At 39.7% G+C, this 72089-nt stretch overlaps 1 protein-coding gene across 1 annotated transcript; it reads left to right on the forward strand.

Moving 5' to 3' along the window:
* The first annotated feature begins 26636 nt into the window (after positions 1 to 26636).
* Positions 26637 to 28562, forward strand: LOC111914038 (uncharacterized). The gene is made up of 2 exons (XM_023909783.1): positions 26637 to 27299; positions 27450 to 28562. The coding sequence occupies exons 1-2, from the start codon at positions 26637 to 26639 to the stop codon at positions 28560 to 28562; spliced, it is 1776 nt and encodes a 591-aa protein (XP_023765551.1).
* The last annotated feature ends 43527 nt before the right edge of the window (positions 28563 to 72089 follow it).

Here is a 72089-nt window from a genome sequence, read left to right on the forward strand (position 1 = left end):
ATATATATATATATATATATATATATATATATATATATATATATATATATAATGACATCATGAGATTGAAAAAACCCTATGTATCTCACCAGGTTTCCCAACCTAACCCACTCATTTTATATGCATCCCAGGTTTATATTGTTGAAAACTAAAATATGATGTTGACTAAAAGAAGAAAAAGACTTGCAATAATGTTAAGGACCATTATGCCTTTATGCTATAACATATATATTGTATCGATTTATGACATTCTTAGGATTTTATTTGTGACAATCATTTATACTCAAAAAGATTTTTATATGCTGGGATTTTCTGCAAATAAGCTATTACAATTTTTAAAGCGTAAAGAAAGTTCTTTTTGGTTCTTAAAAATGGAGGATGTAACATATACTTTCTATTCCTGAGGGGAATGGGGACTATTTAGTTTATATTGATGCATCATATTCGGGGATAGGCTGTTTATTGATGTAGCATGGAAGGTGATTGCTTATTCCTCCCGACAGTTGAAGAGTGCCAAGATGAATTGCTCGATACATGATTTGGAGTTGGTGAGAATTGTATTTGTACTCAAGTTATGGAATCATTGTTTGTATGGGAAAAAATGCATGATGCATAATGATCATAAGAGTTTATAGGACATTCAAAATAAAAAAGAGTTGAATATGAGGCAACAACATTGGGTTGAGTTATTTGCAGACTACAATTATAAGATTCCACAGGTCTTGTTCCATTTTCTGGATTTCTCCACGAGTGCAGTATTCGGCCATCAGCATTTCTTTCATCTCTGCCCATGGCATGGAATTGGCTACCAGAAGTGTCATGGCTTCCACATGTCCGTTCCACCAAGTGAGCACTTGGTCAACAAGAGTGCATGCGGAAAATTTCACCTTCATCTCATCAGGGCATTCGCATATCTCGAACACCGATTCCACCTTCTCGATCCATCGTTTCAGGGTAATCATTCCTCCAGTGCCGTTAAAGGTTCGTGGTTTGGCGTTGGTGAAGTCCTTGTAGGAACATGTCTTGGTAGGTCTTTGATTCATCCCGTTGTTCGAACTTCTAGCCCCTTGTCCGTTAACTCCTCCATTATTCCCTTGGTGTATTTGTGCCATAGCCGCGGTAACTGCAGCCGATACCGTTGCTTGAAAAGCAACAGAGTTGAACTCGGGTGGGTTTGGCTCAGGTTTTCCGCGGGTTGGTCGTCGAGGCATCTTTCTGCCATGGAACGGAAAGATGTTGAGTGTCTGTGCTTTTTGTGAGATTGTGATCCTATAAGCTAGGTGTGTGGCACGAACTTAAGTAATTTCACAAATTAGCACACAATCATGGATATGTAACACATACCAGATTATAACATCACAGTAAAACATATAAAATTTTTCACTAATATTATCCACACTTTGATACACGAAAATTTTGCTCGAAAGAGCATACATAAGCGGTACAAGTTCGACAGCATAACGGCTCTATGAGTAGTGTAGTCACCTAAACATAGAGTCGGGGTACATAGCATAGATCCTAGTGACATAGTACTAAAGACTGATACAGCTGACCCTAGTCGCGGGGAGATGTGCCAGGGGGTAGTGTTGAGGAAGTGGATGCTCCCTGAAGACGAGCCACCTGTCGTTCTGCATCCTAGAGTCGGGACTCCCACCTCACCTGCCTCATGTGGAACTCCCGAAGGACGTCTCGCATCTCCTGCTCTGCACGCTCGACCATAGTCCACATCTGACGTACCTGATCAGTGGTACTCTGAGCTAGGTCTCCTGTGTTCCGTAATCGTCTCACCATGACCGGAAGCGCACGATCGGCCGGGTCCTCCATCCCTCAGGTCAAAGAACTCACGTGACATGCCGAACGGGGGTCGCTGTCCTTGCTGCCGGATCGATCTCCAAAGATCAATACCCCAGGGGGGGTGTAGGACCAGTGGGGCCCACCCGGTAAGCAGGCACCTTAATCGGATAAGGGGGTTGACGATTTCGGACTTCGCATCCGAATCACCCTCTTCGTGATCGTTGGGTTCCTCCTCGAGACCTACTTCAGCTTCCTCCTCCTCCTGTTCCTCTACTGGTTTGGCAGGTTCGCCCTCGACTCCTTCTTGAGGTTCCCCGTCGGATTCTTCCTCGGGGTCTTCCTCGGGCTCTTCTTCAGGTTCTTCGTCCAACCATCTGTTATTCCCCTTGTCTAGGAAATAAGGATCTCTGGGGTGGTGAAAACCAGCCATGCTGTCTGCAAGAGTGTATAAATATGCTAATATAATACCTAAGACATTTTACTTACTAAATATGCTGAGTTGGCTCTTGGGGATAAAGAGGTGTGTTTTTAGGTTCCATAGCCATCACGATTTCCTCGGGACATGTGATAGTTGTACCTCGACAGAAATGTAGTTGATCAGGCTACATCCACTCCTTGATACAACTATGAACAATCTTGACTGAACCGAGATGCTAGCATTATCTTGTTTGGTTTGGTATTATGTTCTGTTTCCTAATTCACACAAGCAAGGATGTTTTATCGTTGTGTTTTACTTGTTTTGTTTAGAGTTGTGTTAGTCCCTCTTTTGGTTTATAGTTGCATATCAATGTGTGGTTAGACATGCTAGTTCACTATAAACAGAGCTCTGATACCAACTTGTCACACCCCCGAACCAGACGGCTGAAACGTCTGATGGCTCTTGTGACTTAAATTGAATATCATCACAATGAATATACATGAAGCATAACTTAAATCATCACCATGCATTGAAATAATACAACCGATATTGTTTACATCCAGTACATAGTTTTAGTCATTACAACTTCATAACAAAAATTGTTTGGTGGATATCATAAGCAAACACCCTTATTCTTCGGTTTACCTGCCACCTGAGAATACATGTCATTTTTGAAAAACGTCAACATATGAAATGTTGGTGAGTTCATAAGCAATGTTGTGATAAAATGATTTAGAGTAGTTTGTAAAACCCAGAAAATCCGATATTTTCTGAAAAGATTACTGTAAAAAAAAAGTGTGAAGATCCGTAAATATATGCTCGTTGACTGTTCAAACATGTATAATTGTTGAACTTTTGTATAGATCGCGCAAGTGAAAATGTTTAACTTCCCAAGAAAACCCGATGTTTTCCCAATACATAAAATACAATGACTTATCTATTGTTACACCGATACGTCGAATGATTTTGATTACCCGGGTGGCGTTCGATTAATTAGGGTTTGTGAGATGTTATAATCACGCATTAAAGAAAATGACTAGTTTATAACTACAGATTACGAACGATCCTTAAAAGCGTCGACCGTTACTACTCACTTAATCCACCCACCATGATTACTCTTGTTTAACGCCCTAAATCTGTTTACTTTGATTTCTCATAAGCCCAACGACCGAGGAGAAAGGAGAGTACGAAGTCCCGGTATTTCCATGCGTTATTTAAGGCTATCGGGAATGCGAAAGACACGTTGGCCCAACTCGCATTTGACTTCTCGACCTTACTAGCAGTACTAATGGGCCAACAGGGCCCAAAATCACATTAGAGCCAGGAAAGTCCTTTTACATGAAATCGGGTCATGAGAGGCCCAATAACACATAAGCACATTCCCTTTGGGCCCAAAGATCATGTTAATGGGCTAGCAAGGCCCAACAAGCATGATTTGAATTTCAAGCCCAAAGTTATTAAGTTAGCTTATCATAGTTATCGAGTGTCTAACGAATGGCTTTGGTTTGACGATTTTGTTTTATTATTGATTCAAGACCGAATCAATTCGTTCTGTAACGATATTTGTTATTGGGAGTGTAATTGTTTTCCGTTTCGTCGGTAGCCGTGGATCTTGTATTTTGTATTAATGAATTTAATTTGTTTGAAAATGGAATTTGACCTTTTCACCACCTTTCTTTCATAAAATAATGCTTTTGGTCCTCTCATATAAAAGAATTTCATTTTTAGTCCTTAAAAACCTTTTCTTGACACTTTTGTATTATTTATTTGAAGAAAACACGATTTTAACCCAAAACTTATTTTGTTGACAGCTTCAGCCCCTTCGAAATAGTGTTCCACGGTTAGGAACTCATTTTCACAACTTTTATAGTTTTGACCCAAAATCTAAAAAGTTTACATTTTTGGTCCTTTTTGAAAGAGAGAAGCATTTTTGAGCCTCATAAACATTCTTTTTATGCTAATTACCCCTGTTTTATAGAAAGTTACATTTTTAGCCCCTCAAACTTATCATTTTTGCATTTTGAGGCTTATTGTGCCGAGAAGCCCATCATTAGCCCATTAGGCTAAAAATTTAAATTTTAAGTCCCTTGAAATTGGTAATGTTCAGAAAAATATTTATAGAAACTGTTTTGACCCTTTTAACCTTCAAGAAACCGTGACTTGTTGATTTTTACCCAAGTTTGTATTTTTGACAATTTAAGCCCAAAAATGGGTTTTATGTTAGAATTTGTTCATCATGACCTTATAAACTAATATTCTTGACTTGTTTAGTGTAATATAGCTTAAGTTATGTTTGTTTCCTTTCTCATGTCTTAGATCTCGGGTTTACACCCTTTTTGGTAACATATTCATCACAATACACATGAAACCACACACATACATGCATCAAATCACCCATATCATACATTTACACATAGATCTACACATTTTTCATGTATTCTGCCCCATAAAACTCATAAAAACTGAAAAGAAAGGGGTATGAAGCTCACCTTGAGTGTGGTTTCGGTTTTTGAAGGAAAAGACGAAGAAGAATTCGATCCTAGCAACCTTTCTTGGAGGATCTCGAACTTAGATCTTTCTAAGGTGCAAGATCACAAGTGTTGGATGAGATAAGTAAGATTGTTGGTAAAATGAAGATGATATGTTATGAATCAAAGAGATAACTTACCAAAGATGTGAACTACTTGATGAAAACCTCTTGAATCACAAGCAAAACTTGAGATTTTTGGATGAAGAGGAAGAGATGTGTCTTAAGTGACTTAGAGAGAATTTTTGTGAGGTGTGTGTGTTTCTTTGTGTCTTCGGCCGAGAACAAAAGAGAGAGGAGAGGAGAGAGTGAGATTGCATGGAAATATGAGAAGTGCATGGATGTTTGAAGTGTAATGCTTAGTTATCCCACATACAAAAATGATGTGGCATGCAAAAAGTCAACTCTTCCTTTCTTTTGGGCTTGGGTCGAGAATGGAGGGGAAAAGGAAAGAATTTGGGCCCTTAAATGCTTAAGCCCAAATTATAGATAATTTAGATAACTTTTAGCCCAAAGTGAATCAAGAAATGATTTTTATAACCTATTAGGGTTAAATTAGGTTAGTTATGGTCCAATAAGGTCCATTTAGGTATTTTATTTCATTCTAGGCCCAATCATGGCCCAAAATGTTAAAATAAATGAAAGTGGGTCCAATTAGAGCCCTTTTAAGAGTTCTAAGCCCAAGATAGTCAAATTGGAAGCTTATTGGTCCATTGGGCCCAATAAGGAAATCCTAGTCCAAAATGGACTTAAACAAGGATTTCTAGGGTTCTCCAATTCTTTGTTGACTATTTGAATGTTTGTATGAAGTGTTTGATTGAAGTTTTGTTGTTATTGAATAAACATCCTACATGCTTTCACATTGTTGGTTCACATTTGTTATCATTGTTAAATGTTTAGAAGGCATCGAATTTCCTAGTTGTGATATCATCCCCCCGTTAGAGGGAATTTCATCCCGAAATTCTTTTGAAAGCTAGATTTGAGAATGCTAGAATAGATGAGGGTACTTCTGCTTCATTTGATCTTCGCGTTCCCACGTGAATTCTGGCCCACACTTCGCGTTCCACTGTACCTTCACAATCAGAATGTGACTTGGCTTGGTACGCTTCACCTCCCTATCCATGATTTCGACTGGTTCTTCTACGAATAGGAGATTCTCGTTGATTTCAATCTCATCAAGGGGAATGACGAGAGTTTCATCAGATAGGCACTTCTTTAGATTGGAAACATGGAACATGGGGTGTACACTGCTGAACTCAGCGGGTAGCTGCAGTCTGTACGCCACTGGACCAATTCAGGCAAGAATCTCGAAAGGTCCAATGTATCGTGGATTCAATTTTCCCTGTTTTCCAAAACGAATAACTCCTTTCCAGGGGGAAACTTTTAACAGCACTCGATCCCCGACCTGAAACTCCAAGGGCTTTCGCCGTTTGTCTGCGTAGCTCTTCTGTCGGTCGCATGATGCTTGTAGTTGAGCTCTGATTTGAACTATATTTTCTATGGTTTCACGTATGATCTCAGGTCCCGTTAACATCTTGTTTGATGCTAGTTCCCTCGCTAGCTGGGTGTCACCCACCTCAGCCCAACACAGCGGTGATCTACACTTACGTCCACATAGCGCCTCGAAAGGAGCAACTTTGATGCTCAAATGGTAACTGTTGTTGTATGAGAATTCAACTAAGGGTAAGTGGGTATCCCAGGACTTCCCAAAGTCTATCATACATGTGCGAAGTATGTCTTCAAGCGTCTGAATGGTTCGTTCGCTTTGACTATCCGTTTGTGGGTGATAAGTAGTGCTCATGTCAAGATGGGTTCCCAATGCTTTCTGAAGTTATTGCCAAAAATGTGAAGTGAACCTACTATCTCTGTCTGAGATGATAGACACTGGCACTCCGTGAAGTCTCACGATTTCTCGAATGTATATTCTTGTCAATCTCTCCATCTTGTAGGATTCTTTTATTGGCAGGAAATGAGCGGATTTCGTCAGTCGGTCGACTATCACCGATAAAGTGTCCAATCCATCTGACGACTTGGGTAGCTTCGTTACAAAATCCATAGTAATCCGTTCCCATTTCCACTCGGGAATTACTGGTTGCTGTAATAACCCCGAGGGCTTCTGGTATTCCACATTTACTTTGGCGCAAGTAAGGCATTTGCTAACATAGGTGGCAATCTCTGCCTTCATGTGAGGCCACCAATAATGTTGTTTAATATCCAAGTACATTTTGTCCGAACCCGGATGGATGGAGTATCGCGTCTTGTGAGCTTCATTCATGACTACCTCCCTAAATCCACCAAGTTTAGGGACCCAAATACGGTTCATGAAATAATATAGTCCTCCCTCTTTCATCTCGAAATTCTTCTCCATTCCGCGTAAAGCTTCGCTTGTTTTGTTCTCTGCCTTCATGGCATCTGACCGGGTTGCCCTGATTTGAGTGGTTAGGTGAGATTGGATGGTTATTGAGAGATTTTTCAGACGACGATTAGAGTACTCTTTCCGAATCAAGGCATCAGCTACCAAGTTAGCCTTGCCTGAGTGGTACTTGATTTCACACTCGTAATCGTTTAATAGTTCAACCCATCTTCGTTGCCTCATATTCAGCTCTTTTTGATTCAAGATGTGCCGGAGACTCTTGTGGTCCATGAAGATGGTGCACTTCGTACCATAAAGGTAGTGCCTCCAAATCTTCAGGGAGAAGACCACTGCTCCCAATTCCAGATCATGGGTTGTATAATTCCCTTCGTGTGTCTTTAGTTGTCGGGACGCGTAAGCTATCAGCTTTCCACGCTGCATGAGAAGGCAACCTAAACCCTGATTTGACGTGTCACAGTAGACTACGAAATCTTCCGTTCCCTCCGGTAGTGATAGTACTGGGGCACTGCAGAGTGCTTGCTTCAGCGTTTAGAATGCAGCTTCTTGTCTGTCCGTCCATTTGAATGGTACGCCCTTTTCTGTAAGCGAGGTAAGTGGGTTGGCAATCTTAGAGAAGTTTTGAATGAACCTCTTGTAGTAACATGCTAGACCTAAGAATTGGCGAATTTATGTGGGTGTTGGCGGGACTGCCCATCCTTTGATGGCTTGGACCTTAGAAGGATCCACATGTATTCCTTCCCGACTAACAACATAACCCAAAAAGTTAACGCTACGGAGCCAGAACTCACACTTGGAGAGTTTTGTGTATAGCTTCTCAGTTCGCAGGGTTTCCAGGATTTGTCGGAGATTTTGTCTATGCTCTTCTTCGCTTCGAGAATAAACTAGAATGTCGTCAATGAAAACAATAACAAAGTTGTCGAGGAATGGTCGGCAGATTCGATTCATTAGGTCCATGAATGCGGCAGGGGCATTCGTTAGACCGAAGTGCATTACGACAAATTCATAATGTCCGTATCGACTTCGGAAAGCGGTTTTGGGAATATCCTCTTCCCGGACCTTGAGTTGATGGTACCCGGATCACAGATCTATCTTAGAGAAGTAAATAGCTCCTTGGAGCTAGTCAAATAGATCGTCGATTCGTGGGAGTGGATAGCGATTTTTGAAAGTGAGCTTATTCAGTTCTCTGTAAGCGATGCACATCCTAAAAGTTCCGTCCTTCTTCTTGACAAAGAGGACTGGAGCTCCGCATGGTGAGAAGCTGGGTCGGATGAATCCCTTGTCCAGGAGTTCACTGAGTTGGCTGGACAATTCCTGCATCTCAGCAGGAGCCAATCGGTAAGGCGATTTAGCGATGGGAGTAGCTCCTGGCACCAGGTCAATTCGAAGCTCAATTTGCCTTTCTGGGGTTACTCCAGGAAGATCTTTAGGAAAGATGTCTGGGAATTTGCAAGCTACAGGAATGTCTTGAATGTTATCTCTTCCTTGGATTTAGCCACTATGTGTGCCAGGAACGTCAAATCTTTCTTTCGCAGATGCTTCTGTGCCTGGACGCATGAGATGAGACGAGGGTTCATGCTGGGTCTATCTCCATAAATAACTAGGGTTTCATGATTTGGAAGGTGAAGGCAAACGGCCTTCTCGTAACACATAATTTCAGCATGGTGGGGGCTTAGCTAGTCCATGCCAATAATCACATCAAAATTCCTAATGGAAATAAGCATTAAGTTTATTTGAAAGATGTGTTGTTTTAGGGTTAGGGTACACCAGATATAGAGCTTCTGGGGCTGTTGTTTTAACAAATGCTTAAACTTATTGCTCACAAAACTTCATTCTGCTCCGGTATCAAATAGGATGCATGCATAAGTAAAGTTTAGGAGAAATGTACCGGTAACGACAGCGGGATCCTGAACTGCTTCTCCCTGACCCATGGTCAGCACCCTTCCTGTTCCTCCATTTCCGGGATTGTTGTTGTTGGGGCAATTTCGAGGGAAATGCCCAGTCCTTCCACATCCATAGCAGGTGTGGCTTGGTCCTGCATTGTTGCCGCCATTTTCGGTGTCGTTGTTGTTGTGGTTATTGTTGTTGTTGTTTCCTTGTTGTTGGTTCTGAGGAGGGTAGGTTCTGCAATACTTTGCCATGTGCCCCTTCTGATTGCAAATGGTGCACTGCATCTCCCTACATTCTCCATTCTGATGGATACCGAACTTGTTGCACTTGGGAAGATTACCGGAATAATGCCTAGGGGCACTTGGAGCAGCTGAGGCTGGAGTATGTGGTGCGGGTGGAACTTGAGTGGTTGCATCATTAACTGCCACTGTTTGCTGCTTCTTGGATGATTCGGAGCCTTGACGTCCCTTCCTCTTATTGTTCGTTCCCTTTTTGTTGTCATTTTCTTTCTTAACTTCAGCCTCCACTGGCTTCTCACCCTTCTTGTTGTTGTGGTCATACAACTTCTTGGCCAATCTCTTGGCACTGTCGAAAGTTTCTGGATTTGCAGCTATCACGTTTCCTTGGATCAGGGGGGTTAGTACCCAGATGAATCGCTCGATCTTCTTTCCTTCTGAGCTGATCATGCCAGGGCATAGCAAAGACAGTTCGCTAAAACTGGATATGTATGCATCTATATCCGTGTTTCGGACGGTGAGATTCCACAGCTCTTGTTCCATTTTCTAGATTTCGCCACAAGGGCAGTATTCGGCCATCAACATTTCTTTCATCTCTGCCCATGGAATGGAATTGGCTACGAGAAGTGTCATGGCTTCAACATGTCCGTTCCACCAAGTGAGCACTTGGTCAACAAGAGTGCATGCGGAAAATTTCACCTTCATTTCCTCAGGGCATTCACATATCTCGAACACCGATTCCACCTTCTCGATCCATCGTTTCAGGGTAATCATTCCTCTAGTGACGTTAAAGGTTTGTGGTTTGGCGTTGGTGAAGTCCTTGTAGGAACATGTCTTGGTAGGTCCTTGATTCATCCCGTTATTCGAACTTCCAGCCCCTTCTTCGTTGACTCCTCTATTCTTCCCTTGGTGTATTTGTGCCATAGCCGTGGTGACTGCAATTGATACCGCTGCCTGAAAAGCAACAGAGTTGAACTCGGGCGGGTTTGGCTCAGGGTTTCCGCGGGTTGGTCGTCGAGGCATCTTTCTGCCATGGAACGGAAAGATGTTGAGTGTCTGCGCTTTTTGTGAGATTGTGATCCTATAAGTTAGGTATGTGGCACGTACTTAAGTAATTTCACAAATTAGCACACAATCATGGATATGTAACACATAGCAGATTATAACATCACAGTAAAACATATAAAATTTTTCACTAATATTATCCGCACTTTGATATATGAAAATTTTGCTCGAAAGAGCATACATAAGCGGTACAAGTTCGACAGCATAACAGCTCTATGAGTAGTGTAGTCGCTTAAACATAGAGTCGGGGTACATAGCATAGATCCTAGTGACATAGTACTAAAGACTGATACAGCAAACCCTAGTCGCGGGCAGATGTGCCAGGGGGTGGTGCTGAGGAAGTGGAGGCTCCCTAAAGACGAGCCACCTGTCGTTCTGCATCCTGGAGTCGGGACTCCCACCTCACCTACCTCATGTGGAACTCCCGAAGGACGTCTCATGTCTCCTGTTCTGCACGCTCGACCCTAGTCCACATCTGACGTACCTGATCAGCGGTACTCTGAGCTAGGTCGCCTGTGTTCCGTAATCGTCTCACCATAACCGGAAGGGCACGATCGGTCGGTCCTCCATCCCTCAGGTCAAAGAACTCATGTGACATACCGAACGGGGGTCGCTGTCCCTGCTGCATGCTCCATCTCCAAAGATCAATACCCCAGGGGGTGTAGGACCAGTGGGGCCCACCCGGTAAGCAGGCACCCCAATCGGATAAGGGGGGTTGATGACTTCGGACTCCGCGTCCGAATCACCCTCTTCGTTATTGTTGGGTTCCTCCTCGTGACCTCCTTCAGCTTCCTCCTCCTCCTGCTCCTCTACTGGATCGGTAGCTTCGCCCTTGACTCCTGCTTCAGGTTCCCTGTCGGATTCTTCCTCGGGGTCTTCCTTGGGCTCTTCTTCAGGTTCTTCGTCCAACCATCCGTTATTCCCCTGGTCTGGGAAATAAGGATCTCCGGGGTGGTGGAAACCAGCCATGCTGTCTGCGAGAGTGTATAAATATGCTAATATCATACCTAAGACATTTTACTTACTAAATATGCTGAGTTGGCATTCTCTTCTTGGGGATAAAGGGGTATGTTTTTAGGTTCCCTAGCCATCACGATTTCCTTGGGACATGTGATAGTTGTACCTCGAAGGAAATGTAGTTGATCTAGCTACATCCACTCCTTGATACGACTATGAACAGTCCTGACTTAACCGAGATGCTAGCATTATCTTGTTTGGTTCGGTATTATGTTCTGTTTCCTAATTCACACAAGCAAGGATGTTTTTGTCGTTGTGTTTTACTTGTTTTGTTCAGAGTTGTGTTAGTCCCTCTTTTGGTTTATAGTAGCATATCAATGTGTGGTTAGACATGCTAGTTCACTATAAACAGAGCTCCGATACAAACCTGTCACACCCCCGAACCAGACGGCGGAAACGTCCGAGGGCTCTTGTGACTTAAATTGAATACCGTGACAATGAATTTACATGAAGCATAACATAAATCTTCGCCATGCATTCAAATGATAAAACCGATATTGTTTACATCCAGTACATAGTTTTAGTCATTACAGCTTCATAACAAAAATTGTCTGTTGGATATCATAAGCAAACACCCTAACATAACTTGGTACTTATTCTTCAGTTTACCTGCCACCAGAGAATACAAGTCATTTTTGAAAAACGTAAACATATGAAATGTTGGTGAGTTCATAAGCAATGTTGTGATAAAATGATTTAGAGTAGTTTGTAAAACCCAGAAAATCCAATATTTTCTGAAAAGATTATTGTAAAAAAAAGTGTGAAGATCCGTAAATATATGCTCGTTGACTGTTCAAACATGTATAATTGTTGAACTTTTGTATAGATCGCGCAAGTGAAAATGTTGAACTTTCCAGGAAAACCCGATGCTTTCCCAATACATAAAATGCAATGAATTCTCTATTGTTATAACGATACGTCGAATGATTTTGATTACCCGGGTGGCGTTGGATTAATTAGGGTTTGTGAGTTGTTATAATCACGCATTAGAGAAAATGACTAGTTTATAACTATAGATTACGAACGATCCTTAAAGGCGTCGGCCGTTACTACTCACTTAATCCACCCACCATGATTACTCTTGTTTAACGCCCTAAATTTGTTTACTTTGATTTCTCATAAGCTCAACAACTGAGGAGAAAGGAGAGTACGAAGTCCCGTTATTTCCATGAGTTATTTAAGGCTATCGGGAATGCGAAAGACACGTTGGACCAATTCGCATTTGACTTCTCGACCTTCCTAGCAGTACTAATGGGCCAATAGGGCCCGATAGCACATTAGAGACAGCGAAAGTCCTTTTACATGAAATCGGGTCATGAGAGGCCCAATAACACATAAGCACATTCCCTTTGGGCCCAAAGATCATGTTAATGGGCTAGCAAGGCCCAACAAGCATGATTTGAAACTTTCAAGCCCAAAGTTTGTAAGTTAGCTTATCATAGTTATCGCGTGTCTAATGAATGGCTTTGGTTTGACGATTTTGTTTTATTATTGATTCGAGACCGAATCAATTCGTTCTGTAATGATATTTGTTATTGGGAGTGTAATTGTTTTCCATTTCGTCGGTAGCCGTGGATCTTGTATTTTGTATTAATGAATTTAATTTGTTTGAAAATGGAATTTGACCTTTTCACCACCTTTCTTTCATAAAATAACGCTTTTGGTCCTCTCATATAAAAGAATTTCATTTTTAGTCCTTAAAACCCTTTTCTTGACACTTTTGTATTATTTATTTGAAGAAAACACAATTTTAACCCAAAACTTATTTTGTTGACAGCTTCAGCCCCTTAAAAATAGTGTTTCACGGTTAGGAACTCATATTCACAACTTTTACAGTTTTGACCCAAAATCTAAAAAGTTTACATTTTTGGTCCTTTTTGATAGTGAAAAGCGTTTTTGACCCTCATAAACATTTTGTTATGCTAATTACCCCCTGTTTTATAGAAAGTTACATTTTCAGCCCCTCAAACATACCATTTCTGCATTTTGAGGCTTGTTGGGTCGAGAAGCCCATCATTAGCCCATTAGGCTAAAAATTTAAACTTTAAGTCCCTTGAAATTCCTAATGTTCATAAAAATATTTATAGAAACTGTTTTGACCCTTTTAACCCTCAAGAAACCATGACTTGTTGATTTTTACCCCAAGTTTGTATTTTTGACAATTTAAGCCCAAAAATAGGTTTTATGTTAGAATTTGTTCATCATGACCTTATAAGCTATTATTCTTTACTTGTTTAGTGTAAGATAGCTTAAGTTATGTTTGTTTCCTTTCTCATGTCTTAGATCTCGGGTTTACACCCTTTTTGGTAACATATTCATCACAATACACATGAAACCACACACATACATGCATCAAATCACCCATAGCATACATATACACATAGATCTACACATTTTTCTTGTATTCTCCCCCATAAAACTCATAAAAAACGAAAAGAAAGGGGTATGAAGCTCACCTTGAGTGTGGTTTCGGTTTTTGAAGGAAAAGACGAAGAAGAATTCAATCCTAGCAACCTTTTTTTGGAGGATCTCGAACTTAGATGTTTCTAAGGTGCAAGATCACAAGTGTTGTATGAGATAAGGAAGATTGTTGGTAAAATGAAGAAGATATGTTATGAATCAAAGAGATAACTTACCAAAGATGTGAACTACTTGATGAAAACCTCTTAAATCACAAGCAAAACTCGAGATTTTTGGATGAAGAGGAAGAGATGTTTCTTAAGTGACTTAGAGAGAATTTTTGTGAGGTGTATGTGTTTCTTTGTGTCTTCGGTCGAGAGCAAAAGAGAGAGGAGAAGAGAGAGTGAGATTGCATGGAAATATGAGAAGTGCATGGATGTTTGAAGTGTAATTCTTAGTTATCCTACATACAAAAATGATGTGGCATGCAAAAAGTCAACTCTTCCTTTCTTTTGGGCTTGGGCCGAGAATGGAGGGGAAAGGGAAAGAATTTGGGCCCTTAAATGCTTAAGCCCAAATTATAGATAATTTAGATAACTTTTGGCGCAAAGTAAATCAAGAAATGATTTTTATAACCTATTAGGGCTAAATTAGGTTAGTTATTGGACCATTGGGCTAAATTAGGTTAGTTATAGATAATATAGATAATTTTAGGCGCAATCATGGCCCAAGATAGTCAAACTGGAAGCTTATTGGACCATTGGGCCCAATAAGGAAATCCTAGTCCAAAATTGACTTAAACAAGGATTTCTAGGGTTCTCCAATTCTTTGTTGACTATTTGAATGTTTGTATGAAGTGTTTGATTGAAGTTTTGTTGTTATTGAATAAGCATCCTACATGCTTTCACATTGTTGGTTCACATTTCTTATCATTGTTAAATGCTTACAAGGCATCAAATTTCTTAGTTGTGACACATGGAGAGCTTTCATAGCAACAATAAACAAAATCAATGAGATAGGAACTCCATGTCTTAACCCTCTATCTATATCCTCTTAACAACTAAAATTCGTCAGTCGGACTCCCATTAACAAGAAAAGAAGATATAGCATTTTTAAATTGTCACAACTACCCTTTTTGGCTAGGAAATTTCGTCCTATAGTAAGCAAGGACTATTGTGAAACTTGTGCTAACACATTTAAATATACAATATGAGTTCCTAATGAGAAATGTAGTGTTAGAATGCATATCTCTCCATGTATATCGAATCCCTCCTAAATCTGTCCAAGTAAGTGAAATCTCTCCCAAATCTCTTCAAGTATGTGAAATCTCTCCCAAATCTCTCCAAGTATGTAAAATCTCTCCAAATATATTGAATCTCTCCCAAATCTCTCCAAGTATGTGAAATCTCTCCCAAATCTCTTTAATTATGTGAAATCTCTCCCAAATCTCTCCAAGTATATCGAATCTCTCCTAAATCTCTTCAAGTATGTGAAATCTCTCCCAACTCTCTCCAAGTATGTGAAATCTCTCCAAGTATATCAAATCTCTCCCAAATCTCTCCAAGTATGTGAAATCTCTCCTAAATCTCTTCAAGTATGTGGAATCTCTCCCAAATCTCTCTACGTACCTTCCTCAGTCGAAAACAACCCAAAAACCAGAGGAGAAAACCCAAAAGGACCCTCTTAGTCCGGGACCCTCTTGGTCCGGAACCCTCTTGGTCTGAAACCCCCTTGGTCCGGAACCCCTCCCTACTTCGAAGCTTCAGATGGAATCCGAAATGCCCAAGTTTTGCTTCGGAACCTCACACCGGAAGACCTGTCTTGCTTCGGAACCTCCTAGCCGGCTTCGCACCTCAGTCCGGACTACTGACTTCGCTCCGGACTTCGCTTAGACTTCAGAATCCGAGAAAAGCACTCCGAAACTCGCCTGTTAACTCCGGAACCTTGAGAATGACTCCTAAAATTTGGGAATTTGCTTCGGACCCTCGCATGAACCAGCCCCCACTCCGGATTTTTGTCATTTTCGGACTTTTTCATCATTTTAAGGCATTTTGACGCCGGAAATCACACCAAACTCATATTTTTCTGATCTTAGACCCCTTAAACCCCATTTTATGCCAACATTAATTATTTTAAAAATATTTATATAAACTAATACCCAAGATTTTTAAAGAGATTTTAAGAAGATAAAGGGGTTTGACTTTATGTTGTGATGCAAATGCCTCATTTCCCATGCAAATCTCAGTAAAACATGTATTATCCAAAGAGAACTAAGCCTTGTACACCAATCCTACAAGCACATGTCAAGTCTCTCCTTATCTCTCCATTAGAATACGTGAACTCCTCTTCTCCCATTTCCCTAATTCTCATTTTTATCTCCAGCAAACTCCTAAGAATACTCTCAACTCCTTCAAGCTCCAAGTTTCATCTCTTCAAGAAAAATTCCTAGATTTTTGTAAGCATTCATCTTCTTTGACTAGTGATTCTTCACAATATTCCTAAGGCTTCATTATGTTTACACAAAAATTATTATTAGGATATTTCTAAGTTCAAAGAACCTTCCAAGTTTTGGAGCTTGGAAACTTCCTCGCCGCTTTTCAAATCACCCAGCTAGCTAATCAAGGTGAGCTTCATACCCCCACTTTTCTAACTTTTTATTGTTTTTTTTTTTTTTTTTTTTTTTGGGGGGGGGGGGGGGGTAGAGAGAGAATACAAGTCAGAGCCTTGTGTAAATCATGATCTAATTGCTTATTGCGTATGCATGCCATCTTAAATGTGCTTAAGTATGAAATTCCTTACTCTTAGTCCAAAAACTCGAGATTTTGGTTAAGTCTCAAGAATTTGGTTTTTATTTCACAAAACATGTTTAGAAAGAAGAACTAGTATATACCAAGTACAAGTCACGAATTTTGATAACAACAACTATAAGGAATTGCTTCAAACTTTACTTAAACAAGCTGTTAGATAGAATATTTTGGAAAGTGATTAAACTATGGAAATAGTAATATTTTGAATCACTGTTGGTCAAATATAAATATAAAGCTTATCTTGGAATACTATGTCATACTCATGACATTTTATTCAGATTAACAAACTATTTGTGACTATTGATAAATATTTTAAAATAAACAATTTTCTCAAGAACAATATACGAAAATACAGTTTTCATGAAAAAAAATATTTGCATGTCATAAACTGCTGTCGTAGAACCCTTAGGAACATAAATAATGTTCTATATGTCATAAAATAGAAAATGTGTGTCATAACTTGTAGTGATAAATTTACACAAATTATAACTTGACACTTTTCTTTTGACTAATACGGGCCTGAGCCGGCAATTCATAGAAAGGAAAGACCATATTTGCCAATTCCGATAATGTAGGGTTATTTTGACAAGAGATCAAAATGACTTGTTTTTCAATAAACGAAATTGAACGAACATGAAGTACCCAATTAACAAGTACAAATAACGATATGGAACGAGAATGATATTTCTTTTCAATGAGCACTAATATCATTATTTATCTAACAAATAATGAATTCCGAACGATCGCTCGAAAGGTTGTCAATATTCTAGTCAGACAAATCTCAAAAGTACCTAAATATAAAATTATTAGTGTACATTTAAATTTCTATAAGGAGTTATAGCCAGAGTCTCCTGGAGGGAGAGCGGGAATTTGTGTATAGATCTATATGGGGTTGACACCCCGCACCTTCACTGTTCGCTACAGCTAGACCGGCTAGTCTAGGGTGACAAATGTATTTATCAAACCGAGGACGCCTGAGAAACACCAAAACAAGCTTCTGTCATGATTAGTATGGTCATAACGACTCACTAGAATATGTTATATTAACTAGAAATTTATGCAAGGAAAACATCATAAATAAATTTTGGCAAATTGTGTTGACTGTCCTACGCATGGTAGTGATGATCCGCATTTTTTGTGTTGATTGTCCTTGTTCATTGCGTAGAATGTCCACAATCGACATGATTGATTTCTTTCACCTAACAAGTATTAGAGTCTTATTACAGCTATTTTACAAATCAGAAAACATAGGACTTTATGGAGAACGTTTGTATACAATTTTTGATAACGATAAACTAACACACAGTCATATGCAAGTTTACACAGTTGGAATTAGAACTTATGAATATTTTATAATAGAAATTATAGGATTTTCTGAAGAAAACGATTTTATATGATTTCGGTAACAATAAACTAGAACGCACACACTCAATTATACCCGATAAGAAAAACAAGATTTACAATTTTATTCCCTATTTGAAAATAGGAGATTTTCCGGAAATGGTTGGCTAATACTATTCAAAAGAACTATTCTCGAACACAGCCCGCCTTTACAAATTTTACTACTTTTCAAAACCACTCCATTTAAGGATGAACAAAAGTAACAACATGCACACATATATCCATGATTTTCAAAGCAAGGCTTCAAACAATTTCATAAAAAATATCGGATTTTCGGAAAGTACAATAGGAACGATTCTAAACAAGTGTAAACGATTTTATACAAAATGCTTATGAACTCACCAACATTTTAGTTGACGCTTTTCAAAATGACTTATATTCTCAGGGATCTAGTAAGCAGGAAATAAGGGACGTGGATGCATGACTATTTAGTTGTAGTTTGAAAGTTTCTACTTATGTATCTTTTGTGTAACTCGAAGAACAAATAAAATATGTAAACCATGTAAGTTTGTTATCTCAATGTATGATGTTTAGATTGCCCTGTTTCATTTATATTCAATTGCTATGATACTGCACAATGAAGTCACCTGCATCCGGATGTTTCAGCCGTCTGGTCCGGGGGTGTGACATATTGGTGTCAGAGCATTATTTATAGTGAACGGGTATATCTAGCCATACAAGATATACGACTATAAATACAATGGGACTAAAACACACTCTGCCTAAAAGTATACTTTAAGAAGATAAGTATTTTATAAAAGTATACATATGTACTAACCCAGTATCATAACAAGAAGAAACCAAAGTGACGAAAGGCTGAACACTACAGTCAAACTTGGGCAATTATGTAATCTTATCTGAGATAAATATAGCCTGATTAACTATATTTATTTGAGGTATGACCAACATGTGGTTGGGAGTGATGGTGATGTTGCAACAAACCTAAAACCTACCAACTATGCGCACAAGAGAATGTTAGAATCGAACATCAGGTTTAAAATACTATATGAGTATTTTAAGATACTATAAACCCCTACCACACCTAAAACTTTCCTCGTATATCTCGTACCTCGATTCTCGCACAAACAATGTAGTTGAAATTCCTTGCCAAGACTTCTACTACCCTGTCATGATGATTTGCGGATGGGGCAAGGAGAGACCAAAAAAAGCCCATGAGGAAAAACAAATAAGTGGATCCTAAGGAATACCTAGAGAGGAATTGTGAAAGGGAGGATTCCTACTAAGAGACCAGCAAGGATGAAAGCGCCAAGGAAACCCTTGATGAGCTTTACCCAACTGAGAGTAGACACGAGACCCTTTCACCTTTCTCTTCCCAGATACGTAACCACCCAATATAAGTTCCCCTGGAATGAACATACCTAGAAACAAAACAATACCCACGCAAAGACAAGCTTAGGAATCGACTCCTACCCTGTTCAGGGCGCGTCTCCACACAAGACAATCTGATCCACAATCGGCATGCACCGAACTAAGATAGCCAACACCCTCACGAATCAAACATTCGTTTGGACCAGAAAAGTGACTCCGAATTTACAACCCTCTGTCATGGAGTAATGGAGGCCATAAACAGAGTCCGGTGTACAGTCATGTAAATCTGATCCCCCACGAGTAACAAGAACATCATTCCAAATGCCTTACGAAATCCACAAGTAGGACTAGAAAACTATGCACACCATGTACACGCTTTAAAAGAGGAAATGGTTATTTGGAGACCACAACTCATAGCAATCAAGGCTAGGACAACCTTAGCAACGTAAGGAACACAAAAAGGGCACTCATTATATAAGTGAAATGGCCAAGCACTCTGTGCTCTATGTCAGTAAAAGAGGATCACCACACCACTCGCCTTAGGTTCATAATGCCTTTAATCGCAACCAGTAGTAGTAAATCAAGAGGAGTACATCCTCCAAGAATCCATACGACCAAATCCGTAAACCTTAATTGCTAATTATGTGCTATTTTGATGGACTTTACATCATACAATGTAGATTTCCACTCAATACCATAACTGTATCATGGGGATGTAGGTTGACACAATTAACACCAGTACGTTAGGATATTATGAGTAAACTCACTTTAAATTAACTACGAGTACTTACAAGCTCACCCTTCGTGTGTAACAGAGGTCTTCTCACAAATACAACCAGTGCCCTGACCATGCACCGGTCCTATGAATAGACTCCGCTACTTTCCAGGCCACTGTAACAGCGGACGTGGTAGCCGTCATGGCATAATTCAATGCGAACGACGTAAACGAAGTTGGAAGCAGTATTGGTAATTTCAACCGTAACAATAACCAAGGAAACCAACAAAGGACAACTCACAAATGCACTCAAAAACCTAAAGGAAAGTTCAGGAACAAAAAAGGAGGCAGTTCGACTCAGAGGCTTACTAAAAGGCAACGAGTGGGATCAATCCCTATCCCTACTAACCCTACTCCTGCCACATCGAGACAATCATACCTTGGGAACAATCGACCTTGCGACAAGTGCAAATACCATCATTAGGGAGCCTACCATACATTTTGTTGCAAAAGGTGCAACAAGATGGGACACACCTCCCATTACTGTAGGGCCCTGGCCCCATGCGTCACCCTAACCCTTAACCCAAAAGTAAGTCCAGTTTGTCACAAGTGCGGTGCAACAGGACATTTCAAAAGAGATTTTCCAACAGAGACGACTAACAAAGGAGTCGACAACTAGACAGGAAGAGGCGACAAGGAACCCTACCGCAGTTTTTGGTATGTTCCACAATAAACTTTATGTAACAAATTTTCACAAAAAGTTTTTGTCAATTAAAAACATAACCAATAACTATTTTCCCATTCGAGCAAATCCGTAAATCACGGAGAAGCTAGAGATGCTTACGAATGGACCATGATGGTTTCATATGAGCGTTAGTATCATATATAGTTAGGATTCCATAAACTAAGGACGTGCGATCCCGCATCATTTTCCTGTCCCTGGTCTAAATGTTGATTAGGACAGAACCTCACAGTCAGTTACCTTTTAAAAAACAAAAAAAAAGTATCCTAAGTATGTGCGGTTAGGTTACATCCATCTATAATAGAAAAAGCTAGTGGAATTTGGATTTCGAATTCCTTTGCCTTATAGCAGCGCCCTTGTTACATCAGAACATGAACATTAGAACACCTAACAAGCATAAACAAGATAGACCCAATGGTAACAATGAAAACAAAACTAGCAATGATAAGAACATGAACATTAGAAAACCTAACAAGCAGAAACAAGATAGACCCAATGGTAACAACAAAAACGAAACTAGCAACGATAAGAACATGAACATTAGAACACCTAACAAGCAGGAACAAAATATACCCAATGGTAACAACGAAAACGAAACTAGCAATGATAAGAACATGAACGTAGAACACCCTGTTATTCTTAGCAACCAATACTCCCCAAGTTGATGTAACACATGTTGTAACAAGGATTCCAATGTCACCAATTGGCACGGATAGACTGGATACTCACCTTACAAACCTCGAGCTTTGGAAATAGACTTTTGTCTTACCTAACCAAATAGCTAAACTCTTTCAGTCAGTAACGACAAAATCCCTAGCAACTAGACCCTTAAGTACATATTTTAGGTATACCACGCCCTTTCCCTAGCCCCAATAAAGATTAAAAATCAAGGAGCAAAAGGCATCAAGGGAATTTAAAAGGCTTGCAACCTTTCCCAAAGAGTCCCAAAATCCCTTTGGAAACCTCATCCATGTGCTAAGCAGAGATAGAACCACCTCGAATCATGGAAACACCCCAACAACCAAACACCCGATACCACTTAGCACGGTCATAAGAAAAGATAGTGTCTGATCTCGGGATCGGCATAATAGATAAACATCAGACCCAATCCCTATCCACAGGAAGCACCTATCTAACTCAAAAGGAAGAAAGAAGAAACTACCATAGGCACCACCGACTACAATTAAGCCAAACAAACCCACCCTCAAGGATCGATACTCCTACCCCGAATCGGAGACATGTTCAACCAACAACAAGGGACTGAATGTGACAACCGTTAAATTCTAGTCAAATTCAAACAAGTCAAACCGGTCGAATTTATTAGTGCTTGTATGTTAGAAGTTATTCTATGCATAAAAATGTACATTTGTATGTCAAAAATTCAAGTGTCTCGAAAAATCTATGTGTTAACAATGTAAGAAGCCTAAAAAGAGAGTTAAATGCATCAAAACACGACTAAGGACCCTTTCGGGGACTAAAAACAATCATAAACGAATCATAACGGGCTTCACGAACCTTGCATTACGAGATTATAAGATAATAATGGTTAACGCTAAATCTTTCCCAAATCTCTCCAAGTATGTGAAATCTCTCCCAAATCTCTCCAAGTATGTGAGATCTCTCCCAAATCTTTCCAAGTATGTGAGATCTCTCCCAAATCTCTCCAAGTATGTGAAATCTCTCCATGTATGTGAAATGTCTCCCAAAATCTCTCTCAAACTTTTTTATAGTCATTTGGGTCATCCCGACCCTTAACTTGGTCAAAAATCACGCAAAACGGAAAGATTTCTCGAAAAACAGCCATATGGAACCGAAACCCCTCTGAGGAACCGAAACTCCTCTTAGGAACAGAAACTCCTCTTAGGAACCGAAAGTGTCAGAACCGAGTCTGTCAGAAAACCTCTCGGGCCGAACCTCACAGCAGCCGAAATCGAGCTACGATCCATCCTCCCCCTCACACCTTGGGTCTTCTCGGTTCCCTCTTGGTTCTTTCTTCATCCTCTCTCGGTTCTTAGCTTCTTAGAGCCGAACCTCGCAGGTTCGGTCCCTAAAGCTGATTTTTGACTACTTTCGCCTGTTAAACCCGTTTTTGACGGGATTTTTTTTCACAAAATTCATATTTTTACCATTTTTAACCACCCAAAACTCATATTTTATTTATTTCTCAAGGATTTATTAATTTAAAAATCATTATTTTATATTAAGAGGATATTTACCCCACAAGTGGGTCAAGTGTGCCCACTTGCCTTGCATGTGTCACCCTCTCACTTGCCACCTTATCCACATCACACAAACCAATGCACACATCACTTCAAACCCTCAAGTTGCTCCAACAACCTTCTATATAAAGAAATCCCTGGAGGATTTCTTGATTTACTTGTTCATTTCAAAAACTTTCGCACTTCTCATATCACCTTAAGAAGACTTCTTTCTCTCTACTTTCCACCACCTTGTGCAAGTGTTCTTGAGTTGCTACTGCACTTTTTGGTAAGTATTCCATCTAAAATCAACTATTATTCCCTAATTTCATAACACTCTTGGACCATTAACTCATATCTTAACGCTAAAATCGTTCTTAGGATCATCCAAGTCCTCACGTGTTAAGCATGTACTCTTGGCTTGATATTGCTTAACTTCAACCTTCCACTCTTCAAGTCATCACTCAAGGTGAGTTCATACCCCTATATATTCGATTTTTCCTCAGTTTTTAGGGGGGGGGGGGTACAAGTTAAAACACCAAAACATATTCAAAACTTAACTTGACAGCTTACAACAGAAAAGTTGTGACCTGTTCAAAGACTGTTTTACCCCACTTAAACTTAATATTTTTCAAAACTGTATAACGTGATACATTTAAAATGACTACTTGCACATCTCCATCAGATTTTCCTACAATTTATGGTGATTTTTACAAAACTGCCTATCACTGCAGCAACAAAATCATACTAGGATGTGAAAATGAACATTTTCACACTAGTTTGAGACCACCAAAAATTATGGAAAAATTTATGAGCATGGTAGACACTTTTTCCAAATACTCCGAGTTTGCGGATTCAGTTTTCAGCTTACGATGATTTTTCTATAATTACTAGAAATAGTGACAATAAAGGGTAAAACTGTCAATTACATATTTAATTAGTTATTCACACCTTGTAACATGTTTAGCAAGGTGTGTAAGATTTACACTTAGTATTTCCAATCTCCTTTATTTGAAATACATATAAAAAGGAAAACAATAACATTATTGATTTACAAAATGAAATTTCACTACACACTACGTGAACTCGTTAATGAATATTTGTGAGACATTCTCCTTCGGGGTACTCGAAGTACCATAGAAAAGTCCTTTAGTTATAATCAGAATCTCCTGGAATGAGAACGTGATAGTTGTGTATAGATCTATACTAGGTCCGACAAACCTGCACATGATTTGCTTGCAACAGCTAGACCGGCAGGTCTGTGGTGACAAGTGTCATAACTTTCCGATGCCTGAAGAATGTCGCATTCAAGTCCATCTAGTCTTTAGTATGATTATAACATCTCGCATGGAATATTAACACAGCATAAAATTCACGAAAATTCTAAGGGTTTATACAAAGGAGTTTTATTTAAATATAAAACACACACATAAGTATAACAATTTACTCACACATACTAGGCCTTGTTTCAATTCAGTTTACAACAAATCTTTTCAAACAACCTGGATTTTTTGGAAACAAACTTGTAACAAACGCTAAGGAAACAACATTCATTTTTATAAAATATTTGTGAACTCACCAGCATTATGCTGATACTCTCTTTTCAAACAACCTGTATTCTCAGGTAATCAGTAATACAGGTAACCGCAAGATTTCTAAAGTCAAGACGCTAAGGCGTAGATTATTTTGCTATATTTTATCATCATATGTAATTTAATTGAAAACATGTACTTTTGGAACATGTATTTTGGCAACAATGTAATCTTTTAGATTATATCTATGATGGTTGTGTTTTACTTTCTTCACTATGGTTATGATACTGAGCATGGTGTCATCCGCCCTTAACGTTTCCGCCGTTCTGGTTTGGGGGTGTGACAGATTGGTATTAGAGCTTTGTTTGTAGTGAACTAAGCATATTGAACCACGTAAGATATACAAACTATAAATACAACGGGACAAAAAAATTTATCTAATGTAGCTTTTCAAAAAATTAAAACAAAAGTTCACATTTTTTATAAAATTATTTGCACAATCGCACATACTAATTCAGTATCATAATGGCAATAACATAAAAGTATCAAGACCAGTTGAACACCATGATTCAGCTTCGGGGTATGTATTCTGATCTTGGAGGAATATAGCGTGATCAACTATATTCAGCCAAGGTAGGACCAATGTATGCCGAAGAAGGATCATGGTGAGCAACAAGTCTGCAGCTTACCAAAAATTTCAAAGAATCAAACTTAAAAATACTATAGGAGTATTTGAACACAATTTCATCAACTAACTTATTGTTCCCAAAGTTCCTCGTGACATTCCTCCTCACGCCTATTATCGCACAGGTACGATGGCAGGATTTCATTTGCCGCGTGATCCCTACTTTCCCAACCAAGGGAATGCCGGTTGGATTGAGAAAGAACCAGAGGAAGAACCCGAAGAAGAACCCATGGAAGATGAGGAACCCATGGAAGAAGAAGAATACGTAGACGGTGAAGAGGAAGAAGACTCAGATGGAACCGAATCTGAACCCGAAGTTTACAATCCACACTCTGCCCCTATTCCTCCCCAACACTTCCAGGGCCCAACGCCCCAATGGGCTAAAACTATACATCGATGGAGCCGAGAGCAAGGTCAACGACCTCCCTATGGCATGCAACGAGGTTTCTACGATCTCAGTAGAGGAGGGCCAGCCGACCGAGCTCTCCCTGTCATAGTTTACCGTGTTACACGCCACGAGGAGCAAACAGGAGTAAACCTTCGCCACCTCGTGGAAGTTGGTGCAACCAGTCAAGTCAACTCCGTTCGCATTCATCGTTTGGACGATGAACACGATCGGACTCGAGACCGCACCGAGCTTCTTCGACAGGAAATGGCTGTGACCCGAGCTGAAGTGCAAGAACTCTGAGAACACCGAGCCACTTTTGAAGGACGCCTGGCTGAAGCAGAGTACCAAGCGGCGGAATCCCGAACTGAAATGAGGAACTTCGTGTCGACATTTTGTGATCCTCAGAGCTTCAACCGCCGCAAGTAGTATTGCACTGCTCGCTCCAGTTTAATCTCGTTTGCGGATAAATATTACTATTATTTTCTAGTATCCTAGATCCGATCTCGCGATTTAAGTGTTTACACGTCCGAGATCTGTTAGGCGGTCAAAATTTTCCGTACATTGATGTAGCATAGACTTCTAGTAGGGTCAAATTTTTTCCAAAGTATTATATACCAAGTTATATCAATGATATTGACGCGCCATTTGTTTTATTGAGAACACTACATCAGATTCATAACATGAACTATTTTTAGATAAAAATTTACTGGTGCTCAACATATGATCGCTTGAGGTATAAACCAAAGTTATATGTAATTGAGACCATGTCGACCTAGAAATGGTGGTTCCGCCTGGGATCCTGTTCCTTGTTTGGTTGTGGACCCAAGGTAGAACCATTAGATTCGAGAGTTTATTTAATCTTAATTACATGTAAATATTATACATCAAGTGATTATCGGTTGGACCCGATATGGATACAATCATAGACATTTCATGAGAATCAATACTATCGAAATTCATAAATCTATATTTCATTGTTTATAGACTTCTACTATGAATGAATTCTTACAACATTTTTACAAGTCGGAGTCATAATGCATATAAAGAACTAATAATGTTTAGTTTAACACTCGACTTGTATAAAAGGCTTGTTGTCTTTTCATTCTTGATTATGGCAGAATATGTCACCTCGTAGAAATCCCAGACGCGGCGAAGCAGCTGTGACGGCACCACCCCCACCACCACCTCCTCTGTTCGACCCAGCCATGTTCCAGGCAGCGATAGCGGCTGCAGTGGCAGTCGTGATAGCCCAAATCAACCCCATTAATTCGGGAGGTGCAAGCAGTGGTGCCTCGAATTCTAATAATGGAGACGGCCAGGGATGCTCGAGAGAGTGTACCTACAAAGACTTTACTAACGCCAAGCCCAAAACCTTCAACGGAAGTGGAGGTGTCATAGCGTTGCTACAATGGTTCGAGAAAACTGAGACCATTTTTGAAATATGTACATGCCCTGAAGCAAGCAAGGTCAAATTTACTTCATGCACATTCTCTGAAAGAGCCCTCACCTGGTGGAAAGGTCACGTCAAGGCATTAAGGCTCCCGGTGGCTAATGCGATAACATGGGAAGATCTGAAAACCATGTTAATGAAGGAGTACTGCCCCAGGGGTGAGATACAGAAGTTGGAAGAAGAATTTTGGGGTCTTAAAATGAAAGGCTCTGACATCCTGTCGTACACCTCGAGGTTCAGTGATCTAGCCATGCTGTGTCCCGGGATGGTTCCTACTGAAAGCAAGAAGGTGGAAAGATACGTGTGGGGATTATCTCAACAACTTCAAGGACACGTATTGGCCTTGAAGACAACTACCTTCGATAGTGCCAAGGAACTGGCACAACAACTCATCGACCATAACGCCAACCATGGCACTGTAACGACCACCTCCGAGCAAGCAAAAAGGGAAAACAACAAAAGAAAATTCTGGAATAAGAAAAAGGTCCAGCCTACTCAAGACCCTGCCAAGAAACAACAAGTGGTTGCAGTGCACACCATCACAACCACTGCCAACCCCACTCCGATAAGGCAATACGCCGGGAACCTGCCTAAGTGCAACAAATGCAGCTACCACCACAACGGTGCATGCCATGAAATGCATTGCACCAACTGTAACAAAAAGGGGCACACCGCCCGATTCTATAGAACTCCAGCCCAACCGAACGCACAAGTTGCCAACGCCGAAGCAAGCCGAACCTGCTATGGATGTGGAGAAGCAGGACACCTCAAACGTAACTGTCCAAAGGCAAGAAACCCGAACCCCAGCAAAGTGGGCAGAGTACTACTGATAGGTCATAAGGAAGCCGTCGCAGATCCAACTATGGTTACCGATACGTTTCCCCTCAACAATACCTACGCATGCATTCTTTTCGATAGTGGCGTGGAGAAAAGCTTCGTGAACCACCAATTTAAATGCTTGCTTAATCAAACACCACAAACACTAAAGGAAACATTCACCGTAGAAATGGCTAACGGAAAAACGGAGAACACTAACGATATTTACACTGGGTGTACCCTCAACTTAAATAATCACTCTTTCCTAATCGACCTTATGACGGTCACCATAAAAAGTTTTGACGTTATCATTGGCATGGATTGGTTATGCCCTCACCATGCGGAAATCTTATGTGAAGAAAAGGTTGTTCGCCTTAACCTGCCAAGTGGTGAAGCTCTCGTCGTTTATGGCGACAAACCTAGCTCAAACTTTCAGATCATCTCTTGTATCAAGGCTCAAAAGTATCTCCGCAAGGAGTACCACGCCTTCGTATCCCACGTCGTAGATAAGGGCCAAGGAATGAAAGACATCAACGACATTCCAGAGGTCTGCAAATTCCCTGATGTATTCCCAGAAGACCTTCCAGGAGTGCCCCCTCCTCGACAAGTTGAATTCCAAATCGACTTAATTCGCGGAGCTACCCCCGTAGCCAAATTGCCATACTGTCTAGCCCTAGCCGAGATGCAGGAAATGTCCAGTCAACTAAACGAACTACTGAGCAAAGGTTTCATTAGGCCAAGATTCTCGCCTTGGGGAGCACCAGTTTTGTTCGTTAAGTAGAAGGACGGACCGTTCCGTATGTGCATTGACTACTGCGAATTAAACAAACTCACCATCAAAACCGATACCCTTTACCTCGAATCGATGACCTCTTCGACCAACTACAAGGAGCATGTTTCTTCTTGAAGATTGATCTTAGGTCTGGATACCATCAACTACGAGTTCAAGAGGAGGATATTCCCAAGACGGCGTTCAGAACGCGCTATGGTCACTACGAATTTGTAGTTATGCCTTTCGGCTTAACAAATGCACCCGCATCGTTTATGGACCTGATGAATCGGGTGTGTCGACCTTACTTAGACAAGTTCATAATTTTTTTCATCGATGATATACTAGTTTACTCCCAAAGTAAGGAAGAACACAGCCAACATTTACGTCGAGTCCTGGAGATGCTGAGAGCGAAGAAATTGTATGCAAAGTTTTCAAAGTGTGAGTTCTGGATTCGGGAGGTGAATTTCCTCGGGCATGTAGTCAGCAAGGAAGGAATCCATGTGGACCCTTCAAAGATCAAGGCGATTGAAAGTTGGGCAGCACCAAGAACACCCACAAAGATCCGACAATTTTTAGGACTCGCCGGTTACTACCGGAGATTCATTCAAAACTTCTCCAAAATTGCAAAACCGCTCACCACCCTGACTTAAAAGGGGTGACATTTGTCTGGGGAGACAAGCAAGAGGCTGCATTCCAAGCACTAAAACAAACTCTATGCAATGCTCTGATCTTGCCCCTACTAGATGGAACCGAAGACTTTATGGTTTACTGCGATGCATCTAACCAAGGTTTAGGGTGTGTGTTAATGCAACGAGGAAAAGTGATTGCCTACGCCTCAAGACAACTGAAGAAGAATGAGGTAAACTATACGACACACAATCTTGAATTAGGAGCAGTGGTTTTCGCCCTAAAAATCTGGAGGCATTACCTTTACGGCACCAAGTGCATCATCTTCATCGATCACAAAAGCCTCTAGCATATCCTCAATCAGAAGTAACTCAACATGAGACAAAGGCGATGGGTGGAATTACTAAATGATTATGAAGTTGAGATTTGTTATCACCCTAGAAAGGCCAATGTGGTTGCAGACGCTTTAAGTAGAAAGGAGTACTTGGGCCGCCGAGTGAAGGCATTAACCATGACCATCCAGTCACACCTGTCCGCACAAATCAAGGAGGCCCAAGAGGAAGCCTTAAAGCCAGAGAACGTGACAGGTGAAGCATTAAGAGGAATGGACAAAAATATTGATGTCAGGGATGACGGAGTTCGTTGTCTCATGAACCGGATCTAGACACCAAAATTTGGTGGATTCAGGAACGTTGTCATGAACGAAGCTCATAAAACTCGCTACTCTGTGCATCCCGGCTCAGAAAAGATGTACTTAAACCTCAAAAAGATGTATTTGTGGCCGAACATGAAAGCTGAAATAGCTACCTTCGTGGGCAAGTGTCTGACTTGCATCAAGGTTAAGGTAGAATACCAAAAGCCCTCGGTACTACCTCAACAACCAGAGATAACCGAGTGGAAGTGGGAGCGGATTACGATATATTTCATTACCAAATTACCTAAGACCACGGGTGGGCTTGACACCATCTGGGTAATCGTCGACAGATTAACCAAATCTGAACACTTCCTACCAATAAAAGAGACAGACAAAATGGAGAAGCTGACAAGGATTTACGTTATTGAAATAGTGCGCCTTCACAGAGTACCGATATCTATCATCTCCGACAGAGATAGTAGGTTCATGTCACGATTCTGGCAGTCACTACAGAAAGCTATGGGAACTAGGCTGGACATGAGTACAGCCTACCACCCACAGACCGACGATCAGAGTGAAAGAACCATTCAGACGTTAGAGGACATGCTGAGAGCATGTGTGATAGACTTTGGTAAAGTGTGGGATACTCATTTACCTCTTATTGAGTTTTCCTACAATAATAGTTATCACACTAGCATCAAAGTTACTCTGTTCGAAGCCCTTTACGGCCGTAAGTGCAGATCACCCCTATGCTAGGCCGAGGTAGGCGATACGCAACTAGAAAAAGGGAAAGTCCCTAACAGTGCACTTACTGGCCTGGAGATCATAAGGGAAACGACCGAGAAGATCGTCCAAATTCGAGAACGAATGAAGGCTTCCTAAGACCGACAAAAGAGCTACGCGGATAAGAGACGAAAACCTTTGGAGTTCCAAGTTAGAGATCGAGTACTTCTGGAAGTATCACCTTAGAAGGGACTAATATGTTTTGGGAAACGTGGTAAATTAAATTCAAGGTATATCAGACCATTCGAAATCCTCACCAGGATTGGCCCGGTGGCATATAAGCTACGATTACCGCTGGAACTCAAGCACGTTCATCCTACATTCCATGTGTCAAACTTGAAGAAATGTTTGTCTGATGAGACCATCGTTATTCCCATGGAAGAAATTGAGATCAATGAGAACCTCCACTTCGTAGAGGAACCTGTTGAAATCATGGACCGAGAGGTCAAATCGACGAAATAAAGCTGCATTCCCATCGTAAAGGTCTGGTTGAATGCCAAGCGAGGACCCGGGTTTACTTGGGAACGTGAGGATCAAATGAAGAAAAAATACCCACATCTATTCCCTGACCCTTGAATGCCTACTCAAAATGCAAAATTTCGGGACGAAATTCCTTCTAATGGATGGATACTATGACAACCGTCAAATTCTAGTCATAGTCAAACAAGTCAAACTGGTCGAATTTTTTTAGCGCTTGTATGTTAGAAGTTATTCTATGAATAAAAATGTCCATTTGTATCTCAAAAATTCAAGTGTCTCGAAAAATCTATGTGTTAACAATGTAAAAACCCTAAAAAGAGAGTTAACCGCATCAAAACATGACTAAGGACCCTTTCGGGGACTTAAAACAATCATAAACGAAGCATAATGGGGTTCACGAACCTTGCATTACGAGATTTTACGATAATAATGGCTAAGGCTAAATCTCTCCCAAATCTCTCTAAGTATGTGAAATCTCTCCAAGTTTGTGCAATCTCTCCCAAATCTCTCCAAGTATGTCAGATCTCTCCCAAATCTCTCCAAGTATGTGAAATCTGTAACAGCCCGGAATTCCAGGTATCATTATATTTATGATTTTGGGTGTTTTAAGAGGGGACTCGGCGAGTTGGAGCTCAGACTCGCCGAGTAGGATCGCGGATTTGGTCGCGGGTTCGCGACTGGACTCGACGAGTCCGGATATGGACTCGGCGAGTCTGCGCTGTTTAGCGAAACCCTAATCGTCCAGGTTTGGGACATATATAAGGGGCCTTATGGCCGTCATTGTTCATCCTAGTCCTTTGAGAGAAACTCTAATTCGATTGTGAGCATCTGGAGCAAGGTAGAAGACCATTATTGATCTTGGAAGTGTTATTTTGCAAGGAGGAGGAGGCTTGGTTAAGGGAACAACAAGAGAAGCCACATTCTGAGGATTGGGGACACAGAGCAACGTTATTCAGGTAATATTTTCGAGTTGCATTCTTCTATGTTGATGTGTATATGGATTTAGGGTTTATTGAACCCTTTTGTGGCTAGATTGAGTGTTTCCTTAGTCCCCAAGCGATTGGAACCCTATATTGGGACCCTTGGAAGTCCAGAATGTCCCATGCCTGAGCATTTCGGGAATCAATGGAGGTTTTGGATTGGAATCCTTATGCCTTAGGTCAAAACGTAAATTATGAGTCATGGGGTGTATTATGAGCACCGAAATGAGGGCTTTTCGTGATGAACCAGTTTAGGAAGGCCAGACCTGTGAATTGTCGGAGCAGATCTGACCTTAGAAAGCAGTTTGAGCGGTTGCATGGCATGGACTCGCCGAGTCCGATGAACAGACTCGGCGAGTAGCTTGAAGATTAATTGGGACTCGCCGAGTTGTTCTTCAGACTCGGCGAGTTGAGTCGGGGTGGCCCCGCGATTCTTCCAGGAGGAACTCGTCGAGTCAGGGGGGATACTCGACTCGTAGAAAGGGAATCTTAGAGAATTGGTGAGAACGTGTAGACTCGCCGAGTCTGGTCAAAGTTGACCGTTGACCGTTGACCGTTGACCAGAGTGGACCTGTGTTGACTTCTTAGGGATAGTCAACATTAGTGATATAAAGTGTTAACTAGGGACATTATGATGTTATAGGAGGATTAGAGCTCGGAGAATCGGGCACGAGGGATTCCCAGGTTGTGATATATCAAGACACGCGAGGTGAGTCTTCTCACTATACTTTACCTTGAGTAGGTAACCAGAGTTATATGATAGAGTATTTGTATGCTATGTATGTTATGTGTTGCACTGCATTCTTCTATGTGATTTATGCTATGCTTGTTTACAGAGTTAGAACCTGAGGGTTCACAGAGTATGGGTGCACGGACCCACAGAGTTATAGCCTCGAGTGGCTAATATGTGTTATATGGTATTTTGGGGAACTCACTAAGCTTTATGCTTGCAGTGTTGGTGTTATTTGTTTCAGGTACTAGTGAGGATCGCGGGAAGGCGCCGGCCTGATCAGTGCACACACGCGGGATTTTTATATTATGTGATCTTGGGGTTTTTATATATGTTATGAAATGAATTACAAACAATGATGTTTTATGAATATTAAATGAAGTTTGTCTTTATTAAATGCGAAAAATTATTTTTAAATTCTTGGTGTTACAAAATCTCTCCCAAATCTCTCCAAGTATGTGAAATCTCTCCAAGTATATGAAATCTCTGCCAAAATCTCTCTCAAACTTTTTTATAGTCATCTGGGTCATCCTGACCCTTAACTTGGTCAAAAATCATGCAAAACTGAAAGATTTCTCAAAAAACAGCAATATAGAACCGAAACCACTCTTAGGAACCGAAACTCCCCTTAGGAACCGAAATTCCTCTTAGGAGCCGAAATTGTCAGAACCGAGCCTGTCAAAAGCCTCTCGGGCCAAGCCTCGCAGACAGCAGCCAAGACCGAGCTTCATTCCCTCCTCCCCCTCGCACCTTCGGTCTTCTCGGTTCCCTCTTGGTTCCTTCTTCCTCCTCTCTCGGTTCTTAGCTTCTTAGAGCCGAACCTCGCAGGTTTGGTCCCTAAAACTGATTTTCGACTACTTTCGCCTACTAAACCCATTTTTGACGGGATTTTTTCACCAAATTCATATTTTTACCATTTTTAACCCCCAAAACTCATATTTTATTTATTTCTCAAGGATTTATTAATTTAAAAATCATTATTTTATATTAAGAGGATATTACCCCACAAGTGGGTCAAGTGTGCCCACTTGCCTTCCATGTATCACCCGTTCACATGCTACCTTATCCACATCACACAAACCAATGCACACATCACTTCAAACCCTCAAGTTGCTCCAGCAACCTTCTATATAAAGAAATCCCTGGAGGATTTCTTGATTTACTTGCTCATTTCAAAAACTTCCACACTTCTCATATCAACTTAAGAAGGCTTCTTTCTCTCTACTTTCCACCACCTTGTGCAAGTGTTCTTGAGTTACTACGACACTTTTTGGTAACTATTCCATCTAAAATCAACTATTATTCCATAATTTCATAACACTCTTGGACCATTAACTCATATCTTAACGCTAAAATCGTTCTTAGGATCATCCAAGTCCTCACGTGTTCAGCATGTACTCTTGGCTTGATATTGCTTAACTTCAACCTTTCACTCTTCAAGTCATCACTCAAGGTGAGTTCATACCCCTATATTTTCTAGTTTTCCTCAATTTTCAGAGGGGGGGGGGATACAAGTTAAAACACCAAAACATATTCAAAACTTAACTTGATAGCTTACAACAAAAAAGTTGTGACATGTTCACGGACTGTTTTACCCAACTTAAACATAATATTTTTCAAAACTGTATAACATGCAAGTAGTTCAGGTTTATACCTTTAAAATGACTACTTGCACATCTCAATAAGATTTTCCTACAATTTATGGTGATTTTTACACAACTGCCTATCACTGCAGCAACAAAATCATACTAGGATGTGAAAATGAACATTTTCACACTAGTTTGAGCCACCAAAAATTATGGGAAAATTTATGAACACAGTAGACACTTTTTCTAAATACTCCGAGTTTGCGGATTTAGTTATGAACTTATGATGATTTTTCTATAATTACTCGAAACAGTGACAATAAAGGGTAAAACTGTCAATTACATATTTAATGAGTTATTCACACCTTGTAACATGTTGAGCAACATGTGTAAGATTTACATTTAGTATTTCCTTTATTTGAAATACATATACATGCGTAACAAGGTTTCATACCATCACACTACACTTTTGATAAACTATAATAGGTATAGTTTTGAACACTTCGTTTAACAAAGGAAAACAATAACATTATCGATTTACAAAATGAAATTTCACTACACACTACGTGAACTCGTTAATGAATATTTGTGAGACATTCTCCTTCGGGGTACTCCAAGTACCATAGAAAAGTCCTTTAGTTATAATCAGAATCTCCTGGAATGAGAACGTGATAGTTGTGTATAGATCTATACAGGGTCCGACAAACCTACACATGATTTGCTTGCAACAGCTAGACCGGCAGGTCTGTGGTGACAAGTGTCATAACTTTCCGACGCCTGAAGAATGTCGCATTCAAGTCCATCTAGTCTTTAGTATGATTATAACATCTCGCATGGAATATTAACACAGCATAAAATTCACGGAAATTCTAAGACTTTATACAAAGGAGTTTTATTTAAAGATAAAACACACACATAAATATGGAAATTTACTCACACATACTAGGCCTTGTTTCAATTAAGTTTACAACAAATCTTTTAGAAAATATTGGATTTTCTAGAAAAAAACTTGTAACAAACGCCAAGGAAACAACATTCATTTTTATAAAATACTTGTGAACTCACCAGCTTTATGCTGATACTCTGTTTTCAAACAACTTGTATTCTCAGGTAATCAGTAATACATGTAACCGCAAGATTTCTGAAGTCAAGACGCTAAGGCGTAGATTATTTTGCTACATTTTATCATCATATGTAATTTAATTGAAAACATGTATTTTTGGAACATGTATTTTGGCAACAATGTAATCTTTTAGATTATATCTATGATGGTTGTGTTTTACTTTCTTCACTATGGTTATGATACTGAGCATGACGTCATCCACTCCTGAACGTTTCTGCTGTTCTGGTTTGGGGGTGTGACACTGGGAAAGGCCGACCTACCATTAGCTCGGAAAACTATAGGAAGAAAACTCCCAATATGACATAAGACTGATAAGTTCAACTACATCACACACAAACTCAACCTTGGTAACCATAGTACCAACTCTTAAGGTCCAGAAGGCTCTACTTCTTGGACACCAGGATCCCCATCCCTAGAAGACCGCTCAAAAGTTCTTGCCAAGAAAGCCCTGATAACTCATAGTCTCTGATTAACCTAGGAACCTAGTTTCTGACATTCCACCTTCAATCTATTCAGCACTCATAAGTGTCGAACCACCGAAACCCTAGAAATCCCACTTGTCGAGGTCAAGGTAAACAAGAACCCACACGCCAAAGAAAAGCATGTGTAATGGACATTGACAAAGTTTGGGATACCCACCTGCCTCTAATCGGGTATTCATATAACAACAACTACCACTCGAGCATAGGAGTTGCACCCCCTCGAGGCCCTAAATGGCCAGAGGTGCAGATCATCCTCTGTTGGGCTGAGGTGGGAGATACCCAGCCGACAAGATGACAAACGCCCAATAGCACACTCACTAAGACACGAGGTTATTTGAGAAACCACAGAAAGGATAGTCCAAACCTGAAGACGACCCCAAACATCGTAAAGCCGACAAAAAGAGCTATGCAGATAGAAGATTAAAACCTTGAATACCCAAGTAGGGGATCAGGGTATTATTAAAGATCTCCCTCAGAAAAAAATGTCACGAGTTGAAAGGAAATGTAAACTAAATCCACGATGCATCAGATCATTCGAGATCCTTGCACGGATCGGTCAGGTAGCCTACAAACTCCAACTACCCTCCAAGCTTAGTGACATACATCTTGTGTTCCATGTGTCGAACCTAGGAAGTGTCTATAAAAAAAATCCTCCCTGTCCCACTAGACAAGATTGAAGTAAACCATAACCTCCTAATAGTTGATCAACATATCGAGACTATGGATAGAAAAGTTAAGCACACAAAATAAAGCCGCATCCCGATCGTGAAGGTTCAAGGGAACGCTAGGCGTGACTCGGTGTTCACTTGGGAACGCAAAGACCAAATAACTCAAAGTACTCTCACCTATTTCCGCATTCATAACCCTTTCTTTCGGAAGAATTTCAGGATGAAATTCCCTCTAACGAGGGGATGATGTCACAACTAGCCTTTTTGGCTAGGAAATTTCGTCCTCAAGTAAGCAAGGACTATTGTGAGACTTTTGCTAACACATTTAAGTGTATAATATGAGTTACTAATGAGCCATGTAGTGTTAGAATGTAAATCTCTCATAGTATATCGAATCCCTACTAAATTTCTCCATGTATGGGAAATCTCTCCCAAATCTCTTCAAGTATGTGAAGTCTCTCCCAAATCTCTCCAAGTATGTGAAATCTCTCCAAGTATATCGAATCTTTCCCAAATCTCTCCATTTATGTGAAATCTCTCACAAATCTCTTCAAGTTTGTGAAATCTCTCCCAAATCTCTCCAAGTATGTGAAATCTCTCCAAGTTTATCGAATCTCTCCAAAATCTCTTCAAGTATGTGAAATCTCTCCCAAATCTATCCAAGTATGTGAAATCTCTCCAAGTATATCGAATCTCTCCCAAATCTCTCCAAGTACATGAAATCTCTCCCAAATCTCTTCAAGTATGTGGGATCTCTCCCGAAACTCTATACGTACCTTCCTCAGTCGAAAACATCCCAAAACCAGAGGAGAAAACCAAAAAGAACCCACTTAGTCCGAGACCCTCTTGGTCCGGAACCCTCTTGGTCCGGAACCCCTCCCTACTTTGGAGCTTCTGATGGAATCCGGAATGCCCATGTTTTTCTTCGGAACCTCGCACCGGAAGACCTGTCTTGCTTCGGCACCACCTAGCCGGCTTCGCACCTCAGTCCGAACTACTGACTTCGCTCCGGACATCGCTTAGACTTCGAAATCCGAGAAAAGCACTCCGGAACTCGCCTGTTAACTCCGGAACCTTGAGAATGACTCCCGAAATTTGGGAATTTGCTTTGGACCCTCGCAGGAACCTGCCCCCACTCCAGATTTTTGTCATTTCCAGACTTTTTCATCAATTTAAGGAATTTTGACGTCGGAAATCACACCAAACTCATATTTTTCAGAACTTAGACCCCTTAAACCCCCATTTTATGCCAAAATTAATTATTTTAAACATATTTGTATAAAATAATACCCAAGATTTTTAAAGAGATTTTAAGAAGATAAAGGGGTTTGACTTTATGATGTGATGCAAATCCCTCATTTCGCATGCAAATCTCAGTAAAACATGTATTATCCAAAGAGAACTAAGCCTTGTACACCAGTCGTCCAAGCACATGTCAAGTCTCTCCTTATCTCTTCATTAGAATACGTGAACTCCTCTTCTCCCATTTCCCTACTTCTCATTTTCATCTCCAACAAACTCCTAAGAATACTCTCAACTCCTTCAAGCTCCAAGTTTCATCCCTTCAAAAAAATTCCCAGATTTTTGTAAGCATTCATCTTCTTTGACTAGTGATTCATCATAATATTCCTAAGGTTTCATTATATTTACCCAAGAATTATTCTTAGGATATTTCCAAGTTCAAAGAACCTTCCATGTTTTGGATCTTGGAAACTTCATCACCTCTTTTCAAATCACCCAGCAAGCTAATCAAGGTGAGCTTCATACCCCCATTTTTCTAACTTTTTATTGTTTTTTTTTTTTTGGGGGGGGGGGGGAGAATACAAGTCAGAGACTTGTGTAAATCATGATCTAATTGCTTATTGTGTAAGCATGCCATCTTACATGTGCTTAAGTATGAAATTCCTTACTCTTAGTCCAAAAACTCGAGAGTTTGGTTAAGTCTCAAGAATTTGGTTTTTATTTCACAAAACATGTTTAGAAACAAGAACTAGTATATACCAAGTACAAGTCACGAATTTTGATAACAACAACTATATGGAATTGCTTCAACCTTTACTTAAAACAATTTGTTAAATAGAATATTTTGGAAAGTGATTAAACTATGGAAATAGTAATATTTGGAATCACTGTTGGTCAAATATAAATATAAAGGTTATCTTGGAATACTATGTCATACTCATGACATTTTTATCAGATTCACAAACTATTTGTGATTATTGATAAATATTTTAATATAAACAATTTTCTAAAGACAATATACGAAAATACAGTTTTCATGAAAAAATATATTTGCATGTCATAAACTGCTGTCGTAGAACCCTTAGAAACATAAATAATGTTCTATATGTCATAAAACAGAAACTGTGTGTCATAACTTGCAGTCATAAATTTACACAAAGTATAACTTGACACTTTTCTTTTGACTAATATGGGCCTGAGTCGGCAATTCATAGAAAGGAAAGAACAGATTTGCCAATTCCGATAATGTAGGGTCATTTTGACAAGAGATCAAAATGGCTTGTTTTTCAATAAACGAAATTGAACGAACATGAAGTACCCAATTAACAAGTGCAAATAACGATATGGAACGAGAATGGTATTTCTATTCAATGAGCACTAATATCATTATTTATCTAACAAATAATGAATTCCGAACGATCGCTCGAAAGGTTGTCAATATTCTAGTAAGACAAATCTCAAAAGTACCTAAATATAAAATTATTAGTGTACGTTTAAAATTGGATAAGGAGTTATAGCCAGAGTCTCCTGGAGGGAGAGCGGGAATTTGTGTATAGATCTATACGGGGTTGACACCCCGCACCTTCAGTGTTTGCTACAGCTAGACCGGCTAGTCTAGGGTGAAAAATGTCTTTATCAAACCGAGGGCGCCTGAGAAACGCCAAAACAAGCTTCCATCATGATTAGTATGGTCATAACGACTCACTAGAATATGTTATATCAACTAGAAATTTATGCAAGGAAAACGTCATAAATAAATTTTGGCAAATTGTGTTGACTGTCCTACGCATGGTAGTGATGGTCCACATTTTTTGTGTTGACTGTCCTTGTTCAATGCGTAGAATGTCCACAATCGACATGATTGATTTCTTTCACCTAACAAGTATTAGAGTCTTATTACTGCTATTTTACAAAATCAGAAAACATAGGACTTTATGGAGAACGTTTGTATACAATTTTTTATAACGATAAACTAACACACAGTCATATGCAAGTTTACACAGGTGGAATTAGAACTTACAAATATTTTATAATAGAAAATATAGGATTTTCTGAAGAAAACGATTTTATATGATTTCGGTAACAATAAACTAGAACGCACACACTCAATTATACCCGATAAGAAAAACAAGATTTACAATTTTATTCCCTATTTGAAAATAGGAGATTTTCTGGAAACGGTTGGCTAATACTATTCAAAAGAACTATTCTCGAACACAGCCCGCCTTTACAAACTTCACTACTTTTCAAAATCACTCCATTTAAGGATGAACAAAAGTAACGACATGCACACATATATCCATGATTTTCAAAGCAAGGCTTCAAACGATTTCATAGAAAATATCGGATTTTTGGAAAGTACAATAGGAACGACTCTAAACAAGTGTAAACGATTTTATACAAAATGCTTATGAACTCACCAACGTTTTAGTTGACGCTTTTCAAAATGACTTATATTCTCAGGGATCTAGTAAGCAGGAAATAAGGGACGTGGATGCAGGACTATTTAGTTGTAGTTTGAAAGTTTCTACTTATGTATCTTTTGTGTAACTCGAAGAACAAATAAAATATGTAAACCATGTAAGTTTGTTATCTCAATGTATGATGTTTAGATTGCTCTGTTTCATTTATATTCAATTGTTATGATACTGCACAATGAAGTCACCTGCATCCGGATGTTTCGGCCGTCTGGTCCGGGGGTGTGACATATTGGTCTCAGATCATTGTTTATAGTGAACGGGGATATCTAGCCATACAAGATATACGACTATAAATACAATGGGACTAAAACACACTCTGCCTAAAAGTATACTTTAAGAAGATAAGTATTTTATAAAAGTATACATATGTACTAACCCAGTATCATAACAAGAAGAAACCAAAGTGACGAAAGGCTGAACACTACAGTCAAACCTGGGCAATTATGTAATCTTATCTGAGATAAATATAGCATGATTAATATATTCATTTGAGGTATGACCAACATGTGGTTGGGAGTGATGGTGATGTTGCAACAAACCTAAAACCTACCAACTATGCGCACAAGAGAATGTTAGAATCGAACATCAAGTTTAAAATACTATTGGAGTATTTTAGGATACTATAAACCCCTACCACACCTAAAACTTTTCTCGTATATCTCATACTTCGATTCTCGCACAAACAATGTAGTTGAAATTCCTCGCCAAGACTTCTACTACCCTGTCATGATGATTTGCGGATGGGGCACGGTGAGACCAAAAGAAGCCCATGAGAAAAAACAAATAAGTAGATCCTAAGGGATACCTAGAGAGGAATTGTGAAAGGGAGGATTCCGACTAAGAGACCAGCAAGGATGAAAGCACCAATGAAACCCTTGATGAGCTTTACCCAACTGAGAATAGACCTGAGACCCTTTCACCTTTCTCTTCTCAGATACGTAACCACTCAATATAAGTTCCCCTGGAATGAACATACCTAGAAACAAAACAATACCCACGCAAAGACAAGCTTAGGAATCGACTGTTGTCGTAGAACCCTTAGGAACGTAAATAATGTTCTATATGTCATAAAACAGAAAATGTGTGTCATAAATTGTTGTCATAAATTTACACAAATTATAACTTGACACTTTTCATTTGACTAATATGGGCCTGAGCCGGCAATTCATAGAAAGGAAAGACCATATTTGCCAATTCCGATAATGTAGGGTCATTTTGACAAGAGACCAAAATGGCTTGTTTTTCAATAAACGAAATGGAACGAACATAAAGTACCCAATCAACAAGTACAAATAACGATATGGACTGAGAACGATATTTCTATTCAATGAGCACTAATATAATTATTTATCTAACAAATAATGAATTCCGAATGATCGCTCGAAAGGTTGTCAATATTCTAGTCAGACAAATCCCAAAAGTACCTAAATATAAAATTATTAGTGTACGTTTAAATTCCTATAAGGAGTTATAGCCAAAGTCCCCTGGAGGGAGAGCGGGAAGTTGTGTATAGATCTATACGGGGTTGCCACCCCGCACCTTCACTGTTCGCTACAGCTAGACCGGCTAGTCTAGGGTGACAAATGTCTTTATCAAACCGAGGGCGCCTGAGAAACGCCAAAAAAAGCTTCCGTTATGATTAGTATGGTCATAACGACTCACTAGAATATGTTATATCAACTAGAAATTTATGCAAGGAAAACGTCATAAATAAATTTTGGCAAATTGTGTTGACTGTCCTACGCATGGTAGTGATGGTCCACATTTTTTGTGTTGAATGTCCTTTTTCATTGCATAGAATGTCCACAATCGACATGATTGATTTCTTTCACCTAACAAGTATTAGAGTCTTATTACTGCTATTTTACAAATCAGAAAACATAGGACTTTATGGAGAACATTTGTATACAATTTTTGATAACGATAAACTAACACACAGTCATATGCAAGTTTACACAGTTGGAATTAGAACTTACGAATATTTTATAATAGAAAATATAGGATATTCTGAAGAAAACGATTTTATATGATTTCGGTAACAATAAACTAGAACGCACACACTCAGTTATACCCGATAAGAAAAACAAGATTTACAATTTTATTCCCTATTTGAAAATAGGAGATTTTCTGGAAACGGTTGGCTAATACTATTCAAAAGAACTATTCTCGAACACAGCCCGCCTTTACAAACTTCACTACTTTTCAAAATCACTCCATTTAAGGATGAACAAAAGTAATGACATGCACACATATATCCATGATTTTCAAAGCAAGGCTTCAAACGATTTCATAGAAAATATCGGATTTTTTGAAAGTACAGTAGGAACGATTCTAAACAAGTGTGAAAATTTTTATATAAAATGCTTATATACTCATCAACTTTTCAGTTGACGCTTTCAAAACGAATTCTATTCTTAGGGATCTAGTAAGCAGGAAATAAGGAACGCGGATGCAGGACTATTTAGCTGTAGTTTGAAAGTTTCTACTTATGTATCTCTTGTGTAACTCGAAGAACAAATACAATATGTAAACCGTGTAATTTTGTTATGTCAATGTATGATGTTTGGATTGCTCTGTTTTATTTATATTCAATTGTTATGATACTGCACAATGAAGTCACCCGCCTCAGGACGTTTTCGCCGTCTAGTCTGGGGGTCTGACATAAATAAACCGGTAATCCAACTCCACCACCTATCACCAAAACCCATAAACACCCTAATCTAGTATAAATAATCCCAACTGATAGAATCATATCCCTTCTCAAAATCAGCTTTAAAAATAAGAAATTGTTGGGTGACAAAAAAAACAAATCAAGCACTTCAGAAAAATATCAAAACACAAGCTTTGTTAAACTCACCAAGCTTCTGAAAAAAACGTAAAAAAAACATGATATTTAATGTGGTTCTGTCAAGGGGACCTACATCCACAGGAGAACGAGAGAGAGAGAGAGAGAGAGAGAGAGAGAGAGAGAGAAAGAGTGAGAGAGAAAGAGAGATGATTTTATTAACTTTCTGGAACTGTTACAAGCACTCAAAATTGTATTTCATTTTGAGCGCTCACATAAATCTAGCAATTTACAATGATGGGGTATGACCTATTTATACTTAAGGGGTCCAACCTAAAACCATAATTGGCCAAACCCATTGGCCCATGAATGATGACAACTAATCATATTCTACAATGCAACATATTCTAGAACGTTCTTCCATCGTGAGCAACATAGAGGACTTCATAGCATATTTGGCTCATCAAGGACCAAAAAGGTCCATCTTGCATCCTCATGGCACAACAGGAATATGGATGGCATAAAAGACATCAAGTGTGGCACAAGAGCATCTAGGTTCGAGCAACATTACCATCTCGGTGCAACAATAACATGCATGACACAACATAGCCATGCTTGGAACAATAACATACTCCATGACGCAACAAGAGTACCCCATGGCGCAAGAGGGATACCACAAGGCGTAAGTGAGAGTATCTTGGCACAAGAAGGAGTTCCCTTGGCGCAACAAAATCCTTTTTGGCCTAAGTATTCAGCAAATGGCGCAATAACATCCTCTTGTTTCTCCATATTACCCCCAAGTGCTCCAAACCTCTCCCATGTGCTCCAAACCCCCTTCTGTATGATCCGTACCTTTGGCACTTGATCCATTCCTTTGTCATATGATTAATTCTTTTCTCAGATGATTCGTTCCTTTGTCACATGCTCCATGAACCCCAAGTACTCCATTTTGATCTAAGTGCTCCATATTGGACAAGCCTTCATACCCTAACAATCTCCCACTTGAATGCTTGAACAAATTCATCTCCCATTTAAATTTCACCATTCCTTAAAGTACTACCTCTCTCTCTCTCTCTCTCTCTCTCTCTCTCTCTTTCTCTCTCTCTCTCTCTCTCTCTCTCTACCAAGCCCTTTTCTTCAAACTTCGAATTCTTTGTGGTAACCACCTTGGTGAACATATCAGTTTGATTCTTCGTTCCAATGATTTTCTTCAAGTTTAGAGTTCGTTTATTGATGAACTCTTGAATGAAATGGTACCTTATCTGAAAGTGTTTCGCTCTACAAGTTTAGAGTTCCTTCATTGCTAAGTGAACTGTACTTTGGTTGTCACAATGCAGTACACAATCATCCTGCTACTTGGGCATTCCAAGTTCTGACAAGAAACTATTCAACCATATGAGCTCTTTGGCAGCTTCTACGTAGGGAACTTTAGCCATGTATTCTCTGTCTTCTTTCGTTTTTGGGGGTTACTTCTTAGTAAGTCTCAAATGACTCCCCAATGGTGTACTTATGGATTTCGCATCTATCATGCTGAACTTTTCTAAAACTTTCTTGATGTACTTGGCTTGTGAAAGTTTTAGTGTACCAGTAACTATGTCCCTTGCTATGCTCATCCTCCAACATTTTTTTAGCAGCCCCTATATCCTTCATATCGAATTCACTGGCCAACTTCTTCTTTAGCTTATTCGTCTCCTGTATATCGGATCCAACAATCAAGATGTTATCAACATATAACAATAGGATGATTTAAGAGGAATTGAAATTCTACAAATAATAGTAGTAATCCATCTCAAATCTGATGTACCCATTCCTCTGCATGAAGCTATCAAACTTCAAGTACCACTACCTTGGAGCCTGCTTCAAACCATATAGACTTTTCTTTAGTTTACACACCATATCTTCCTTGCCAACTGTGGGAAAACCTTCTGGTTGTTCCATGTGTATGTCTTCTTCAAGGTCGCCATGGAGAAAAGTTGTTTTCACATCTAGTTGCTCTAGATGAAGATCTTCATAGGCCACAATTCACAAATCGATTTCGATTGTAGTCATCTTCACAACTGAAAAAAGATCTCATTATAATCAACCCCTTCTTCTATTGGAAACCCTTAACTACCAACCTTTCCTTGTATCTCTTGGTGACATCAATCTCATCCTTAACCCAAAATACCCACTTGTTATGCAGTGATTTCTTCCCTACTGGGAGCTTGACCAAGGACTAAGTGTGATTCTTGTCAAGTGAGCTCAATTCTTCTTCCATAGCCTTCTTCCACTGTATGGATTCTTTATTCCTCAAGGCTTCTGGATAAGACTTAGGTTCACCATTCTCTGTCATCAACAAGAAGTTTGTTGAAGGAGAATACCCGACTGGAGGCCTTCTTCCTCTAGTGGATCTACGGACGATAGGAGTTTTAGTTTCTACACCTTTATTCTCTAAACTACTATCATCTATGCTCCCATTATCTCCAGTTTCATCGGAGCTCCCACTGCTTCTTGAACTTTCACCGATCTCTAGAGTAATGACATGTTTTATAATGTCGTCTTCTAAAGTTTCTTCGAAATCAACTTGTTCTTATTCTCCGTTTGTTTGTGACTGCTTGACCCCTAGCAAGTTCATCCTTGCATAGTGCATTCTCATTGAACACTACATCCCAGCTTTTGATAACCCTTTTGTGCTCGTTATCCCAAAAGCGGTATCCCATGTCGTCCAAACCATAGCCTATAAAGGTGAACTTTCTTGAGTTTGCTTGTAGCTTATCTCTCTTAGAGTCTTTGACTTTTACATAGGAGATACAACCAAAGAACTTCATGTGTTTGAATGAAACCTCGTGACCTTGCCATTCTTCTTCTAGAATCTTGAACCCTATGGGAACTGAGGTTCCTCTATTGATTAGGTATGCAAATGTGTTGACCGCATCTACCCAAAACATTTTGGCAAACCTGCATGTAGTCTCATGCTCTTCGCACTTTCAATAAATGTTCTGTTCATCCTCTCAGCTACTCCATTCTACTAAGGTGTTTCTGGAATGGTCTTCTGCATGCTGATTCCATGTTCACCACAAAAATCAATGAATTTTTTGCTACCGTATTCGCCCCCATTATCGGATCCGAAACACTTAATTTTCAAGTTAGTTTCATTTTCAACCATTTCTTTGCATTTCTTGAAAGCACTGAAAATTTCAGACTTCTGCTTCAAGAAATAGATCCAAACTTTCCTAGTGCATTCATCGATAAAAGTAACATAATATCGGGATCCCACCATTAACGTAACTGAATTGGGATCATAGACATGTGAATGAACAATCTCTAACTTCCCTGTCTTGGGTGGACGTCCTATTTTCGCGAACGTAATTTTCTTCTATTTTTCAAGAACACATGGCTCATATAAATCTACTGTCACATTCTTCAGATCTGGAATTCTTCCTTTGGAGGAAAGCATCTTCATTTCTTTTTCACTCATATATCCAAGTCTTAGGTGCCATAGTGTAGCACCTGGTTCTTGGTATGTAATTTCATTTAAGAGTTTTGCATTTTTAGCTTGGGAATCGGCAAGTTGAAGGACCATCTCGCTGAGTAGAACTGGGACGGGACGCGGGATTTAAGTATTGGATTCATCGAGTCGGGTCCCGGACTCGGCGAGTAGGCTCTGACTGGAGAAAAACCCTAAGCTGAGGGTTTGCACCCTATTGAATCATCTCATTCAGCCACCACTCGTGCCTATTGCACCCAGAAACCCTCCATAGCAAACCCTAAGTGTTTTGGTGCAAGATAAGGCTTTTGAGTGATTTTTGTGGGTTTTGACCTCAAGGAAGAAAGAAGTGATGGGTTTTGCTCATAAGAACATCCTATGTGCTCATACAAACCCTAATGCTTGGATCTAGGTTTCTCTATTGTACATACAAGTTATCCAAGACTATAAACCCTAATTCTAGCATACAAGTAATCATATTAACATAAGAATGGATTAAAGATATTACCTTGAATGTTATGTAGCAATAACAATCCCAAATCTCCTTGTATTGACTTTAGAAAGCTTAGAGTCACAAATGTCACTCCTCTAATGGTTCACAAACACCATAAGCAAGAGGATGAAGAAGAGAGAGGATGGAGGCTGCCCAAAAACGTGTGAAACCCTAGAATAAAGCTTGGCCACGTTTTTAGGTCATAAGGGATCTATATATATAGGAGGCCATTAGGGTTATCTAACAAGGAAACCCTAATTTGGATGCTTAAGCCCTAAGCAACCCATATATCCCTTTCCTTAAGGCCTTGGACGATTTCTTATGGGCTTCCCCATGGAATTCGTCCACTCCTTAATATAAGGCAATCCATGGCCCAAATTGCAGTTATCTTATAATTACAATTTCAGTCCCTTAAGTTTAATTAATCTCTTTTAGTCACAAAACTAATTACCAATTAATTATTGACTAATATTAATTAAACAATATGATTTCTCCTTTAATATATTATTCTCATAATATATTAATAAATCATATTTAATCCTTTCTCTCCATAATTCATCCTATCAAGTTGCTTTGGTGAAGGCAACCTAAAAGGACCATGCACCATCGAGTCAAGTACATACCAAAATAGTTATGGACTTAGACACTAATCCAACAGTCTCCCACTAGGATAAGTCTAATAACTATTATGCGTATGACTTCAGATCCTAATCTGCAATCGTAGCTTTCCAAAGCCGCTGTCAACTCTGATCCTATCAGATACGCATGTCCTTAGATAAGGGATCATATATTCTTCCATTCTAGATATCATATGAGATATGATTTCAAATCATTCTCTTTATACTATATCTCGATTCCCGATTTATGACGACTGACTAATTGAACAAATCAAATTAGCCCTAGCCCGACCGAGCATTTACGTTTGTCATCACTAAATCATCGAGGGGCCCAAAGATATCGCTTTTATCCTTCTTTGGATAAAAGGAAGGGATAAAATTTGATACAATGCTCACTTGCACTCACTCACCGAATCACACACAACGATATGTTTTATGACACCAAGTTACTGGTGCGTTTACATATTATCAATATGCAACCGACTCGCAAGATACAACTCACACATCTTGGTTTCAAGAATATAAGATGTTATCGTCTCACCAATCACTCGTGATACAATTTCATGGAGTGATCCAAGTGAGCGTGGGTTTAATCCAATGCTCAAATCATATTCATAAGCACTCATGAATGTTGCAGCAAACATTTGCTTATGTCTAATACTCTTTTAGACAATCCACACACCAATTCACGACAGTCTTCATTCATATCTACTTCCAACATATGAACGACTGTGGTCCGTTTGAATAATTCGATTATTCTTAATAAATTCAATTATTCTGGAAGTCAAAACATGCAAATGTGAAACACTAGAATAATACTAATCCCATATGGCCTCAAATCTTTGAGCATAAATAAAACACCTTTTATTTATCACCATATCAATTACTCATTATTTGTCGTTTCAGGTAATCAACTTCTTACTTGAATTATTACACTTGTCCCATGCTCCTAGCATGTACACAATGTTTACCTATGGTTCTAACTTTGTGAAATAGACCGAATTGAGCACATTCCCAATCATTCTCATTTCACAACTCAAAATCCTTTAACAATAAGTGATAGAATATGCTAGATTCTAACATTCTATGCAACGATCCTTTCGTAATGTCACTGCACCAAAGTCACAAAGACTATTGCCAATGATATTACAAAGTCCTCTATCGGAGATTGTTATAATACAATTCCTTAGATATGATGTCTCTCACTCAAAGAACATTCCTTTGAACATCCTTTTGCAAAAAAAAAATTCTAATCTAGTCATAGATTTTCAATATTCAATTCCTAATATGGAAACGTTTCCATATTTTCCGTATGACAACTCATTCTTAATAGAATCTTATCTATTCATAATAATGTCGATATGGTCCATTCAATACCATGCTTCCAACTACTCACAAGCAACCAATCCTCGGCGGACTTTGGATTGTCCTTTGATAATTGTTTAATTATATTAGTCAAAACCGATTCTTGTCCCTTTTCCCTCTAAATGCGCTAGACATTTGGAAAATTTTAGAATGGTCAAACATTAAAGCATTTGCAATCGATCCTATACCCGAAGCGTATGGGACACGACGCATAATGTTTTATTTGCTATGTTCTCAAAATTGAATAGTGAAGAGGAATGTCGTAATCATAATCGAAATTTTAAGAACACACTATGTACCCTTGACTAAATTTATTAACATTTCTCAACCTAATCCTTTAGATTTGAAATGAAGCATAATATTCTCTCCCTTAATTATAGCAAAACAACTATTCCATCCTTACAACTTTGCCAAGAATGACTCTTGTTTTCTATAATTAATATTGCCAACTTGCAATACTTTCCTTGATAATCATACAATCATAACATTTATGCTCCCACTATCATGATGGTTATTATAAACATAACACTTATGCTCCCACTAGCTTTGACATGTATTCAGAAACAGCTTAACTTTCAGAAAAACAATGCTTATTGAATTTCTTAAGTTCATGTTTCTAATACTTAGTGCTTTGATAATCTTTTATCAAGGCTTCTTGAACTTATACACCTTTTCCTTAGATAGTTCATATGTGTGTCTAAACAATTAAGACTAATTGCCAAGCCTCACAATTCAAATCATGGAAAGGGATACCGTAACCATAATCAAATTCGAGAATGCAATTTTACAATCACTATCTTCTTAAAATCTTTCTTAGTGAAAGTATTTCCTCACAATCATTTTCATGAAGGAGGAAATCTTATGACACTTAGATTTAAACGGCGTATTTGTTCCTATCCATGTGAATTTGTCAAAACCAAAGTTTACGACAAATTAAAACTCATATGGATCGAACTTTCTTAATCTCGATTTCTTGCCTTATGGTAGCACAGCTGCCCACCATGTCTTCCAAGTAGTTAAGCAGCTCACCTTTTCCTATCAATATACATTTCCTTGATCAAGGTACCTGCCTTTTATGTGTTCAAATGAGAACTCATAGGACTCACACGCATAATTAACTTAATTGGAACAGCACAGAAACCAAAATAATGTCAACACGATAGGTTGTAAACCTCAACTCGTGTGCTAGTGATGATCGATAAGGTTTATTTGATTTGTTCTTGAAACCTTTCAAGACCATTAAGACTCCCACTGACTCCTTGACATATAAGATTCTCTTGTCAATAACCATTTGTTGACAAACAAATATTCAAGAGTTAGTGTAGCTTTTATCAAAACACTTCATAAATTGGTCCTAGTTGGTCTTTGTCTTATACAAGACATCACAACTTTCCACATTTGATGAATGCTATAAAACTTTCTAATACTTATCACTCGATGTCACAATCTTAACTCTAAGACTTGTTTTTGGAACGAAGTATTATTGACTTCTTGATTTAACCATTTCTTCAATTCTTGATTCCTCTTCTTAGACATACAATTGTACTAAGAATCACTTAGAGGATCAATTGAGATATGGTTCTTAATCATCAAGACCTATCATAAAGCATAAAAGGTACTCTCCTTTCTTCTTAGAATGGAGAAACTTTTATCTTTCTGCCTACTTGATTCTTCTTATTCGTTCTGCTATTGATTTAAACTTTTTCAATCAATTCAGAATTACACTTAATCTTACAAGTATAATCATATTTACTAAACCTTTAGTAAATCATGACGAATACCATTGTTACTCTTGTGGTGGACTTGATCAACACGCAACTTTGTGTGCTCGATCTCCTAGTCCTTCACTTGACACTTTGTCAATGAATTAGTCTAATTTCCAAAATATGAAATTTCTCATTCATCGTGCAACCAAGTTGCATTATTCCAAGTTTCTGTCCAACTGAAACTTGGGCGATGAGAAACTCTCCCTATTTGGTAAACTCTCGACTTTCCATAAATAACATAATAAGAACCAAATCCATTATTGCTAATCTTTAAACATCAATTTTTCATATACGCCATTACAAGGATAAATAAATAATATAAAATCAAAATTTATTTTATTGCAGAAAAATTTGTCCTTACAATGCAATTCATTGAAAAACTTATGCTAATACATCTTTCTTAGCAATCTAATTCTAACTCTATGTAGTAGCTCAAGAATCTAATCTTCAAGTAATGCGATCGAAATCCATTTCTTGACGGTTAGATTCTGCTCACTTCTTCCCTTAAGCTTCGTTTCTTTTCTTCGATCCTACAAAACATCAATTGTAATCTTATCACATTATGTATTAAGAATCTAGAATAGGAGCTTAAAAGAGTTAGTCAATGGATTTTACCTAAAGCAGAGCCATACGTTTTGACTCTCCCATCTCTTAGATCTCTTAGGTAAATAGGGCAGTTTCGTCTCCAATGCCCTTTCTCTTGGCAATAAAAGCAAATTGACTCTTTTGGAACATGACATGGAACTACTTCAGACATTGCCTTTCTCTGATGATCAAACTTTTCGATCATAGCATGTCTTTCGTTGCCATTGTCTATATCCATAGAGGTCTTGAAAACAGATTCACCAATCAACTTTTTTTTTTCTATTGCGCCAAACCATTACTGATCTAGCAACAATAAGCATATAGGTGAGATCTATAAGGGTCACGTCGTGGTTCATCATATAGTACTCTCTTACGAACTCACTATATGAGTTAGGTAGTAATTGAAGAACCCAATCAACAGTCATCTCCTCACAAACAATGGATCCCAACATTCTTAACCTATCAATGTGTGACTTCATCTCTAGGTCGTGAGGAGATGGCTGTTGATTGGGTTCTTCAGTTACTTCCTAACTCATTGATAGGTGGTCAAATTTAATAATTATACCTTTAATTCAACTAAATTTGTAAACCAAAACTTTTATGGATTTTTTAAACCTCTTTTAATTATACACCTTAATTAATTAATAAAACCATAAGGTTGTGATTTGAACTTTTTCAAAACAATACTAGGGTTTTAGAATTTAACATTCCTAATTAAACTTTTAATCAACTTTTAAATTCCAAAACTTGAGGGAAAGTTTTGAAACATTTCAAAACATTAGGTTTAGAATTTAAATATACATCAAAATTAAACTATTAATCGAAATTTAAATTCCAAAACTTGAGGGTAAGTTTTGAAACCTTTTTCAAAACATTAGGGTTTTAACTATTTAAATTTCAAAACAACAAAACTTTTGGGTTTAAATTTAAACTATAAAACCTAAAGGGGAAAATATGAAACTTTTCATAACACAAGGATCAAATAACAAATAATCTAAATTAACATTTAATCACATAATTATCCATATTTGATTTATTTAATGATTTCTTGCAAAACAATTTACCAATTTAATCAAAATAACTAATCAATTATCATATAAGGAAACAATTATCTTATTAATTGATAAATATCTTCAATTAGATCAAGAATATAGTCAAATATATCATAAAATTGGATTTATATTGATCTAGTATGATAAAGCAACCATCCTTAAGCAAAAACAGCAAGAAATCCCGGTTTTCCCTCCATCTGACGAGCCGACTCGTCGACTCAGCATGGACTCGGCGAGTCCAGCCTCCAGAATCACAAAAATTGAATTTATCAATCATATAATGCATCAATACAATAGAAACCAGTCTAGTCTCTGATACCACTGATGGGTTTTGGTCATAAGAACATCCTATGTGCTCATACAAACCCTAATGCTTGGATCTAGGTTTCTCTATTGTACATACAAGTTATCCAAGACTATAAACCCTAATTCTAGCATACAAGTAATCATATTAACATAAGAATGGATTTAAGATATTACCTTGATTGATATGTAGCAATAACAATCCCAAATCTCCTAGTATTGACTTTAGAAAGCTTAGAGTCACAAATGTCACTCCTCTAATGGTTCACAAACACCATAAGCAAGAGGATGAAGAGGAGAGAGGATGGAGGATGCCCAAAAATGTGTGCAACCCTAGAATAAAGCTTAGCCACGTTTTTAGGTCATAAGGGATCTATATATATAGGAGGCCATTAGGGTTATCTAACAAGGAAACCCTAATTTGGATGCTTAGGCCCTAGGCAACCCATAGATCCCTTTCCTTAAGGCCTTGGACGATTTCTTATGGGCTTCCCCATAGAATTCGTCCACTCCTTAATATAAGGCAATCCATGGCCCAAATTGCAATTATCTTATAATTACAATTCCAGTCCCTTAAGTTTAATTAATCTCTTTTAGTCACAAAACTAATTACCAATTAATTATTGACTAATATTAATTAAACAATATGATTTCTCCTTTAATATATTATTCTCATAATATATTAATAAATCATATTTAATCATTTCTCTCCATAATTCATCCTATCAAGTTGCTTTGGTGAAGGCAACCCAAAAGGACCATGCACCATCGGGTCAAGTACATACCAAAATAGTTATGGACTTAGACACTAATCCAACAGGAAGAGCATAGAAGGATAAAGAGGAGACTGATGGATTCCAGTTTGGTTCATCATTTGCATTCTTTGAAAGGTATTAAGTTTGTACCTTGCTTGCTTGTTTGTTAGATCCCTTTTGGGGAAGATTTAGGGCTTTTTAAGCCATATGAGGTAGCTAACCATGATTGCAAACATGGTTGGGGGTCAAGACTTCGGATCTAAGTCTTGGGAGTAGTCACAAGGAAGATTTGGGTTGCTTTTGCACCCCAAGGAAGGTCCCATGGAACATGAGAGCCATTTTAGAGCATTTTAGGCTCAAAAGTCCCATGCATGCACGAAAAGTTCGAAACTTTACGTGCTAGATCAAGCTTAGGGGCTTGGATCTATCTTTTGGTCAAAGGTTGTACATCAGAAATAGAGGATTTAGGGTGTGGACGTTATCGACTCGGCGAGTCCGTTCTTGGGACTCAACGAGTCCAAGGCATAAAGTCCCATGTCTATTAAGGGTCAAAAGAACTCAGTTGGTGTTAGAAGGGTTGTAGAAGGTCCGAAGGAGTGACCTAATGTATTGGACTTAGCCTTAGACTTGGAGTTCATGGGACTCGACGAGTGCTAGAACAGACTCGGCGAGTCCAAGGCAATCTCCATATAGTTGAAGATGAACTCGACGAGTTGTTCATACAACTCGGTGAGTCAAGGTCAGAACTTGTTCATCAGATGAAGGTGAACTCAAAGAGTTGTTCATACAACTTGGTGAGTCGGATGAAGGTTCATTCGATGTTCATATAGAGGAGGAACTCGTCAAGTCATTGCCAAACTCAACGAGTTGAGTCGTGGATAAGGACGGGTAAAGGGTTAGGGACTCGATGAGTTGACGGCCCAACTCGGCGAGTCGGGTAAACTGGCAGTTGACTTTAACTTGGACTTGGTTGGGGGTAAAATAGTCGTTTTACCCCAAGAGTAGAGATCAACAGTGGTAAAAGGGACTTGGTGGAGTCAAGGCAATCCTTGAGGAAAGTACGGATAGATGTGGAAGGTAGTATTGGTCCGTACTATTGAAAGCAGAGGATCCGTACTCGAATTGAGGAAGGCTGAGGCAACACCAAGGAACTTGTGATGGGTGTGATCCATCTAGATGTACCAGTATCACTGACGGTTGTCATGATGTATTGCAGAATGGTGATACTATGTTCCAAGCCAGCAGTTAGCAGTTCTGGAGAGGGATCGGGTTCGGGATCAGGTTCCGAGCCAGTAGATGAGAGGCTACGCGAGTTCATCACGTCTGAGATCACTATGGGCATCCTTGATGCGACCCCGGTCATCTTTGGGTCGATCGAGGAAGGGATTGTCGAGTTGATGGAGGATCGCCTTAGGGCGTTCAGGAGTGACATGGCGACCAACCAGTCAGGATCCCACACACTGTCCTTTATTGATTTCAGGGGCAGTGGTGCGCCGGATTTCCATGGGGTGAAGACCCCATTGCTGCCAGACGATGGATTGCAGACATTGAGTCTGCATAGTTGACTAGCTTCTTCCCGGAGGTGTCGAAGGTGAGACATGCAGCAGGACACTTGAGAGACAGGGTCAGAGATTGGTGGGAGTCGGTTGGTGACTCTCTGGGAGCCTCGGCTGTTGAGGCTATGACCTGGTCAGACTTTGTGACCAGATTCAGGGCGGAGTTTGCGCCAGATGTAGAGATTCAGCAGCTGGCCAGGGAGTTTTAGACATGAGACACACTACGAAGGCGGTGGCGGAGATCACTACCAAGTTCCGGGAGAGGGCGTTGCTGGTGCCACAGTATGCAGGAGGTGAGGATATGAGGAGGACCCGCTATCATGAAATGCAGTGAGCCGACATTAGGGAGCATGTTAGTTTTTCAGCTTGCCCTACCCTAGATTCCATGATTGCCAGGGAAAGGGAGAGGGAGATCGATCTGGAGCATGTCCGGAAGAGGTAGGTAGAGGAGGGGCAGACGACTTGGGCTTCGGGGAAGAAGCCCAAGGGATCAGATGGTAGGCCAAAAGACCAGTCAAACCTAGGCCGCTACAGGAAATGTAGCAGGTCACATGAGGGGGCGTGGAGATTGGGATCTTCAGGCTACTACAAGTGCGGCAAGACGGGGCACTTCAGTAGGGATTGTACCGCCCCTGCACCGGTTATTCTAACGTCTGAGTTTTTGTGTTTCCACTACAACTAGAGGGGCCACAAGAAGGCCAACTGCCCCTAGTTGACAGCAACAGTTCCAATGAAGGCGCCAGCTCTAGCGACCCTGCGGATTACTGATGGCCGGTAGGCCAAGGTTGAGTCTCTAGTGGTGAGGAGTCGTGCTTTCCAGTTGACTACCGAGGAGGCACGCGCTGCACCCGATGTGGTGACGGGTATGACTTCTTGTTTATGCTTTTATGATATGCTGCCGTGATTTTGATATGTTATGTATGTGCTCTGTTTAGGGTCGTTTCGTGTGAACGGTATCCCAGTTCTGGTATTGTTTGATTCGGGTGCTACCCGATCATTTGTCTCTCTTGAACTTAGCACGAAGTTTCATGAGTCTTCGGGTATGTTGGATTGCCCTCTAGAGGTGGAGATTGCAGACGACCGGTAAGTGCGAGCATCTGAGGTCTTCCGAGATTGTGTTTTGAGATTGTTCGAGGAGCGTTACCTGGTAGACCTGGTTCCTATTCCGTTGAGATGGAACAAGGTGATTATAGGCATGGATTGGTTGAGCCCCAATGGGGCAGTGATAGATTGCGCACAGCAGTTGGTGCGAGTCAAGACCCCACGAGGTGGAGAGTTAGTGATTCAGGGCCAGAGGCCACAACAACGGCCAACTTTATGTTCAGCAATGAGGTTGAGGCGTTACCTTCAGCATGGTTGTGCAGGATATGTCGCTTATGTAATGGATACCCGGGAGGCGGATAAGGCAACGGTGAGAGCGTTTCGGTGGTGCGAGACTACGCAGATGTGTTCCCAGAGGAGCTTCCTGGGATACCTCCAGAGGGACAAGTGGAGTTCAGGATCGACCTAGTCCTTGGTGTGGCTCCGACAGCCAAGGCACCGTATCGGTTGGCTCCTCCTGTGATGCAGGAGTTGTCTACACAGTTGTAGGAGCTGTTAGACAAGGGATTCATTAGACTGAGTAGTTCTCCCTTAGGAGCCCCGATTCTGTTTTTGAAGAAAAAGGACGGGTCGCATCGGATGTGTATAGATTATCGGGACCTGAACAAAGTAACGGTGAAGAACCGTTACCCACTCCTAAGGATTGATGACCTCTTTGACCAGCTACAGGTAACATCTTGGTTCTCCAAGATTGATCTGTGGTCAGGATATCTCAGATGAAGGTCAGAGAGGAGGATGTGCAAAAGACTATGTTCCAGACGCGTTATGGCCACTACGAGTTCGTGGTGATGCCCTTCGGGCTCACCAATGCTCCTGCTGCGTTCATGGACCTCATGAACTGCGTGTGTAGACCGATGTTAGACCAGTCTGTGATAGTGTTTATTGATGATGTCTTGGTTTACTCCAAGACGCATGAGGAGCACGAGGAGCATCTGCGAGAGGTTTTGGAGACTTTGAGAAGGGAGAACTTGTATGCTAAGTTCTGCAAGTGTGAGTTCTGGTTGCGCGAGGTGCAGTTTCTCGGGCATCTTGTCAACTAGAATGGGATATCGGTGGACCTGGCCAAAGTGGAGGCCGTGATGAGATGGGAGGTTCTGAGGTCTCCATCTGAGATTCGGAGTTTCCTAGGATTAGCCGGCTACTATTGAAGATTCATCCAGTATTTCTCCATGTTAGTTGTACCCCTGAACAGGCTAACGACGAAAGTCGTGGTCTTTCGTTGGGGGCCTAAGCAGCAGGCCGCATTTGAGGCACTGAGACAGAGATCGTGCGAGGTGCCCATCTTAACCCTACCAGAGGACATGGAGGATTTTGTTGTGTACTGCGATGCGTCTATCTCGGGTTTGGGCACAGTACTGATGCAGAGAGGGCATCTCATCGCCTACGCTTCGAGGCGGCTAAAGCCTCACGAGGCGAATTACCCGACGCATGATCTGGAGCTAGGGGCTGTCGTGTTCTCCCTCAAGATTTGGCGTCATTACCTCTATGGGGTTCACTGTACCATCTACACGGACCACAAGAATTTGAGGTACCTCATGGATCATCCGAATCTAAACGTGAGACAGCGTCGATGGTTGGATGTGGTGAAGGATTATGATTGCGAGATTCTTTACCACCCGGGGAAGGCCAATATGGTGGCCAACACGCTTAGCCGCAAGGCAGCGCCGATCAGGGATATCTGCCTGAGGATGACAGTGGTGACTCCACTGTTAGAGCAGATTCGAGAGGCCCAGCAGGAGGCCATGAAGGAGGAACATCAGAAGAGTGAGCAGATTGTAGGCCAGGTTTCCTCCTTCGATTATGATAGCCGAGGGCTGTTGACCCTACACCACAGGGTGTGGGTGCCGTACCACGGGGGTGTGCGCTAGGTTCTGATGGAGGAGGCGCACAAATCTCGATTCTCCATTCATCCTGGGGCAAAGAAGATGTATAGGGATATGTGCCTGGACTATTGCTAGCTCTGCATGAAGCGGGATGTAGCATGGTACGTGGAGCGGTGCTTGACCTGCAGGAAGGTCAAGGTCGAGCACCAGAGGCCACATGGAAAGATGAAGCCGTTGGATATCCCGCTGTGGGAATGGGAAGACATTACGATGGATTTTATCACAACGCTTCCTAGGACCGCACGGGGAGTGAGTTCGATTTGGGTCATCGTCCATCGATTGACCAAGAGCGCCCATTTTATCCCGATTCAGGAAAGTATTTCGGCCGAAAGGTTGGCCGATATCTATATCAGGGAGGTAGTGGCACGGCACGGGGTGCCAGTTTCGTTGATTTCAGACAGGGATGTGCGGTTCACTTCCAGGTTTTGGAAGAAGTTTCACGACGAGCTAGGTACTTGTCTGCATTTTAGCACGTCCTTTCACCCTTAGACGAATGGCCAGAGCGAGCGGACCATCCAGACTCTGGAGGATATGCTGCGAGCATGCGTGTTAGACTTCGGAGGTAGTTGGGATACCTACCTTCCATTAGCAAAGTTCTCCTATAACAATAGTTATCATGCGAGCATTGACCACCCTACCTTCGAGATGCTATATGGGAGGAGGTGTAGGACCTCGATATGTTGGGGCGAGGTTAGACAGAGGGTAGTGGGGAGCACCGAAGTAGTGCTCAAGACGACAGAGAGGATTCAGCAGGTCCGGAGCAGGCTTCAGACTGCTTAGAGTCGGCAGAAAAGTTATGTTTATAAGCGCCGCTCAGACCTGGAGTTCCAGGTCGGGGATATGGTTCTCCTGAAGGTGTCGCCATGGAAGGGCGTCATCCGATTCAGGAAACGGGGCAAGTTGGGCCCCAGGTACATTGGACCGTTCAGGGTCTTAGCCCGGGTGGGCAAGGTGGCGTACAAGTTGGATCTACCAGCCGAAATCAGTCAGATCCACAACACTTTCCACGTCTCCCAGCTATGGAAGTTCCTGGTGGACAACTCAGCAGTGGTACCCTTAGAGGATATTCAGGTCGATGACAGTCTGAATTACATAAAGCGACCTGTGCCAATCCTCGACCGGAAGTCGAAGGATCTAAGGAAAAAGAGAGTGGAGCTCGTGGAGGTGCAATGGCAGCACCGGAAGGGCTCGGAATGGACTTTGGAGCCGGTGGATGAGATGATGGAGCATTACCCAGAGCTTTTCCAGGAACAAGCAACAAACTTCGAGGACGAAGTCTAAAATAAGTGGGGGAGATTTGTAGCACATGGTTCTTGGTATTTATTTTCATTTAAGAGTTTTGCATTTTTAGCCTGGGACTCGGCAAGTTGAAGGACCAACTCGCCGAGTAGAAGCGGGACGGGACGCGGGATTTAAGTATTAGACTCGTCGAGTCGGGTCCCGGACTCGACGAGTAGGCTCTGACTGGGAAAAAACCTAATCTAAGGGTTTGCACCCTATTTAATCATCTCTTTCGGCCACCACTCGTCCCTATTGCTCCCAGAAACCCTCCATAGCAAACTCTAAGTGTTTTGGTGCAAGATCTAAGGCTTTTGAGTGATTTTTGTGGGTTTTGACCTCAAGGAAGAAGGAAGAGCATAGAAGGATCAAGAGGAGACTAAAGGATTCGAGTTTGGTACATCATTTGTAGTCTTTGAAAGGTACTAAGTCTATACCTTGCTTGCTTGTTTATTAGATCCATTTTTGGGGAAGATTTAGGGCTTTTTAAGCCATATGAGGTAGCCAACCATGATTGCAAACATGGTTGGGGGTCAAGACTTTGGATCTAAGTCTTGGGAGGAGTCACAAGGCAGATTTGGGTTGCTTTTGCACCCAAGGAAGGTCCCATGCAACATAAGAGCCATTTTAGAGCCTTTTAGGCTCAAAAGTCCCATGCATGCACGAAAACTTCGAAACTTTACGTGCTAGATCGAGCTTAGGGGCTTCGATCTATCTTTTGGTCAAAGGTTGTACATCAGAAATCGAGGATTTAGGGTGTGTACGTTATCGACTCGACGAGTCCATTCTTGGGACATGACGAGTCCAAGGCATAAAGTCCCATGTCTGTTAATGGTCAAAAGAACTCAATTAGGTGTTAGAAGGGTTGTAGAAGGTCTGAAGGAGTGACCCAATGTATTAGACTTAGCCTTAGACCTGGAGTTCATGGGACTCGACGAGTGCTAGAACAGACTCGGCGAGTCCAAGGCAATCTCCATATAATTGAAGATGAACTCGACGAGTTGTTCATACAAATCGGCGAGTTAAGGTCAGAACTTGTTAATCAGATGAAGGTGAACTCGAAGAGTTTTTCATACAACTCGGAAAGTCGGATGAAGGTTCATTTGATGTTCATATAGAGGAGGAACTCGTCGAGTCGTTGCCAAACTCGACGAGTTGAGTCGTGGATAAGGACGGGTAAAGGGTTAGGGACTCGACGAGTTGACGGCCGAACTCGGCGAGTCGGGTCAACTAGCAGTTGACTTTGACTTTGACTTGGTTGGGGGTAAAATAGTCGTCTTACCCCAAGAGTAGATATCAGTTTATGACTGAGTGTTTTGTGGGGATTATAGCCGGAGGATTTCCGGAGCAGCAGCAAACAAAGGTTTCCCGTACAAATTATCAGCAGCTACTCGTTCGAGGTGAGTTACCTTCCAGTAGCGGTGGGTCTACGGCCACAATGTCGGCCCACCAGTAGGAGTTGTATGATTAGATGATTGTCTTTGTGATATCATCTACGTTTGCCACTACCTGATATGTTATATGATGGCATGATATGTTATATGTGATAGTAGTAGAGTTCGGTTGTTAGGACCGAAGGGTAGGTCAGACACCCCAGATATGTCTGATAGTATGTGATGATATGTTTATATGCTAACATGATATGTTATATGTGATAGTGGTAGTAGGAGGGGAATAGTCCCCAATTTCGGTGGTTGGGACCGAAGGGTACTTCGGACACCCCATATATGTCTGATAGTATGTTTATGTTATGATATATGTGATAGTAGCAGTAAGGGTGGAATAGTCCCTGAGGGTCGGTTGTTAGGACCGACGGGTAGGTCAACACTCCAGAACGGCTTGACATGGGTAGGTCAGCACCCCAGAAAGGCTTGACACGGGTAGGACGGCACCCCAGAAAGGCCGCACGGGTAGGTCGGCACCCCAGAATGGCCCTATCGGGTAGGTCGGGCACCCCAGAATTGCCCGGTAGTATGTATGCTATGTGATTGTATGGTATGTGGTATGATGGGGGAACTCACTAAGCTTCATGCTTACAGTTTACAGTTTTGGTTTCAGGTACCTCTTCAGCGAAGGGGAAGGAGCTGGTGTGGTAGCGGCACATCATACACACACCCTTTGTTTTCTGCACTATGGATATTCTGGGATTGTACTCTGACATGTTACTAATTTTATGACTTGGGTTTTCAGACATGATACATTGTTTTATGAGATGATGTGATTTCACAGTATTTTCTTATGAATGTTTTTTTGAGTCAACTAATTAAAATGAAATTTTTGGACTTAAAAATTGGGTCGTTACACATAGAGTGGATTCTCCAACTTCTTCAACAACATGTGCCTCATCATCAGAAACTTCCACCATGTAAAGTGTAGCCCGCTTCTGACCTCTAGCAACCACCAAGTTTCCCTTTTGTCACGTTCCACTAATGATCACCAAAAGTGACATGATAGCTTTCATTATCAAGTTGCCCCACTGATATCAACATTCTTTTCAAGTCTGGAATGAGCTTGACAATCCTCAAAGTCCACTTCGTACCAAAAGTAGTCTTGAGGACGACATCCCCAACACTTGTAAAATCAAGCTCTTGTTGTCTACAAGTCTGACCTTCCCTTGGTACTGCCTGAAATTCTGCATCATATCTTTGGAATAACTAGCATGGAATGATGCACCAGAATCCATGATCCATGATTCAACTGAGTTTTTGACTGCACAGATAAGAGCATCTCCTTCAGAGTCTGATGCAATGTTCATCTCATTCTTGCATTTTGTTTTCAAGAGGCTTTGGTCATTAGTTCCTAAAATGACCCTTTTCTTTGCAGTTCCAGCAGGTGATGTCCTTCCTATTTTTTGATACACCTCTCCTCCTTGACTTTGATCTTCCTATACCCATACTCCATTTGTTAGACTTCCTTCCTCTTTCCTCTTTCCTCAGTCCTAAGAATATTGTTATAGGATTCTCCAGGACTTCACATGTGCACATCTTCACCGAGGATTAAGTCGCGTATGCCTTCGAATGTCAGCTTAGCACCTCCAGCTGAGCTGCTGACTGCTGTCACTGTTCCTTACCAGCTTTCGGGTAATGATGTTAATAGTAGTAGTGCTTGGACATCAACTTCAAATTTAATGTCAAGCGATGCTAGCCTTGACAAGATTGAATTAAATTCATTGACATGATCAATCACTGAGCCACTTTCCTTCATCTTCAAATTTACCAATTGATGAATCAAGTGAACCTTATTCATCGCTTAAGGTGTCTCGTACACATTAGATAGCGTTTTAATCAACCCATAAGTTGTCTTCTCATTGACAATGTTGTAAGCAACGTTCTTTGCCAATGATAAACGCACCACACTAAGTGCCTGACAATCTAAAAACTCCCAATCCTCCTGCTTCATAAGGAACGACTTATCTTCTTACAACGGTTCATGTAAATTCTTTTGGTAGAGGTAGTCTTCAATTTGAATCTTCTAGAAACTAAAATATTTTCCATTAAACTTGTCGATCTTAACTCTCCGGTCTTCAGCCATAGCTTTGATACCTGTTTGTTGGGTAACAATAAAACAAGTTAAGTGCTTCAGATAAATATCAAACACAAACTTCGGTAAACTCACAAAACTTCTGAAAAACGTAAATCAAAAGAACACGATATTTCACGTGGTTTAGTCAAGGTGACCTACGTCCACAGGTTAACGAGAGCGAGAGAGAGAGAGAGAGAGAGAGAGAGAGAGAGAGAGAGAGATGACTTTATTAACTTTCTGGAACAATTCCAAGCATTCAAAATTGAATATCTACCAATTTACAATGACGGGATATGAGCCTATATATACTTGAGGGGTCCAACCAATAACCCTACTGGGCCAAGCCTATTTTCCTATAGGCCCATGAATGGTGACAACCAATCATATTCTGCCATGCAGCGTCTTCTGGAACATTTTTCCATTTTGAGCATCTTAGAGGACTTAATAGCATACTTGGCTCATCAAATACCAAAATGGTCCATCTTGCGCCATCATGGCACAACAGGAATATGGATGGCACAATAGGCATTGGGTGTGGCACAAGAGCGTCTAGGTTGGAGCAACATCACCATCTTGGCGCAACAATAACATGGATGGCTCAACAAGGCTATGCTTGGCACAACAACATACTCCATGGGGCAACAAGAGTACCCCATGGCGCAAGAGGGATACCACATGGTGCAAGAGGGAGTATCTCGGCACAAGGAGTGCCCTTGGCGCAACAACATCCTTCTTGGCCCAAGTGTTAAGAAGATTGCACAACAATGTCCCCTTATTGCTCCGTATCACTCCCAAGTGCTCCAAACCTTTTCCATGTGCTCCAAAGCCCCTTCTGTATGATCCGTTCCTTTGGCACTTGATCTATTCCTTTGTCAAACGTTCCATTCCTTTCTCAGATGATCTTTTCCTTTGGCCAAGATTTCATACCCCAACACAAAACTTCTTTTTTCTCTTATTAAACCATAGAATCAACTCGCTCACCATAAGGGGACCATCTAAAATATGACGACCCTTAAAAAAGCAGTGTGCTCCATACTAATAACGTTGGGGAGAACCAAAGCAAAGTTTTGCTAAAAACTTAGAAATTACATTGATTTGTATCCCAATAATAAGACTAATAGGGCGGAAATCTTCACCAACAAGGAATTATCAACCTTCGGGATGAGAGTAATAAACGAGGAATCACAACCTACTCGAATAATAGGTTTGTAAAAAAATTCATGCGCACAACCAATAACATAATCACGTTTAACATCCCAATACTCCTTAAGGAACTTGAAAGAAAACTTGTCTAGGCCACGTGCTCGGTCCCCACCACTGTCCTAAACTGTCTCCTTAACCTCTTTAGCTGCAAACGGTTTTTCTAGTAGCTCAACATCCTCAGGTAAGAGGGAAGAAAATCGATTACTTGTAGATGCCATGGGAATATTATGGAAAGCCTTGAACTTTCACAAATAAAAATAAAAAAAATTCCTTTCTAACATCGATCGGATCCGTGACCCAGTCCCCGTCAACAAAAACACCATGAATTAATATTTGACGTCATTTTATATTCAACATACCAAAAAAAAACCCCTGAATTTATCATCCCATTCGACCGACCATTTGACCTTTTTGCTTTTAAAGAATCAAGTTTCTCCATATTAGCGAACTCCCCATAAATCTGTTTTCTCTCATTAAGCAAATCAATTGTATAAGTACCATCATCAACAGAGTTATCAATAACTCTCAACCGAGACACCAACTGCAACTTCTTATATTCTCGAACAATCTTAGCCCGAACATGCGAATCAATGATCCTATTCTTAGTGAATTGAACTTTATTTTTAAACAAAACAAACTTATTCCACGTATGATTAACAACAAAATCATCAGCATACCCATACCTTTCTATCAACAAAATCCATCCTTTCTACCAACAAAACATGCACCTCGGTCTTCATTCACTTCCTTTCTAATTGGAAAATAATCAATAAATGCATCATCTTTTAGTTGATTATTTCTAATAGGAGTGCAATTATAAACTCTCATTTACTTCACATTCGAGAGCCTCATCATTCGTATCACCAGAGATATTTGACATACCACGATCCAAAACTTCTTTATTACACACAGTATCTGGTTCCAAATTGGATAATTCTCTAATCACCAATTTATAATTAATGCCTTCAACCACCATACTAATCCTATCATGAGTTAAAGAAGGTTTAAGACTTTTAATGAAAACTCTTTTTACAACCAATAGATCTTGAATATCTTCTTCCAAGAAGTAGACATCACCCCATAAACCCGCCACCTTTTTCACAACAACATTGTTCCATGCACAGTAAGGCAATCCAAAATTTTCAATCCAAATAAATCTCTCTACGATCTTAAAACGATTCACCACAAGTCTAAATTTAGAACAAACTAACTCTGATTCAAATATAACATATACCCAATCTCCACCCAAATAACGAAGGTGAAGATCATGAAACCCTTCTTCCTTTAAGAGAGCAACCAATTTTCGAATTAGTATCATGTCATCGACGGTTTCAAAGAGAGGTCATTAGAAATATCCTTCCCCTCCAAAACCAAAGAAACATCTGAATTCTTACCCTTGTTTTATCCACCTTTCACAACATTAGAAAATGATCCCTTTTGAGAATCTGAAGTTCCTACCAACACTACTTTTGGTTCAACCTGAGCAGGACCCACACCATTTCGAATATCATCTCTATGAATTTTCGGGAATGAGAAAAAACGTGGTGATTAACAATCCAAATGTCACGTAAATTAACTTCTAACTGTTTTTAATCAATAACTTTAATAAACAGAACAAAAACAAACCGTTTCCCAGCTTTAAATAATTTTCAGGCAATATAAACATCAAATACATTCCTGTAATTTACATATTTGCCCCATAATTGTAACAATCCAAAATTCTACAGAAAATTTTAACTTTTAATAATCATAAATACCAACCACAATTGTTTCCAAAAATCTCATTACATGAACATAGTGTTTAATAGATCAAAGTATCAAAACTAAATGCGAAAAAATAGAGAATGCATGTCGCGCCATCAAGTCGGGCCATTGCCCTTAGAATTAGAAGTACCTGAAACATCCAAAAAAAATGTAAGCACGCACTTAGTTAGTTTCCCAAACCACACAAAACATATAATCATATAATGTCATGCACACATACATATGAGTTTGCCATGGACTCCCTCCAAGGTCTTTATTGGAATGTCATGGGCTTCCCCTATGGTCTTGTATCCCCGAGCTATGGGCTCTTTCCATGGTCTTGCCAAGTGTCATGGGCTCCTCTCATTGTCTTCACATGAGTCCACATATAGATCAAATAGCGAACAATTACATACTCCATTACAAACCATCTCATAATAATTGATGCGTCGGCTTTGGTGCGTTCGACCCATGAGTGTAGTGAAAAGACTTACCTCGAATACATAACGATAGATGAACAGGTCTCAGCTCCGAATATACGCTCTACTCAACCCCTAATCAAAAACAATTCCTTAAATATAACTCAAAATGCCCCAAGACTCCTTATAGGTCAAACTTGGTCAAAGACTAAAGTCAAAAGTCAAAGTAAACGACCCGAGTTGACCCAACACGCCGAGTTGTCCTTCAATTTGTCGTGTTCGCTAATCAACACGTCGAGTTAGCCAGAAATCCAACAGCTTAATGCATTAAGCTGCTTCCATCGAATCTAGGAGCTCCTAATCTCAGATCTCCTCCAAAATGATGTCTATAAGGGTAAAGTTTACAACATTACCCTTAGTAACCACCAAAATGAATCAAACCAGAACCCTAGACTCATTAGAGTGAGGCTTGACCCATTAAGCCCATAAACTCCAAAGATATAGTCCCAAAATGCAGATCTGGTATCCAAAGGCTAGAAAATCACTTAAGGTTTCCAACTTTACATCCATGCATGCTAAAAAGAAACTCTAGGGCTCAAGAAGGGCTTAATAAAGGACTTATTAAATGAATGGGACCTAGAACCTAGTAAAGGTTGCGACTTTAAGCCAAATGAGGCCATAAAATGACCAGATCTAACATGACAACCCTTGTAACACTCAACTTCTTGGACAACCAAACCATGAGCCCAAAATCAAGATAAAACCATAAAACAAATAGATATAAACAGCAACAAAGCAATGTATAAACTTGATACCTCCAAGAGACTGCAATAAGTGGGGAGATTCTGGATCTAATTCTTCCCACCAAGATATATACCTTCAACTTCAAAGCTTCTTCTAATTAGTACCAAAAAGATCAACACTCAAGGACCTCCACAAGCTCACACACTCACAAAGGAAGATGATACACACTTTTAGGGTTTCTGGATAACGGAGGCTAGTAAGGAGGCCAAGCAAGGGACTTAAGGCCTTTAAATAAGGTGCAACACCCTAAAAATTAGGGTTTCCTTCCCAGCCGCCAACACGTCGATTTGAGGCACCTCGACTCACCGTGTTGGTTCATTAATCTCTGCTGCCAAAGTCGTCTCAACACGTCGTGTTGAAGCTTTCAACACGTCGAGTCCCATAGAAAATATAAACAATTTGGAGGAATAAGCTCAAACCGGAACCAAGCGTTACAATAATATCTTAGAATCCATATCAAGAAGAAAATATGTAATAAAGAACGAAGTAGATACGTTATGAACATTCCATACATAATTCTTTTTGTTTGCAATCTTCCAATCCTAGTTTTCCTTGCCCAGTTGATCAATCTAATGGTAAGAATTACATCAAAACAGGAGACAAGTAATAATCTAATCAGAACCCTAGAGAAAAAAAACGATTGGCTTGCAGCCAGCAGTAGAAGAGACTATCAGAATTACGAGATATAACCAGCATTTGATCCTGCCGGTGAGAGGGATCCGAAATCACCTCAAGGATTAGGGATGGATTTTAATACTTATGAACTCTTTTACTCGTTGTTGTCAATGGGTGAAAAACAAAATCTCAGTGATGGTACACATGATTTTAAGGGTGGCACGCCAGAATATTTACATTATGTCGGAAAATTTCCGGAAAAAATTACAATGTGCTTTAAAATATGAGGGGTTACACTGGCCACTTTAGAAGCCCCCTTTGTCCCCCCCCCCCCCCCCCCCCTCCTTCTACTTGTAACCTTTACATCAAATTTTTACATTTGATAATACAACAATTTACTTTGACTAAGGTAGGACTTGCAAATATGTATTATGCAAAACCAACCAACATGTTACCAATCGAACCAAGAATATCGGTAACCAATATGTTTGGTAACCGACATGTTCAGTTGGTAGTATCATACCAATAGCGAAATCATGGTACGATAGTGGTACAAAGTTTTCAATACCACAGTAGTACCTTACCAATCAAATTAATATATATATATATATATATATATATATATATATATATATATATATATATATATATATATATATATATATATATATATATTAGTATGGTTGTTGCTTATTATTTACGAGGTTTGATTTTAGCATTTACTAAATTAGTAAAGTTAAAAGTTTTAAACTTATATTGGTGTGTCCAATATTCCTCCACAATTTTAATTTATATACTCATCATAGAAATTAATAAAATCATTTTGGATTGAATTTTCAATCTTAACAATTACAAAACTCTTATTCACAAAACTCTCATTGAAGTTTTACCATACTCAAGAACATGAAAATCGTCATTCACAAAATCACCCATGATGTTGGTATATACTATTACCAAAATATACCAACTGAACTTACTGGTAGTCAAACAAGCTAATACCAATTATATTTAGTACAATAGTGGTAACAATTTTTTTGTACCAGATATAATTGATATGGTACACAGTATAGTGAAAAAATAAATTGATACCAACCAATTCCACCCTTAGACTAAGGGGTGTATAAATATTTATTTTAGAAGAGATTATGTCTTATTAAAACATAAGTAGTTATAAACTTATAATCAAACAAACCATAGGATATGGCGTAAGACGACAAATGTAACATTTTCCTTAAAAGAAATGAAATGAACTCTTGGGAAATGCGAGTGAAAATATAACAAATTAGATTTAAAACTAATTACTGAAATTGATTGATCAATTTTTTAAGACCGAAGGAGAATCGTATGGGATTACCGGTGTTGATAAATGAGGGTGCATATCTCTTTTGATTTGAGAGTACTCAATCAGTTTCGAGTCCTCAAGATTCATCTCACCTTTGCTTTGGGTACAAAGCATGGCCAAAACGTCACAACTCACCAGATCCACTCGATTCAGTTATAAATTACATCAAATTTAGAATTCAAAACATGACAAAATAAGGGTCGTTATCACCGAGGTTTTACCACACTTAACTCGGCTCTATTAAGCCTTGCTAGGGCCTCAGGGTAACTTTCACCTTCTATATTAGTCATCTGGGTAATCATTATAGCCATAAAAAGTCAACAATAGAAGCACATAGTCAAAAACATTATCATCTAAGGATAAAATTTCTTTCGTCTAGGCCACCTGACAAATTTTTTTTTAAGATTTTTGATGATCAAGGCATTTATATCCTCAACTTTGTGTCTCATTTTGTTTCATCTTTGCCGAATGAGACAAAAAATTATATTCACTGTCGCACCAATATAAGTTTATCGTATGACACAAAATACAATATTTGGTTTACCGTATGATAGAAAATACAATATTTAGCGGAGGCGCTAAGGCTGTGCGCCAAGCCCTTAGCACATGTTGAACACCACCCTTTAGTGCATGCTATGGGGATGCTCCAAGCAAAACTCACCGGCACATTAGTAAGATGAGAGAGGATAGAGAGTACGGGAAAGGATGGAGAGAGTTTGTATTTGTGGGTTGTGATTGGTTGTTTTAGTTTTTTTATGATTGTTTTATAATTTTTTTTTTCTTTTAAAAACATGTTTAACACACTATCATTCGCTTAACATCATGCTACACCATGCTGTGCTTATTTGACATGCATAAAATTATGTGGTAATCATTAGACTATGAGGAGTGGTCACCACTAATCCATAGGAAAATGGTGTCACCTCTGCGTCACGTCACCTTCACCACCAACCCACTCCATATAGGAAATGATCACCACTAACAACATTCACTTTTTTATTTTTTTATTTTTTTTAACATTATATTAAATAAATAACATAATTTATAAAATACATAACTTTTTTTATCTTTTATGACTAAATTAGATAAAAACATAATTTAAAATATAATAAAATATTTTATATTAATTAAAACCACATTACATAATTTAAAACATAGATAATTAAACCTAAATTACTAGAAAAACATAAAAACACAGAAAATTAAAACTAAAATACTGAAAAAACATAAAAATAACTTAGAAAATTAAACCTAAATTACTAAAAAACATCGAATCTAGTTGCGATATTGGTCAAGAACTTCTTGTTGAATTTTCAAAAACACCCTTAAATTTTTTGGGTTAAGATTTGGTTGCGGCACCGTGTTTATGATTTGAAGATTGGTGAGTGCCAATTGTCGTCGGCGTTCTTCCTCCGTTGAATCAATGTTTTTTTTTTCTAAAAAACGTAGAGTTTTTTCGATTTTCTCCGCTAGTACATCCTCGTTGGTTGATTTCCCGCTAGATGAAGCCCCCTTTCTCGCTTTGTCTTCCCGGTGGTCGACGAAGATGGAAGTCCGATGGACCCTCCCCCTCGGTGGCGTCGAACTCATCATTGAGGTCGAGATTACCACCGATGTCCGACTCGGACGTTCTCAGCCTTTTGTTTGAACCGATGGTAGATCCCAAATGCACTGTTTCCAGATAAAGGACCCATTCTGGGCCAATACGACAAATTTCCCACGCTTTTTGGTTGCCAAAAGGTTTACCATTGTTGGTAATTTTGAATTGGTGCAATGTTTTTGATAAAATGTTGAAATCGTTGCTACCACTTCGATGCATATTTTTTAGGTTGTCAAACACGCCGTTAAATTTGGTACAAGCCGCTCTAAGGTCACGCCATTTAGCATTGACCGAGTCATATGTCTGGCTCGTTTGCCTTTCTAATAACGCGTGGAAGTGGTCTAAAAAACGATATCAAAAGCTTTGACCCGATTGTGCATTGTCGACACTCCCGTCCTGTGATATGAAAATTCAAGCTTTAGCTAAAGCTGTCTCCTCCTCCTCGGTCCATTGGGTATTTTTCTTTTCTGTTGAATCTTTTGATTTTTTTTTTGCCTTCTACAACTTGTTTGTGTTTCTTGAACTCGTTCGTCGTCGTCTTTAATGTCGAGGTTTACGGGTTGAGATTGAGATAATGGAACTTGAGATGGTTGTGAAGTTTGTTGACGTTGGGAAGTTTGGGGCTGAAATTGTGGAGGAGGTTGTTATTGAAAGGCTTGAAATTGGGATTGAACAAATTGTGGTGGTTGTTGTTGTTGGTAGTAGTGTGGGCGGTATGAAAGATTACTGAATAAAGGTTGTTGTGCAACGGGAGATGATAACAATTCCATGTAGCCAATATTTGCTAGTGGATCATTTGGAGTGTTTGGGGTGTTCGGGGTTAGTGGGGTATTTTGGTTTGGATCCATGCAGGAAAGAATAATTTTTTGGTAGTGTATATGTTTGTGCTCAAAACTTGTGGTGTGTGTGTTTGGAATGAGAAAAAAGCTTGATATATATAAAGAATGTATGGTAAATAATTAATTAATTAATTTTTTTTACAAACGGTCAAATGCAACAACGGTCAAAAAGTGGAGTAGTCAATCAAATCGCATGTCTTCTCTCGTCTTCGTGAAAACGCCAAGTCCAACCCAACTGAGTTGAGGCGGTGTTCGCGCGTCTTGGAGGCTGACACGTCGGCCTCCATGCGTGTTCCAGCCTCCCACTCCGGGTAGCCTAAGCACATGGTACCATTCCCCTTAGTCTAAGCTTAATGGTGGAGCAACATTTGAAGTTGAGCTACAATGATCCAACTTAGTGCTAATTGGCTATTTATATGAACCAATAAGAAATGCTAATATTTGTAATAAATGTGTTATGTTATCACATTATTATTATTATTATTATTATTATTATTATTATTATTATTATTATTAATTTTTGGTTTTTATTTCTTAGTGCAAACAATAGAGTTATAATTTTTAGAGAGTTTTAATTTCTAGAGATAAGTGAAAAAGTAGTTTGTGTGGTTTGCATTTTTTACTATGTT

Source organism: Lactuca sativa, chromosome 3 (genome assembly GCF_002870075.4).
Source record: "Lactuca sativa cultivar Salinas chromosome 3, Lsat_Salinas_v11, whole genome shotgun sequence".
In the NCBI taxonomy this organism is placed as follows: Eukaryota; Viridiplantae; Streptophyta; class Magnoliopsida; order Asterales; family Asteraceae; genus Lactuca; species Lactuca sativa.

Bases quoted from the DNA above. Each gene is read 5' to 3' on its own strand.
- LOC111914038 (XM_023909783.1), top strand. From the start codon at position 26,637: ATGTCACCTCGTAGAAATCCCAGACGCGGCGAAGCAGCTGTGACGGCA. The intron at 27,300-27,449 runs GTATTGGCCTTG...AATAAGAAAAAG, and splicing joins CTCAACAACTTCAAGGACAC to GTCCAGCCTACTCAAGACCC.